The 72089-nt window shown below is 46.2% G+C and overlaps 1 long non-coding RNA gene across 1 annotated transcript; it reads left to right on the forward strand.

The window, feature by feature from the left end:
* Positions 1-26507: 26507 nt before the first annotated feature.
* Positions 26508-58833, forward strand: LOC142246175 (uncharacterized). Its single transcript, XR_012724884.1, has 3 exons — positions 26508-26589; positions 32330-32486; positions 58698-58833. It is a non-coding gene; the product is annotated as an uncharacterized LOC142246175 (long non-coding RNA).
* The last annotated feature ends 13256 nt before the right edge of the window (positions 58834-72089 follow it).

Genomic DNA, 72089 nt, shown 5'->3' on the forward strand with positions numbered 1-72089 from the left:
AGCCTATTTAACCCCTTCACCCCCGGGCGATTTTTCTTTCATTTTTTACTCCCCTTCTTCCAAGAGCCATTACTTTTTTATTTTTCCATCAATATAGCCATATTCAGAGACAGATTCAGAAATTTGTTTTAAAAAAAAAAAAAACTTGTGCTTTTGTCGCCATGTTCCGAGACTCGTAGCGTTCTCAATTTTCAGGATCTGGGGTTCAGTGATGGATTATTTTTTGCGTCCTGAGCTGATGTTTTTATTTATACCATTGTTACGTAGATACGACGTTTTGATCGCCTGTTACTGCATTTTAATGCAATGTTGCGGTGTCCAAAAAAACTGTAATTTTGGCGTTTGGAATTTTTTTTTGTCGCCACACTGTGTACCGATAATATTAATTGATTTTACATTTTGATCGGGTATTTGTGGACATGGCAATACCAAATATGTGTATTTATCATTTTTATTATTATTTTATTTATTTTTATTATTTTACAAGGGGCAAAAAGGGGGGTGATTTGAACTTGTAGGGTTTGTTTTTTTTTTTTCTTTTTAATAAAAAAAATCCCTGCCGGAGCTCATTAGATTTTTGCTTTTAGGTCCTATGCACACACTGCGTTTTTCCCCGGGTTTTTTTTTTGTGTGTTTTTGCGGCAGAATTTTTTTTTGAGAAAATGGTTGTAACCTATGTAAAAAAAAATTAACTGTGCGCACACTGCGTTTTGTTTTTTTTCTCAAGAACATTCTGCAGAATTTCTTGAGAAAAATAATGAGCATGTCACTTCTTTTCTGCAGGTAGCTGCTTTTTTTTTGCCATAGATAATGGTAAAAAAAACGCAGGGACCAACCTGCGGAAAAAAAAACGTGGTAAAACGCATGCGTTATTGATACGGTATTTTTTTAACGCAAGTGCGCTAATCTTTCAGACTCAAGAAATTTCTTGAGAAAAATCCTTTTTCTAGTGCACACAGGACCTTAGAGTTGACAGTGTGATCTAAGGGTTAAAAGGCACAGGTGGATCTCTGATCCACCTACACCTGTGAGCTGCACATGTCTGTGATCAGTGACAACGAACACAGGTACGCATGTCACCGCTGATGACGCTGGGCATTGAATAGCATGCCCCTGTAGGTGTGCTAAGAGGGCGAACTAGTTGGGGGAACGAACGCTTTTGTGACTAGTCCCTGACCTCATTAGCATATCATAAAGGATCTTTAGAAACACTTTTTCTAAAAATCTCTTAATCTATGCTACTAGAGCCTGGGACAGTTAGGCAGGGATTAGAAATATGCACCCATAACTGCTCGTGGTTCTGGGTGCATATTGCACCTGACAGGTTCACTTTAAGGGATCATGCGTGCGTTGAGTAATTGCATGCATCCCCTTCACAATCTATGTAGATTGTGCATGAGACGTGCGCACGTTGCTTTTATGTACGCAGCGATTTGGGTGCTAAAAGTTTGACCCAAATCCGTGCGTTCATAAAATGAGCATGTCAATTATTCCGTGTGCTTTGGATGCAGCTCCCACTCTGTCTATGGTGGGGGCAGCTGCCATAGCGCATGAAATCGGCTTTTTTTTTGTACAGAAAAACTGTATCCATTATGCAGTGTTTCTGCAGCGATTTAACATGCACATGTGCTGTTAAATCGCTGCAGAATATTCAGCAGTTACGTGCGCATAAGCCCTAATACAGAAGTCTTTGGTGGAAAGTGCACTAGGATGCAGTTACAAGTCCTCTCTAAATGAGCTCTCAATGTCAGAAGACCCCACAAAGGTCGAAGTCTAATGGCATTCCTTTGACGAAAACCTAGCAAGAGTTAATCTGGGCCCCCCATGTATCCCTTGTAGCTCAAATGTTAGTTTGGGTGTGTGAGGAACATCATAGCCATAAAAACATCTTCTAAAACCCAAAGAAAAAGGATCGCACTGTAATAAATATGGATGTGCACCATGTCATGGTGGTCCAGATATCTTCCCAGAGTTTTATAATTGCCTCAAATGTTTGCTTAACCCTAAACAACTGTGCCGTAAATCGATAGGATCCATTTCAAGTGATTTCATGGTGACCACATCTGAGGCGCTTCTTCATCTTGGGCTTTAAAATGACCCAACTTCTTGCTTGGATGCATTGACTCCTGGCCACCTGGAGAGGACACTTTTATGACCTTTATGGAAGCCAATCATTGCCAGCTGACTCTTCTGTCTTTTTTGGGCATCTTCTTCTTGGTTTCTGGGTCTGAGATATACAGTGTGTCCACCCATATCCTGTCCACCGCCATTAACTTGAGAACGGCGGCAGCTATAGGCATAGAAGTGGTGTCTAGGTATAGTAAAGTAGCCATTGATTCGTATTGAATTGATGATGCGCTACGATTTTTGTAATTCACTTTTTTTCTCTATCTCGTTCCGTTTTCGAGATAAAAATGCTAACTCCGTTGTTATCCAACAGGTGGCGCTATAGGTGGTTTCATGGCTACTTTACTATACCTAGGCACCACTTCTATGCCTATAGCTGCCTCCGTTCTCAAGTTAATGGCTGTGGACAGGATATGGGTGAACACACTGTATACAGATGCTTGCGACCTGTGTGCACTTCTGACAGCGTAAGGAGAAGGTGGTTTTTTTTTTTTTCCATTTTGTTTATAGCCCTCCAAGATATGATGCTATCGATAAAATATCTGCCATGGGATGGAGCCTGTATGATGCCCCCCCAAGTTGACAAGGCTCTTTACTTCTGTACAGAATTTAAATTATTTTTTAAGTTTTACACTTATTTATTAAATCTATAGAACAAAAATGTAACTTTATTTGAAGCTGATGGGATTAAACAAGGATTGCAATGAAAATTTCTAATATTCTCCTGCCATAGTCATCGTGAGCAGGTAATAAAGCCGGGGGTGCACATTACAGCCGCACTCACATTATTGGTTCCATGTTATTGCTTCACACTGATGGTAATATCATATAATTATACAGGGTGGGCCACGAAAAAAACCCTGAAAAACCCAATTTCTACCTGGAAGAAGCAATCCTCACATATGTGACTAACCTAGAATTGCTGAAAGATGTCCATGCACATGGCTGTGTTAACATTCTCATCAAATATATTGAACTGATAGTCCATGTACTCAGCCACTCAGCAAACGCAAATTTTTGGATGGGGAAGTGGTTTTTGGTGCAGCTTGTATGTCCCAGTACCTGTTGTTCTGTACATTACCAAACACATCACATGGTTCATGGTGTAGCTTGTGTGTCCCAGTACCTATTGTTCTGTACATTACCAAGCATATGGTTCTTGGTGCAGCTTGTGTGTCCCAGTACCTATTGTTCTGTACATTACCAAACACATCACATGATTCTTGGTGCAGCTCGTGTGTCCCAGTACCTATTGTTCTGCACATTACAAAACATGTGGTTGTATGTTTTTTTTTGTTTATTTCTTGGCTTACGCCACTGACTTTGTGCTACTCCATTTACTCACCAAACCACTATTTCTAGGATTGCTGAAAGATGTCCATGCACACGGCTGTGTTCACATTCTCATCCAAAGATATTGGACCCATAGTCTGTGTACATATAGCCGCTCACCAAACGCAAATTTTTGGATCATGAAGAGGTTTTTGTTGCAGCTTGTGTGTCCCAGTACCTATTGTTCTGTACATTACCAAGCACATGGTTCTTTGTGTGCTTGTGTGTCCCAGTACCTATTGTTCTGTACATTACCAAGCACATGGTTCTTGGTGTGCTTGTGTGTCCCAGTACCTATTGTACTGTACATTACCAAGCACATGGTTCTTGGTGTAGCTTGTGTGTCCCAGTACCTATTGTTCTGTACATTACCAAGCACATGATTCTTGGTGTGCTTGTGTGTCCCAGTACCTATTGTACTGTACATTACCAAGCACATGGTTCTTGGTGTAGCTTGTGTGTCCCAGTACCTATTGTTCTGTATATTACCAAACACATGGTTCTTGGTGTGCTTGTGTGTCCCAGTACCTATTGTTCTGTACATTACCAAGCACATGGTTCTTGGTGTGCTTGTGTGTCCCAGTACCTATTGTACTGTACATTACCAAGCACATGGTTCTTGGTGTAGCTTGTGTGTCCCAGTACCTATTGTTCTGTACATTACCAAGCACATGGTTCTTGGTGTAGCTTGTGTGTCCCAGTACCTATTGTTCTGTACATTACCAAGCACATGGTTCTTGGTGTAGCTTGTGTGTCCCAGTACCTATTGTTCTGTACATTACCAAGCACATGGTTCTTGGTGTAGCTTGTGTGTCCCAGTACCTATTGTTCTGTACATTACCAAGCACATGGTTCTTGGTGTGCTTGTGTGTCCCAGTACCTATTGTTCTGTATATTACCAAACACATGGTTCTTGGTGTGCTTGTGTGTCCCAGTACCTATTGTTCTGTACATTACCAAGCACATGGCTCTTGGTGTAGCTTGTGTGTCCCAGTACCTATTGTTCTGTACATTACCAAGCACATGGCTCTTGGTGTAGCTTGTGTGTCCCAGTACCTATTGTTCTGTATATTAGGCCCGTTTCACACGTCAGTGTAAAACACGCACATGTCCCTGCGTGTGCCGTGAATCTTGGCACACGTGGGTTGTCTAAGTGCAATCCGGGCTCCGTTCTCCGTGGCCCATGATTGCACTTAGAGATTCACTCACCTGCGCCCGCTCCCGCTGTCCATGGTGCTGATCGCTCCCGCGACGCAGCATCTGGCCGGCGGTGACCCCCGCAGCAGCTGCTTCCGGGTCGGCTGTGTCGCGCATAATGAATATGCGCGACAGTAATCAGCCGGCTTAGAAGCAGCAGGGAGAACGGGCTGCAGAGAGCGCGGCTGAAGCCGGGTGAGTTAAAATGTTTTTTATTTTAAAAGCACAATTTTTTTTTTGGGAAGTGTTTCACGGACCACACCACTGCGTGGTCCGTGGAACACCAGTGATGCCAGAAAAAAACGGACATGTCTCCGTGCGGCAATCACGCACACGCGGGTACGCTGCACGGAGACACGTGCAGTGAAAAATCACTGACGTGTGAGCAGACCCATTCATTATAATGGGTCTGCGTATGTCAGTGATTCTGGTACGTTTAAAAAAAAGCACAAACGTACCAGAATCACTGACGTGTGAAAGGGGCCTTACCAAACACATGGTCCTTGGTATGCTTGTGTGTCCCAGTACCTATTGTTCTGTACATTACCAAACACATCACATGGTTCTCGGTGCAGCTTGTGTGTCCCAGTACCTATTGTTCTGTACATTACAAAACATGTGGTTGTATGTTTTTTTGTTTGTTTCTTGGCTTACGCCACTGACCTTGTGCTTCTCTATTTATCCACCAAACCATGTATACTACTTTTTACCTGAACTGGAAGCCCCACAATTTGACCAGTAGTTCAGTCGTGCGTTTCTGTGACGAGCCTGTGTGTATATCGGCCTTCACCATTATGATACACCATGTTGGACGCACCTAAAATGCCTGCCCTCTGCAAAGAACCACTCTCCTTGGCAGGAAGGATATGATGGACCTCTTTTTTATTTTTTCGCCTGCTGCGGTAAAATGAGAGGCGAGCTCAGGTTTACCGTAAAACAGGTCTGATAAATGAGGGTAGCGGGGGGCTTTTTGTTGTGGCCCACCCTGTACAAGAAGGGGATATTCTTAGCCCTCGACCAAACAAAGTGCCTTAAAATAGACCCCAGCTGTGACCAGTCACCATCGCGTATTTATCCTTGGGAGCCCAAAGGGTACAGAGGATAGCTGCTGAATTTGCAGACATCTAAAGAGAGAAGATGCTCTACAGCAAATTGTGGCGGTCACCCAAGAGCCCTCCATCTGCCGGGGACAACGTAGCATTGTGCTATCTATGTGCGGTGGATGAGGCTGGAGCTGAAGCAGGAGGCAAATTTCCAGAACCTCCATAATGACCGGAGTTATCACACTATAAGTTGTTGTCTAGGATTAGAAAAACATGGCTGCTGTCTTCCAAAATCATTGTCACCCTGGTCCACCACCCCGGTCTATAAGTTGTGTCTTGCATTGGAAGTTCAGTATCGCTCCCACCAGGAAAGTCAGGCTGCCTATACAGGCTGTGGACCGATGTGCTGCTGCTCCTGGAAGGATGAAGCGTCTCTCATCACGTCAATAAGGCATAATGGTGTCATGAGAGAAATTGTAGTGTTTTTACTACTGTAGCGCCCCTGACTACATCAGGGTGCTACAGGGAACTGCATCCTGTACCCCAGGTCAAGTTGGAGCATGGCCGCCCACCTAGCAGACTGGTGGCAGGGGAGAAAAGGAGTTGAGAGTTAGCCTTCAGAGAGTGAGGAGCTGGGAAGTTGGAGCTCCCAGGGAGGCGACAGCTTGGATCGCAGACGGGGGTCCGGGACCACAGGAGTCGGAGACCAGCATTAGGAATACTGGACAGGAGTGTAACAGACACAGTCTAGGAGGACTGTTGGCACCAGAAAGCCCAGCCACCTAAACCGGTACAGAGCACGGCTGGGTACAGGATCCTAAATCAGGGAAGAGCTTCAAGGTAATTAACCTGGGGAGGTTAGTCTCTTTATGAACTTTCCCCAATAGCTCAGAGATTGGAGGCATCAGCACAACGCGGGGGATAGGGTTCTCCAAAATACACAACTCACTAAAATCCCAACTGCCAGCCACCAAGAGCACAGCTGCCATACACACGGACAGCGGGCCCCCGAAAGCTTCAAGCCGAGGGGCCACAACGGTCAATCAATTTGTGCACGGAGGCAGGGCTCCGGACTTACCAAGGGACACTGGTGGGAGCGGGATCTGGACGGGCTCCCCCCGTAGAGACTGCGGTGCCTAGAGACTTTGGTTTACCATCTGTGTGAGTGTCTGCTTATTCCATCTGATCCACCACCAAGACTACCGCAGTGAGTAATCTGACCCCTGCACCCTGCTTCCCAAGGCCAAGCCACCCGTGGTCTACTGATCATGGTCATCACTACTTACTTGAGATCTATGCTGATTATGGATTACTTGGGATTTATGATGATCACAGACTACTAGAATACTAATCACAGGCTGCTCTTTGCCTCCCCGGCCTCTCCTTTTGCCTCCCCGGCCTCTCCTTTTGCCTCCCCGGCCTCTCCTTTTGCCTCCCCGGCCTCTCCTTTTGCCTCCCCGGCCTCTCCTTTTGCCTCCCCGGCCTCTCCTTTTGCCTCCCCGGCCTCTCCTTTTGCCTCCCCGGCCTCTCCTTTTGCCTCCCCGGCCTCTCCTTTTGCCTCCCCGGCCTCTCCTTTTGCCTCCCCGGCCTCTCCTTTTGCCTCCCCGGCCGCTCTTTTTGCCTCCCCGGCCGCTCTTTTTGCCTCCCCGGCCGCTCTTTTTGCCTCCCCGGCCGCTCTTTTTGCCTCCCCGGCCGCTCTTTTTGCCTCCCCGGCCGCTCTTTTTGCCTCCCCGGCCGCTCTTTTTGCCTCCCCGGCCGCTCTTTTTGCCTCCCCGGCCGCTCTTTTTGCCTCCCCGGCCGCTCTTTTTGCCTCCCCGGCCGCTCTTTTTGCCTCCCCGGCCGCTCTTTTTGCCTCCCCGGCCGCTCTTTTTGCCTCCCCGGCCGCTCTTTTTGCCTCCCCGGCCGCTCTTTTTGCCTCCCCGGCCGCTCTTTTTGCCTCCCCGGCCGCTCTTTTTGCCTCCCCGGCCGCTCTTTTTGCCTCCCCGGCCGCTCTTTTTGCCTCCCCGGCCGCTCTTTTGCTTTTTCTCCTGTGCTCTCCGTGTCGTCATGTGAGACAAATTTTGTCTCAGGAACCTAAGCTGAGCCAGGCTGCAGCCTTTTCCTTCTCTGTTGGCATTTGTTTTTTTTTTTCTCCCTCTTGACTTGGCTGTGTTTTGATTGGCCAGCATCATAGAGAAGAAAAAGTAAACATTCACTGAGTAGTTCTGTGATAATACGCCCAATTGAAGGAAAATATATTGGCACTCTTTATTACTGGGGGGGTGTAATTTTGGAATGGAGGTGCACAGAAAAAAAAAATTACAGAATCAGTGGAGCAACAGCAATTTGACCCTCAATTTTAATGAGGAAAATCCAGCGCACGTTCCACTTTAAGAGGAAGGTTTTTACTTTTTAACATTTTGTAGGTAACGTCCATAAAGAGTGAGGTGGAGGGCAGATTAAATATTCATTACGAGTCGTTAGAATAAAAAATCCGAGCGATGTGGAGTAATAATGAAGGTGAGATGATTGTAGACACTAAAGGCTCCTTAGCGAGGGCGGTGAAATATTTTTGGATCACAATACTCGACAAATTATTTTGCCAGCCTCAGTTTAAAGCGTGAATTAAGCAGACTGGTTTCCTAAGTGCACTGCTGAGCCATCAAACGCTAAAGAGGTCAATATTAAATATGCTGACCACTCGCCTCCCCGGGTTTTCAGGAAGATAATGAGATGCAAACAGAGGCCCTCTCGGGACGAGGCCTGAAGTCCAGGTGTCACCTGAAGACAAAGAGAACGGCACTTGCTGCAGCTGAATATCCTCACATGCAAGACACCGAACTATATCCAGCACTAAGCCTCGCCGGTGGCTGCCAGCCAGGAGGAGACGCAGCCGATTCCCCGCTGTGAGCCCTCACAGCAATCCGCAGCAACCCGGCCCGCAGGCGGTCACACACAAGCCTTTATATCTCCTGGAGTGTTTTCACACTTTAACTTCAGCTTAAGGTTTCAAAAAATAAAAATTGCCGGTAATCGGCTCTTCATTTTCCTCTAAAATGTAATTGTTGGTTAAAGGGATGCAGAGATTCTGTACTGCATACTTATATTTTTACAAAAAAATTTTTTTTTATATTATTAATTTACTTTTATTATAGACCTGACAAATATTAAAGGAGCAGTCACTGAAATCGATTTCATAATATATTAATCAGTTACGCCATAAAAGGCATAAGTAGTTGGGCCCTTTAAGGATGGCAAGCTAGCCGTAGCCTCCATCGCTAGCCCTAGCCTGCATCAGGACCAAGGCTTCACTGGAGTTTTAATGCAGAGTGAGCTTGGTTATGCTCCTATTTATGTTCCTGCCATGTGGATATCCATCTGGACTTTTAAAGGGAACCAGTCAGGTGCACTATGCAGTGCAGCCAATCAACAAGCTTTATTGCATGCTGACGATACCTGAACAATGCTGTGAACAAAGAAAAAAAAAAATAACATGGGTTCCTGGCTCACACCTTTTTTGATAACTAGCACAGTTAAAATAGACAGCTAGGGGCTGGTATTATCAGGCTAAGAAGGCCCATAGTTATTTGGCCCTTCCCAGCTGAAAAATTGCAGCCTGCAGCTGCCCCAGAAGTAATGCGACCATTAAAGGGAACCTGTCAGGTGCAATATGCACCCAGATCTATGAGCAGTTCTGGGTGCATATTGATAATCCCTGCCTAACCGTCCCTGTATACACTGCATAGATAAAGAGATCTTTAGAAAAAGTATATCTAAAGATCTTATATCATATGCTAATGAGTGAGGGGACTAGTCCCCTGGGCGTTGCTTCCCTTGCCAGTTGGCCCCATTAACATGTTAGCACGCTCACAGGGGCGTACTATCATGCTAATGAAAGTGCAGCGTCAGAAGATGATCTCACTCACCTCTCCTCCGCCATCGTGTCAAATGGGGGATTTCGGCTCAGTGCGCATGATCCTGGAGTTTGGGTCATTCGCACTACTTCAGTTAGAAGCCAGTACACGTACACCCAGCTTCATAGTGCACATGACCGAAACTCCGGGGTCATGCACACTGAGCCGAAATTCCCCGTTGGTTGTGATTGCAGCAGAGAGGTGAGTGAGATCATCCTGTGACGCACCCACTGGGGCGTACTAACATGCTAATGGAGCTGACTGGCAAGGGAAGCAACGCCCAGGGGACTAGTCCCCACACTCATTAGCATGCGGTAAAAGCTGTTTAGAAATACTTTTTCTAAAAATCTCTTTATCTATGCTAGTGTATACAGGGATGGTTAGGCAGGGATTAGCAATATACACCCAGAACTGTTCGTGGTTCTGGGTTAATATTGCACTGACAGGTTCCCTTGAAGGGGTTGGATATAGGGGGGTGGAGCAGAGTTCATAACCAGGTTGCAGGTTCAGGTCCCCTAGAGGGACTTATAAAAAGAAAAGACCCAAAATTTTAAAGTTCAAATAAACCCAGAACATAACAAAAATAAATAAAAAGGTGTCTATATATATATACAGTTGAAACCTGAAGTTTACATACACTATCTAAAAAGACACATCTGCAGGTTTTTCCCTCCGCTCTCTATACAGACACATCTGCAGGTTTTTCTCACTGTTTGACATGAAATCAGAATAAATCTCGTTTTAGGTCAATTTAGAACCAAAATTATTTATATTTGCCAAATGCCAGAATAATGAGAGAATGTTTTTAAGGCATTATGTATTACTTTCTGCAAAGTCAAAACTTTCCTTACACTAAGAGTACTATGCTTTTAAACAATATGGGACAGCCCATATGATGATGTCATGTCTTTGGAAGCTTCTGATAGGTTTATTGACAACATCTGAGGTAATTAGACACACCTGTGGATGTATTATAATGCACACCTGAAACACACCGCTTCTTTGTGTAGTATCATGGGAAAGTCAAAAGAAATCAACCAAGATCTCAGGAAGAGAATTGTGGACTTGCACAAGTCTGGCTCATCCTTGGGTACAATTTCCAGGTGCCTGAAGGTGCCTTGTTCATCTGTACGTTTTGTCATACAGATGTGTATTTTTTTTTTTTTGTATGTATGTATTAGAACACAAAAAATCTGAGGAAAAAAAGGCAAATTGGACGTAATTTCACACAAAACCCCTGACAAAATTGTTGGCACTTTTCCAAAATTGTGGGATAACAACTTGGTTTCAAGCATGTAATGTTCTTTCAAACTCATCTGTGGCAAGAAACGCTATGGAGGAGACCCAGGAGGACCCACTGCTGACACAGACATAAAAAGCTAGATTGCAGTTTTAAAAAATGTGAGTAATCCAAAATCCTTATGAGAAAGTGTCTTATGGATAGATGAGACCAAGATAGAGCTTTTTGGTAAAACACGTTATTCTACTAATTACCGAAAATGGAATGAGGCCTACATAGAAAATAACACAGCACCTACAGTCAAATGTGGTGGAGGATCAAAGATGTTTTGGGGCTGTTTGCTGGCTCTTGCACTGGGTGCCTTGACTGTGTGGAAGGCATCATGAAATCAGAAGATTACCAAAGGATTTTGGGTGGCAATGTAGTGCCCAGTGTCAAAAAGCTGTGTTTGAGGCCTAGATCATAGGTCTTCCAGCAGGACAATGAGCCCAAACATACTTCAAGAAGCCTCCAGAAATGTATGGAAACAAAGAACTGGAGAGATCTGAAGTGGCAGCAATGAGTCCGGATCTAAATCCCATTGACACCTGTGGAGAGAACTGACAATTGCTGTTGGGAGAAAAGAAGACTAGAGTTGAGCGGATTGCTAATAATCAGGGTCCGGCCGATCAGTGGCGGGTTGTCAAGGAAGTCCGGATCCGATCCGGAATCCGGCACAATATATGTCAATGAGGGGCGGAATCCGGGACAAGAGAGAGAGAGAGACACCGAGAGAGAGCGAGAGACACCGAGAGAGAGCGAGAGACACCGAGAGAGAGCGAGAGACACCGAGAGAGAGCGAGAGACACCGAGAGAGAGCGAGAGACACCGAGAGAGAGAGAGAGAGACACCGAGAGAGAAAGAGAGAGAGAACGAGACCGAATCCGGATTGTGCACCCGGAATCCCGCGTCCGGGTCGGACCCTGATATACCGCTGAAACCGCGCGGATCCAGATTTTTAAAGTCCTGGTCCGCTCAACACTAGAGAATACGTCTTCAAATATGAGACCTGGAGCAGTCTCCAAAGAGGAACAATTTTAAGGGTTACAAATATGTATCTGTCCGGACTAAGCTAAGAAAATGAAGAAAAAACAAAAAGCCAGCACTAAATGTGCACTTCAGCACTAAACATTCCAAACTGTACTTATTATAAAAATTTTGAGATTTTTGGCAAAAAATTGCAATTTCTTGAGCTGCCTCGCCACGTCACGGCAAATCTCATTTGAGGCAGTCCTACACTAAAATATTTTTATAAAATGTGCCATACGGCCTCACATATGAATAGTAGAACTGCTCTTAGCAGCACTCACCTGGTCTATTTCAATCCCGTACCCATGACTGAGTCATGGCTGTGGGCGGGACAGGTCCAAGCAAATGCTGCATGAAGTAAATAGCCTGTGGACAAGGCCTGATGACTTAATGTGAACAGTCACCAACCGCCAAAATCTAGACAGATGGAATACATCCCAAATTGGGGTGCATAGCAAGGTGGAGGTCAACCACCGACCAATTCAATGAAGAAAAAACAAAAAGCCAGCACTAAATGTGCACTTCAGCGCTACACATTCCAAACTGTACTTATTAAAAAAAAAAATTGCAATTTTTTGCCAAAAATCTCAAAATTTTTGTGATAAGTACAGTTTGGAATGTTTGGTGCTGAGGTGCACATTTGGTGCTGGCTTTTTGTTTTTTCTTCATTGAATTGGTCGGTGGTTGACCTCCACCTTGCTATGCACCCCAATTTGGGATGTATTCCATCTGTCTAGATTTTCGCGGTTGGTGACTGTTCACATTAAGTCATCAGGCTTTGTCCACAGGCTATTTACTTCATGCAGCATTTGCTTGGACCTGTCCCGCCCACAGCCATGACGTTGACCTCCACCTTGCTATGCACCGCAATTTGGGATGTATTCCATCTGTCTAGATTTTGGCGGTTGGTGACTGTTCACATTAAGTCATCAGGCTTTGTCCACAGGCTATTTACTTCATGCAGCATTTGCTTGGACCTGTCCCGCCCACAGCCATGACTCAGTCATGGGTACGGGATTGAAATAGACCAGGTGAGTGCTGCTGAGAGCAGTTCTACTATTCATATGTGAGGCCGTATGGCACATTTTATAAAAATATTTTAGTGTAGGACTGCCTCTAATGAGATTTGCCGTGACGTGGCGAGGCAGCTCAGGAAATTGCAATTTTTTGCCAAAAATCTCAAAATTTTTGTGATAAGTACAGTTTGGAATGTTTGGTGCTGAGGTGCACATTTGGTGCTGGCTTTTTGTTTTTTCTAAGCTAAGAAAATGTCTAGATTAAGAAAATAGGAATGACGTTTGGAACACCATTCTAAGTCCGAACTGGGTGCAAAAACCTAAAAAAACATCACTATGGGGAGATAAGGTATGCACACCAGTGACTATGGAAGGGGAATACATGAAATAGCAGAAACTGCTGTGTGAATACTGACTTGAAAAATCCAATAGCTATTTCATGTATTCCCCCTACATAGTCACTGGTGTGCATACCTTATCTCCCCATAGATTAAGAAAATATTATCATATTTAGTCCATCCACTGAACACACAAAAAGAAGAAATAAAATTAAATGTCAGAATCCCCGTTTTTGGTCATTTCACGCAACCAAAAAATAGAAAAAAAAGACACCAAGAAGACCTATAAATCCAAAAAAATGGAAACTAGAGCTCATGCCACAAAGCAAGCCCTTAATCTATAACCCCCTAACACTATATGATGAATATATCAGTCATGAATGTTAGTAAATTATTGTTCCATAACGGATATATCCATCATGCTAATTGGGCATACTGCCTCTATGCCCATGTGATCGGGAGCCTGGCAGATACATATAGCATGGATGCTGACATAGAAATATTATAGTGTATTGTGTAAGACACCAAGACTGCTCAATCTCATGTCTCTATGCAGAAATAACATAAAAAATAAAAACGTTTGAAGAAATTATACATACAGTTTGAAACCAGAAGTTTCCCTCTGCTCTTATAGAGACACATCTGCAGGTTTTTCCCTCTGCTCTTATAGACACACATCTGCAGGTTTTCCCTTCCGCTCTCTATATAGACACATCTGCAGGTTTTCCCCTCCGCTCTCTATAGAGACACATCTGCATACTTGCCCCCCCCCCCCTCATTTCATTAGCATTTGGTACCTTTGCCCTTAAACTGTATGACTTGGGTGACACCTTTTGGATCTCCTTCCACAAGCTTCTCACAATAGTTGGTTGGAATTTTGGCCGATTCCTCCTGACAGAATTGGTATAACTGAGCCATGTTTGTAGGTCGCTGCTCGCACCGGCCTTTTCGTCTTTGCCCGTAAATTTTCTGTAGGATTGAGATCAGGGCTTTGTGATGGCCACTCCAAAACATTGACTTTGTTATCCTTAAGCCACTTTGTAACCAGTTTGGAAATATTCTTCTGGTCACATGGGTATGACATCAGCACAGGTCCTTCTAGTCAGTTAGTAAAATGATTCTATAATAGAATTAGCATAAATAACGGGGAGGACGAACAGGCAGGGGGGCAGGAATCACTATGAATACCCACCCCAGCTATCAGCTGATCAGCAGCTGCTGCCAATCAAAAAGCTGCTGATTTTACAAATTTACTTGCTTGTGTTTTAAAACCTATACATCCTGGCTGACCACTAAAGGTATGTATAGAATCAGCCTGATTGTGCCAGTATAGCACTGGCTTTAGGTTATGTGGGAAAATCCTGGTGATTGGTGCGCTTTAAGTTCTTATTTCATAAATCAGTAGTACACATGAAAATAAGACCCTTTTAGAAAATATCTTATCAGAGAAATCTGCTTATTTCTCCTCCTGGATCCTCCTTGGTCTTAGTTTACGGGTAAAATCTATCAAATCTGAATTCAGTGAAGTCAGGTTTTCCCAATACTGAGATAAGAGATGACAATTGGTATTTAAAAGATTCTATGGAGAGGGTAGGTGGGAGGAGCTAGTGGAATATATAGCCATTCTGCTGCATGTTCTTAACACTAGAAGTCCCAGAAATTTCGAGCTCCCCCCTGAAGTCCCGAAAGAGGGTCAAATGATGCTTAGTCCAAACTGAATAGAACTAACTAGAAACTAAATGGCTAAACTCAATGGAAAACAACAACCTCCTGTGGTGCGACAGTAATGGCCTTAATTACAGAACAAAAGACGGTGATTATAGGATGTTAGCTAAAATCCTTCAGGTCATTCGACCCGTCTCTGGGTTCCAAAGGTAGAAATGTTAAATGACCCCTCTCTGGGTCTTCTAGTGTTAAAGGACAGTTACGGTTTGTGAAGATCTGAGGTTCTGGGTTGTATATATCACCAAGGCAAGTTAACAATGCAAAAAAAATATGTATTTCTTCAGCACACGGTTCTTAAAGCAACCTTAGTCCTTATGGTCCTCCAGACAATAGCAATTTTGATTGTAGCATGTGTATCCAGCTCCAATAGGCAACAGTCTTTAGGTTAGTTCCTCAGATCCAAACGACGGATACCATGACCGTAGTGCATGTATCCAGCTGGCAACAACAGTCCTTAGGATAGTTCCTCAGATAAAAATGATGGGTACCACGACCGTAGCACGGGTACCCAGTTCCAATCTCTATAGTCCATTCATAGGCACCTGGACCTGGCCACATCAACAGATCCTCGCCCCTTCACATAGCAGCACCAGCTCCTTCATTAACCAAACGTGTAGCTTAATGTTGTATCTATTGTGGGATTTGCTCCTTGGATGGGCAGAAGTGCTCACACCCAGCCCCTTAGACATTTTCTACATGAAGCTGAAAGTATGAAGGTTCCAGAAGTCTGGTTTCCGGCACTGTAGCGAAGCCCTGTACAGAGACGAATAAAAGACTCACAACCCCCACCCCCCCAGATACAGGACAATGAATCCTACTGCAGGCCTGATTACATTAGCATCCATGGAGGCTAACTAGGATGACGCACTCTTATAACCCCTTCCCCCTTCATATTGTGTACCTTAGGCCCCTGTCACACGTCAGTGATTCTGGTACGTTTGTGGGGTTTTTTATATGTACCAGAATCACTGACATACGCAGACCCATTATAATCAATGGGTCTGCTCACACATAAGTGATTTTTCACTGAACGTGTTTCCGTGCAGCGTACACCTGTGGCCATGATAATGCACAGAGACAAGTCAGTTTTTTTCTGGCATCACTGATGTCCCACGGACCACACTATGGTGTGATCCGTGTGTGATCAGTGAAACACGTACCAGAAAATCACGGACATATTAAATATTTTCAACTTACCTTGCCTGCGATTCGCTCTGCAGCCTCCTCTCTCGGCAGCTCCTGCCTGGCTCATGAATATTCATGAAAGCAGGAAAACCCGACCAGGAAGTAGGTGCTGAGAGCGGTGGGTGGACGCTGCGGAGCTGGAGACTTCAGCACCATGGACAGCAGGAGCGAAGGCAGGTGAGTAATGTCCATATGCAATCACGGATTGCACATGGACAACCCACGTGTGCCGTGAATCACGGAACACGGAGGGACATGTGCGTGTTTGACACGTCAGTGAAAAACGTCAGTGTTTTTCACTGACGTGTGAAACGGGCCTTAAGCAGACGAGCTAGCAATATTTAAAGAAACGCAACAATACGATCGATGTAACCAGTGCTTAATGCTGGAAAATTTCCAATAATCTTTAGTTTGTGGTCAGCGCCTCAAACCGTTCTCCATAGAACTCTATGAGCACAAACGGTCATTGCCCTACTGCAGGCCTGATTACATTAGAGTCTAGGGAGTCTAACTAGGATGACACGTTGTTACAACCCCTTCCCCCTTCAAATTGTGTACATTAAACTGAGGAGCAAGAAATATTTAATGAAACGCAACAATAAGATCGATGCAACCCCAGTGCACCATGCTAGTAAAAGTTCAATAATCTTTAGTTTGTGGTCAACTCCTCAAACAGTTCTCCATAGAACTCTATGAGCACAAATGGTCATAAAACCCTAACTAAAACTTGTCATAGGTATATCGAGCCACAACAGATTGATATCGGCCTCCTGATGAACCATGAAATGGGGAAACGCGTTGAGGCGTGAGGCAGTATAAGCTAAGTATTATTTGTCCCTGCTATAATTTAGGTTCTCACTGAGAACAATTGTGGCCTCTTGAATTTTGAGGTTGATTGGGAACCCTATACTTGCACAGTATCACTTTATGTATATGCACTGCACTTTATGTATGTGCACTGCACCTTATCTTTGTGTTTAGGGGTTCACAGGGACATAGCAGGGACAGCTGTCGAGGAGTGGGGGCGCCACTACGTATCTCTAGGGTGCCAACCTCCACGGCTAGGTAGGGCGCAGGAGGGAGTGGACATTGTAGGGATTGATTTTCCCTCTGTCTTCTGTGCACCATGTCACTTTATTTACACGAATTGTGGTATTTTGCCTTTTAGAAATATTAAATGTTAAGTTTTAGTTAGGGTTTTATGGAATTTGCACACTTACCCTTTGACTAGTGAGTTTTTTCACAAACAGTCATTGCCCTACTGCAGGCCTGATTACATTAGAGTCTAAGGAGTCTAACTAGGATGACACGTTGTTACAACCCCTTCCCCCTTCAAATTGTGTACATTAAACTGACGAACAAGAAATGTTTAATGAAACACAACAATAAGATCGATGCAACCAGTGCCCCATGCTAGTAAAAGTCCAATAATCTTTAGTTTGTGGTCAACTCCTCAAACAGTTCTCCATAGAACTTTATGAGCACAAACTGTCATGCCTATCTGTAGTCACTGAAGACAGATTTTACCTGTCTATCCGGAAACACATCACTCATTATATCAGATCCCCTGAATTCCTTTTCAATCCTCTCGGGCTGTTCAGCTCCTTGGTTTCTTCGGCTCCTCACAGCTGGTGGCCTCTGCTGTATAACAGACCTCGGGGCGATTGTCATGGCCCTGCATAGTGCCTGCTCTCTTGGTTCCTCTGCTTTTTCGCTCTTTTTCGCTTTGTCCTGCTATTTTCCTTCTTCCCTGGTGACCCGCACCCCCACTGGGTCCTGCCCTAACTCTCGGTGGTGCCAATCCCAGTGCTTTTTATATCCACTTCCCCTGCAGCAGTATCCAGACTCTTCTCCTCTGACCCGGCGTCTGTAGCCGTGCTCCATGCACACTTTTATATCTGGATTTTGTGTGTCTGGAGATGCAGAAGTCGTATGTTTAGCAGCAAAACAACATTTTGATCTTGTTTCTTGTAATTCAGGAAATGCATCTTACTTAAGTCGTAGAGCGTTTGGCACTGATTTTTCTTCAAAGGTTCATTATATGAAAGATCAAGAGACTCTGCCTTCTCATTCATTATTCTCCATGTAACGCGCGCACAATTCAGATCGGTTCCTGTAATTATTGTCCCGTGGCAAAATAAATCATTTTCTAAGTCACATCTGCCCGAGGGAAGTAAATGTCCTATTATGACATTTGGTGAATCAGGATAACATCAATTTTTATCAAGTCATGCTGATTGCAAATACAATCTGGAATGCTGTGGGCTAGTGTGGCCTCACCCAAAGACGGATCCTCGCTCCACACACAGAATATTACTTCTACTTCCGGAGTTCCTATGAGAATAATTCAATTACTTGACTGCTGCTGACCATATGAGCCGCTCCACCCGAAATCTGTCCGTAGATATATGGAAAATGTTAACCTTTTTTTTCTTTTCTATTTGAGATAATAGATAAAATGGTCAGGACATGCTAGGAGTTGGAGTTTTGCAACAGCTAGAAAGCAAGTGTCACAAGGGTAGCACAATAAAAGTGGAGAGGGAGAAGGGGTTAAACCCGCGCAATCCGCCAGAAAATGCAGAGGAGATGTTGATAATTTAGAACATTCTTTTATTCCATGGGTCTACGCGTTTCAAGGTCTATGACCTCTTCTTCAGGACCAGTAAATCAACATGTTGATTTACTGGTCCTGAAGAAGAGGTCATAGACCTTGAAACGCGTAGACCCATGGAATAAAAGAATGTTCTAAATTATCAACATCTCCTCTGCATTTTCTGGCGGATTGCGCGGGTTTAACCCCTTCTCCCTCTCCACTTTGATCTGCAAACACATGGGGCCGCAGCAGCCGCCATTATCTCATGCTATCTATGGTGGTTGTGACCTCTCACAACCTGAATCGGTGAGTGCATTTTAATATATGCTAAACCGTATGTGTAATCTGGTAAAACCCTATCAGCGCTTCTCTTTTCTAGTTTCCATAAGGGTAGCACAATAGGGAGTGGTCCCTCCGCAGGGCTTCATTCACACTTGCTCAGGTTAAAACTGCTGGCTGTGCAGATTCTCCTTTATCCAGCACTGCTAGGGTTAAGTAGATCCTTTGGTCTCCTGAAACTAAATGTAAGCAATAGTCAGCTGTTATCTATTGATGATGAGCTCTGCTACCGTGTTTTTCCAAAAATAAGCCCTAGCAGGGATTTTCAGCATTTTCGGAGCAAGGCTTAAATATAAGCCCTCCCCCGAAAATAAGCCCCAGTCACGGTTCAATAATGAAGTGTCCGTGCAGCTAAAAAAGTTAGATACTGCAGGGCACTTCATTATAGACAGCAGGCACTCCGCAATCATACTCCCCAAACGCCGAGCAGAGGACCTGCAGTGATCGCACCCCCGTACACATCAGCTCTCACACACACACACAATCAGATCGCAAATACAAACATCGGATCGCACACATACTCACCACATCCAGCGACACCGATTTCTTCTCGCCGGCAGAATCCTGAGAGGCAGTGCGGTAGAGCATAAGGAGCTGCCGCAACAGGACTTGCGGACACACGTGACATCCTCCCATCATTCCCTGCGGCCGGAAGCGCTGGATGTGATGTGATCTGCTTTTTTGGGGGGTAAACTTACCCCCTAATCGTGTTTCTCAAAGAATAAGACCTCCTCCAAAAATAAGCACTAGTGCTTTTTTTGGGGGGGGGCAAAAAAAAAAATATAACTGTCTTATTTTTCGAAAAACACGGTGTAAAGACTTCCCTCCTAGTCCAGGTAACTGCTGGTGATAGTTTCTGCTATACTTGCGTCTCAGGGGAACCTGTGAGCTGAGGACTAGAAAACCATTCAGAGAGCAATGGCTGTGTGAAAGTTGTGTTGTTTTCCTTCCCTTTGTCTTCTTTGGTTGTTCTCTTATGGTCCATTCTTCATTATTACCTCTTGTTGTTTGGAGTGTGATGTATGATTGCTGTTTATTTTTCCCTTGTCTGTCTAATCCTCATTGTTTTTAACCTAGAGCGGGACTAGCGTTTCTGCTGCCCTGTGCTCTATACAGGGATGAGTCCAGGGAAAGACAGGAGAAGGCATATGATGGGCGATGGGGTGAAAGAACCTGTATAGGGACGTTAGGGAGTGTAGGGATCAGTCTCAGGTGAGTTTAGTAGGTGACCCTGCTCCTCATTCCCTAGCTCAAGGGCCCACCATTGTAACAATTACCCTGTGTCTTGCGGTGCTCGCCGGGGGTTCCCATGTACCTGGCGGAACCCCGGAAGTCAGCAAGTTGGAGATGACCAATGCATAGTTAAGGATAGCAGTGATTATGTCTCTACCAAGAATAAAGACTCCCATACACATTAGATGAATGTTGTCCAAACATACTGATTCTGTCAGGATCGGCCAGCTAACTGATATATATTGGGCCTCCCAACTCTCTTTTGACCGGTAATGTCGGAGCAGGGAAGGTTACGGCAATTGGAACAGATTCTCTTATTTTCAGGGTGGATAAGCTGCTGCCAGAGGAGTCTGGCAGAGGCTTTCTCCTCTCTACCAGGAGACGGGAGGGATAGGTCTCTGTTGGATGATCACTTCTCGGACAGTTCTTTGTGCATGACCGGCTTTAAGGACCTGACCATAGGGATCTATTCACATAGACATTGGCAGATTAGGGTTCCTCCGGAGAACCTATCCATCTATACAGAATGTAGGCTTTATTGTTATCACTGCATATATCTTCAATAAAGGTGGCCATGAACCTTAGATCAGTAGCAGACACCAGGGCCGGCGTCAGCACGCGGCATACCTGGGCAAATGCCGGGGCCCTGGAGAGCCGGGGGGGCCCACTCGGCCTCGTCAGTTCTGGTGCCCCTTGGCCGGGGCCCCCTCGCCTTAGTTCTGCTGCCCCCGGGCCGAGTTCCGCAGTCCTCGGCAGGAATCTGCAGCGCCGTCCCTTTAAGGCGCGCAGACTTCCTGGTTTGAACTTCATCTGTGGGCGGAGCTACCGACCGGCCTGCTCAGTCCCACAGATGAAGGAGTTGCAGTGCCAGCCAGCGACCCCCAGCACAGCTCTTCTCTCCGGCGCTGTGTGGGCCCCCTCTCCGGCGCTGTGTGGGCCCCCTCTCCGGCGCTGTGTGGGCCCCCTCTCCGGCGCTGTGTGGGCCCCCTCTCCGGCGCTGTGTGGGCCCCCTCTCCGGCGCTGTGTGGGCCCCCTCTCCGGCGCTGTGTGGGCCCCCTCTCCGGCGCTGTGTGGGCCCCCTCTCCGGCGCTGTGTGGGCCCCCTCTCCGGCGCTGTGTGGGCCCCCTCTCCACCGTGACCTGAGAGGTATGTGCCCTCCCCGCCCCCGATTTATGGGCCCTGGGGAGCTGTATGGGATTCTCCCCCCTTAGGTGTATGCCCTGCCCCCCGGTGCTGTATGTGCTGGCCCCTGGAGCTGTGTGTGTGGGCCCCACAGAGCTACGTGTGTGTCTGTATGTATGTAGCAGAGCTATGTGTGTATGTATGTAGCAGAGCTATGTATGTATGTAGCAGAGCTATATGTGTATGTATGTAGCAGATTCATGTATGTATGTAGCAGAGCTATGTGTGTATGTATGTAGCAGATTCATGTATGTATGTATGTAGCAGAGCTATGTGTGTATGTATGTAGCAGATTCATGTATGTATGTAGCAGAGCTATGTATGTAGCAGAGCTATGTGTGTATGTATGTAGCAGAGCTATGTGTGTATGTATGTAGCAGAGCTATGTGTGTATGTATGTAGCAGAGCTATGTGTGTATGTATGTAGCAGAGCTATGTGTGTATGTATGCAGCAGAGCTATGTGTGTATGTATGTAGCAGAGCTATGTGTGTATGTATGTAGCAGATTCATGTATGTATGTAGCAGAGCTATGTATGTAGCAGAGCTATGTGTGTATGTATGTAGCAGAGCTATGTGTGTATGTATGTAGCAGAGCTATGTGTGTATGTATGTAGCAGAGCTATGTGTGTATGTATGTAGCAGAGCTATGTGTGTATGTATGTAGCAGATTCATGTATGTATGTAGCAGAGCTATGTATGTAGCAGAGCTATGTGTGTATGTATGTAGCAGAGCTATGTGTGTATGTATGTAGCAGAGCTATGTGTGTATGTATGTAGCAGAGCTATGTGTGTATGTATGCAGCAGAGCTATGTCTATGTATGTAGCAGAGCTATGTGTGTATGTATGTAGCAGAGCTATGTGTGTATGTATGTAGCAGAGCTATGTGTGTATGTATGTAGCAGAGCTATGTGTGTATGTATGTAGCAGAGCTATGTGTGTATGTATGTAGCAGATTCATGTATGTATGTAGCAGAGCTATGTATGTAGCAGAGCTATGTGTGTATGTATGTAGCAGAGCTATGTGTGTATGTATGTAGCAGAGCTATGTGTGTATGTATGTAGCAGAGCTATGTGTGTATGTATGCAGCAGAGCTATGTCTATGTATGTAGCAGAGCTATGTGTGTATGTATGTAGCAGATTCATGTATGTATGTAGCAGAGCTATGTATGTAGCAGAGCTATGTATGTAGCAGAGCTATGTATGTAGGAGAGCTATGTATGTATGTAGCAGAGCTATGTGTGTATGTATGTAGCAGAGCTATGTGTGTATGTATGTAGCAGATTCATGTATGTATGTAGCAGAGCTATGTGTATGTATGTATGTAGCAGAGCTATGTATGTAGCAGAGCTATGTGTGTATGTATGCAGCAGAGCTATGTGTGTATGTATGTAGCAGATTCATGTATGTATGTAGCAGAGCTATGTATGTAGCAGAGCTATGTGTGTATGTATCCAGCAGAGCTGTGTGTGTATGTAGCAGAGCTATGAGTGTATGTAGCAGAGCTATGTGTGTATGTATCCAGCAGAGCTGTGTATGTATGTAGCAGAGCTATGTGTGTATGTATGTAGCAGAGCTATGTGTGTATGTATGTAGCAGAGCTATGTGTGTATGTATGTAGCAGAGCTATGTGTGTATGTATGTAGCAGAGCTATGTGTGTATGTATGTAGCAGAGCTATGTGTGTATGTATGTAGCAGAGCTATGTGTGTATGTATCCAGCAGAGCTGTGTGTGTATGTAGCAGAGCTATGAGTGTATGTAGCAGAGCTATGTGTGTATGTATCCAGCAGAGCTGTGTATGTATGTAGCAGAGCTATGTGTGTATGTATGTAGCAGAGCTATGTGTGTATGTATCCAGCAGAGCTGTGTATGTATGTAGCAGAGCTATGTGTGTATGTAGCAGAGCTATGTGTGTATGTATCCAGCAGAGCTGTGTGTGTCTGTATGTATGTATCTAGCAGAGTTGTGTTGTGTGTGTCTGTATGCATGTATGATGTGTATCTATGTATGTCAGTGTATATGACTGTATAGATATGTCAGTTCTATACGTATTTTTGTGAGTTTGTCTTTAAATATGTATATGTATGTGTACGTATGTGTGTGTCTGCGTGTGGATGGGGCCCACCGGGACTCTTCCGCCCAGGGCCCACAAAAACCTGGAGCCGGCCCTGGCAGACACAGACCAAAGAGGGCCCCTGTGCAAGAACAATATATGGACATAATGTACAATGCCACCTGCTTTGATACTGGAAGTGGCCCCTTTACATCTGCACAGATTGCACCAATGGTATGTGTTCCCCTGCATTAGACTAAGGTGGATTGCACATGCAGATTTCGGCAGGACCAGTCAACTATCTAAAGCGTATTGAAACAGCTGACGTCTTTTCTAAGTTGGGGAAAGAAGGATTGTGCATGTTGAATTTCAATATACTGAACTTTTGTTATCAAGGGAGGTGACTAGTGGCTTTCTCTATTTTCACCACAAACAAGCTCGGTCGAACCCAGCAATTGTGGTCAGATTAGAAGGAAGTGGACAGGAGTGTGAGCAGCCTCTTCTTACTTCAGCACCTCTGGTATCTCCACTATTAGGTCACATAGACAAGGTGATCAGCAGTGTGAACAGCTTTTTACCTCAGGACTCCTGGCATCTCTAGTGTTAGACCACATAAACAACATGGACAGCCGTGTGAGCAGCATCTTCTTACTTCACCATCCCAGGTATTTCCAGTATTGGATCACATAGGCATGGTGGACAGCAGTGTGAACAGCCTCTTCATACCTCAGCACCTCCTGGTATCTCCAGTATTAAACCAGATAGACAGGATGAGCAGCCTCTTTTTAGCTCGGCACCCCTGGTATTTCCAGTATTAGATTGGATATAAAGAATGGACCGCAATATGAGCAGTCTCTTCTTACCTCAGCACCCCTGGTATCTCCACTAGTAGATCAGATGGATAGGGTGGACAGCAATATGAGCAGTCTCTTTAGTTCAGCACACCTGGTAACCCTAATATTGATCAGACAGGGGGGACAGCAGTGTGAGCAGCCTTTTCTTACCTCTGCACTAGAGAGAAGCAAACCCGTGAAAGTTTGGTTCAGCAGGCTCTGATGTTTTGATAAAGTTCAGTTAAGGACCCGAACTTGACCTGAGCTCTATTGGAAGTCACTAATTGAGCAGTTTGGGTTTCGCCCACATACAGCCAGCCATAAACAATTCACTTCTGGTGGTTATTCCTTTTTTTGGGGGTGCACACTGCATACGACTAAGCTGTTGTTACCCCCAGTGCGAGCCGTTCAAAAACTGCAAGCGACTCACACTGGGCTGAGCACCGAGTGTACCAGAGCACAGCGATACTTGTGCAAGTGGTTTGCATAAGCAGGGCACCTGGTTTCCAAAATTTAACTATTTTGTGTTTTTGTTTTTTTTTAAACTCTGTATTCGGTAGGGACACTTAACAACGAATCTCAGATTCGCTTATCCCTACTTGGCACCGAATGAAGAACCTCGGCTTCACTCATCCTTACTTGGCACACCTCGTTTCCCCAGTATTGATCAGACAGGGTGGACAGCAGTGTGAGCAGCCTCTTCTTACCTCAGCATCCCTGGTATCTCCAGTATTAGATCAGATAGACAGGGTGGACAGCACTGTGAGTAGCCTCCTTACCTCGGCACCCCTTATATCTCCAGTATTAGCTCAGAACATTCTGTGAGCAGGGCTGTGGAGTCGGTAAGCCAAACCTTCGACTCCGACTCCGACTCCGACTCCTCAAATTCTCTTGCACCGACTCCGACTCCGGCTCCGACTCCGACTCCTACATATATTGCTTATAGTTAGGTGAAAAATTTATTGTAGTACATGAATATGTGTATGTGAACATTAGACATTTAATAATTTTTATGATACAATAATCAAGATATTTGGATAGAACATAAAATATATTTATTGGATACAACTTTAGAACACAAAAAACTGTAATAAATTGTAAATATGTAATACACTATGTAATATACAGTAGATTACATATATATCTTGTGTGTGTATATACACTGTGTATATATATATAATATTACATATTTACAATTTATTAGTTTTTTGTGTTCTAAAGTTGTATCCAATAAATATTTTATGTTCTATCCAAATATCTTGATTATTGTATCATAAAAACAATTAAATGTCTGATGTTCACATTATACTACAATAAATTTTTCACTTAAATATAAGCATTATACTAAATGTTATTATTTAGTAAAATATTCAGCACATTCTGCATTGCACTCCTGTCCCCAATTTATTATATATTTTAGGAGTCGGAGTCGGTGCATTTTATACCGACTCCAACTCCGACTCCGACTCCACCAAAATGAGCTCCGACTCCACGACTCCGACTCCGACTCCACAGCCCTGTCTGTGAGTACATCTTTTTAAACCTGTAGAAGGGGAAAAAAAAAATGCAATTATGGATTTTTTTTCCTCTTTCCAATGTTCATTGGGTGATTATATATATATATATATATATATATATATATATATATATATATATATATATATATATATATATATATATATATATATATATATATATATATATATATATTAGATAGATACATTTTTTTTTATTTTTTCATTTACTGAGACTTGTAACCTTTTTTTCTTTTTACTTTCTCATCAATGGACTTAAGTGAAGGCTTGCATTTTGTGCCCTCCTGTAATTGATGCCATTTTTTTTTCTTTGTTTTTTATCGCACTTTTTTTATTTTATTTTATTTAGTCCAGCGACTAAAACAAGGTGAAAATCCAAAATTTCAACTTTTCTTTTTATTTCACACATGGTTTAAATCATTTTATATTTTTGTAGATTGGAATTTTATGGACATGATAAAACTAAATTTATTTTTTTTTCTTTGTTGTTCATTTTTGAATTGAGGAAATGGGAATAATTTACACTTTTTTTTATTACTTTTGTTTATTTACTCCCCTCAGGAGTCTAGAGCCTGTGATCATTTGATTGTTTATACTCTATACGAAACAGATGCTAGATGTCTTCCACTCTGATGAACTTATCCTCTGCAGCAGAGGTAATTCTTCCTTTCCTGATAGTTTTATGATTTGCATTTAAGGATAGTTTCAAAATTCTAGCAGTTTTTCAGGATTTACTGACATTCATGTATTAAAGTAATGATGTTTTTTTAATTCTATTTACTTAAATGAGTGATTCTTGCCACATTCTGACTTTAAAACAGTTGTGGAATAAGGCTCAGTACTGTATGGAACTGTATACCATCACTGCTGGTGATTCCACGGGGCAGTCCTGTTAATCATTCGAAATCATTTGCTTGTTTACTTGACTGTGTATAAGACAGATGCTGGCTGTCTTCAACGCTGATGAACTTCTCATCTGCAGCAGAGGTAATTCTTCCTTTCCTAATAGTTCATATGATTAAATTTGTGTATACCTTCAAGATTCTAGCAAGTTTTTCTGATTTACTGACTTTTATGTATTATAGTTATGATGGACTGTTATTTCTCTTTACATAAATGAGTGATTCTTGCTATATTCTAATTTTAAAACTGTTGAAGGATATGGCTCTGTACTGTATGGAACTGTGTACCATCATCACTGCTGCAAAACATACCTGCTGGCTGGTGATTCCACAGGGCAATACTGTTAATCATTGGAAATCATTTGATTTATACCCTATACGAGGCTGATGCTGGCTGTCTTCATCTCTGATGAACTTATCCTCTGCAGCAGAGGTAATTCATCCTTTCCTGATAGTTTTTATGATTGTATTTGGGAATACCTTCAAGATTCTAGCAAGATTTCCTTATTTACTGATTAAAGTAATGATGGACTATTTATTCCTCTTTACTTAAGTGAGTGATTATTGCCATAGTGCAACTTTAAAACAGTTGTGGAATAAGGCTCAGTCCTGTATGGAACTGTGTACCATCACTGCTGGTGATTCCACGGGGCAGTCCTGTTAATCATTGGAAATCATTTGCTTGTTTACTTGACTGTCTACAAGGCTGATGCTGGCTGTCTTCAACTCTGATGAACTTATCCTCTGCAGCAGAGGTAAATCTTCCTTTCCTGATTGCATTTGGGGATACTGTCAAGATTCCTGATTTAGTGATTAAAGTAATGATGGACTATTTATTTCTCTTTACTTAAATAAGTGATTATTGCTATATTCCGACTTTAAAACAGTTGTGGAATAAGGCTCAGTCCTGTATGGAACGGTCTACCATCACCGCTGCTGCAAAACACACCTGATGGATGGTGATTCCACAGGGCAATCCAGATAATCATTGGCAATCATTTCATTGTTTATACTGTATACAAGGCAGATGCTGGCTGTCTAGCACAGCCGGCAATTTTTTCATTATGTAGCGGGCTCAGCTGCTGAGCCAGCTCAATTCATATTTCTCACTTGATCTGTGTACATAACAGGTCGTTAAGTGTTTAATAATCATCTAGGAAATAGCATAATTTTATCTGGAATGTTTTTTTAAGATTTCGATGTAGTAAGTGAAGTTCAATTGCTTATGTCTCCTTTTGTTCTGTACAAACCGGCGAGCAAGTACATTTACATATTTAATAAAGTCAAGATTGCTTCATTTTAGTTCCCACTGACACGAATCACTAAACTATATCAATGAACAATATTTAATAACATTTAATTAGGCTCGACTCATCCTCCAGACTGTTGTATTGCTTTAGCGTCTTGAACAAGGAGGCCGCAGTTTGCCACCTGCGCCGGCGCTCGTTGCCTGTCGTCTGGTACTGTCTGTCACCGAACGTTGACAGGCGTCACAAGAGGGGCCTCTTCTTCTTTTTTTTTTTTTTGTCTCCTCATTATGATACTGTTATAATTGCTGCAATTACCTGCAGACTTGTTTTTCCAACTTAAAAAATGGAAATTCTCCTTAGTCTACAGGCTGCTGACAAGCTGGGAATAATCAGGGTAATGCAAAGGCCAAGCAAATCAGTAACAAAAAAAAAAGTGCATTTTACATATTCATAATTTTCGGCTCTTTTAATGGAACCGAGGAAAGACGCGCAGTCGAGAGGTGGGTGAATTTAATCAATATGCATCGCATGAAATTAATGTAAATGGCATTGTGATCGATTGTGCACGAATAGATCATCCATACTGCATGCACAAGGGGTGGACTAGTCAGCAAACAAGGAGTAAAAATGTTACTCTAGGCACAAGCCAGGGGTCTACAACCAGGCACGGACCTTGACATGGGCCATGAAGATCTAGCAGGAGACCATCCTTTTGGAGTAATTAGTTGTTGCAAAATAAAAAGATATATGTTTCGCCCTTCGTTAGGAACAACTGATCTGACAGGCGAGGCTTTAGTAGTCTCATGTAGTTAGAGAGGGCATAGTTCCTGACTGGCAGGGTTCAATTCAAATCCTGTAGTATAAGGTATAAGAGAATCTGCCACCAAGTTTTTGCTATGTAATCTGAGAGCAGCATGATATAGAGCCAGAGATCCTGTATCACTTACTGGTCTGTTTGCTGTCATTTTGATAAAATACCTGATTGTAGTCTCATGTAGTTAGAGAGGGCATAGTTCCTAACGGGGAGGGTTCAATACAAATCCTGCAGTATAAGCTATAAGAGAATCTGCCACCAAGTTTTTGCTATGTAATCTGTGAGCAGCATGATATAGAGCCAGAGATCCTGTATCACTTACTGATCTGCTTGCTGTCATTTTGATAAAATACCTGTTTGTTTGTTTTGGTTTTTTTTGTGCTGCAGAACTACCTGTTCCCTAATGTTGAGCCCTGAATAACTCCGTCCACACCACTGATTGACAGGTTTCACTGCGGCAGAAAGCAACTAATCTGGGTTACAGAGAGCAGGAGGCCTAGGGGGTATGAGGCAGCTAGTAGTCTAGTGATTAATCTTTCCTGCCAATAAAATACTGATTATAGCCTACTAAGTGACACATCACTGGAATCCGGGTCCTGCTGCTCTCGGATTACAAAGCAAAAACCTGCTGATAGATTGTTTAACAACACAGGAACACCCGAGGCAAAGCAGATATGCTATTTTATGCCTCAAGCAGGTCATGGTGGGTAAAGCGTGACATGGGAAGTTGTAGAAAACTAAGAGAAACTTTGGGGTTGATTCATCAACACTGACAAAGTGCAGTTTCACACCACACCAGTGTAGAATGCACTAAATTCTTTAAGCAGCACACCCGATTTAATGGATTCGGCTCCTCCTTCGTGTGTCCCCCGGCCGGTAGCGATGCTGGGTCACGTGATCTTAGTGCATGATGTCTGTAAGGAGACTAGGAACTGCTACAAGAGCCAAAAACCAAAGCGTTTCAGAGGAACACAGTACTCCTTCATCATAGCCAGTCCTCAACCTGGACTGGTAGGAATGAGAGACGGCAAACCTAATGCTTTGGATTCTATAGCGTGACCTGTTGTGAATACATTTTCCAGTTTGGGGCTCCCTCTTGTGGTCAGTGCTGGCGGTGCAGTTGACTTGTGGAATGAGAGCCACACACCTGTGGAGGACTGGCAATCAGGCCTTTCAGATTGGGATTAGATAACTGAGTAGGTTTCTCCTGTTACTTGCCGGTGCTCAATTGATTTCCTGTGTGTTAAGGACATTCTGAAACCAGCCCTGCTCTCTACCAGAACTCCTCTCAAGATAAGTTGGTCTTTGTACCTCTGCTTATTGTTTCCACTTTCTTGTTGTTTTTTTCTGTTTTGATACTATTACGTGATTCCTATTTTGCCTGTGTGGAGTTCCTGGTGGAATTGGACCATTCCCTGCTGGGAGTGTCTGTATATTTAGCTCCATGATTCTGCAATGTATTGTGTTTTGTCATGCTTGGTATTAAATGCAGTTCCTCATCTATATTAGTGGTTTTTGGATCCCAGTAACATTAGAGTACTGATATAGTGGGGGAGAGGCCGTGTGGTCTCAGGGTTTTTCGATATCGGGCGTGCTGAGATTTTTTAGGGTTTTTACGGCTGCTAACAGTGTTGTTTCCTATCCTTTCCAATAAATATAGTTTGGGCCTCATCTTTCCTGAATCTGTTTTCTAGCTTTGTATTGTGTTTTCCTATATCACCGTAGTCTTTACATGTGGGGGGCTATCTATATCTTTGGGGATTGCTCCGAGGCAGATTAGCTTTTCTTATATTTCTGTAAGAATATTTAGTTCTCCGGCTGTGTCGAGACGACTAGGTCATCGTAGGCTCGTCCCATGGCTACTTCTAGTTGTGTGTCAGGATTAGGTCTGCAATCCGTTAAGGTTCCCCACTCTGGTTACTTTTTGGGTTTCCGCATTTTAAGATTCTCCTCTGACCCTGAGTCATGACAGTGACCGCTCTCCACGTTATCAGTGGTTGAGGTTATAGTAATATCTTTATCAGCTATGATCTAAATGTATTGGGTGCATATGTTCTCCAGGTGACTTATGAGGGGCTGCACATGCAATCTGTAAAGATTCACTTTTGCATTTTTTGGATACCTATGCTAGGTAGTCATGAATAGCATTGTTTTTATGATCCGACCTTGTGAAGGTTTTGATTTTTTTTTTCGTTATTATTCTAACCTATTTAGCACGGTACCATTCCTATTAGCTTTTAATAGGATATTTCATTAATATTTTTTTGTATATTATGATTGATAGTACAGATCAAATTTGGAGATACCTGATCATACCATGGATGTCCTTGTTCTTACTGGAATCAGCACATTGTAGATTCAGACTGAAGGCAGCAAAAGCACAAAGGTACACATATGGAAGCAAAGTACAGAAATGTATGAAACAAAACGGAATGTATGTTACATCTTAGATTCATCAAAGTCCCCCCTTTTACTCTCATGACAGCTTTACACCCCTTGGCACTCTAATAAGGAGCTTCATCGGGTGTCACCTGGAATGGTTTCCAAAAATAAACAAGATTGCCCCTTGGAATCACCAGCCATCAAGTGTGTTTTGCAGCAGCAGTGATGGTACACCGTTCCATACAGTACTCAGCCTTATTATTCCACAACTGTTTTAAAGTCAGAATATAGCAAAAATCACTCATTTAAATAAAGAAAATAATAGTCCATCATTACTTTAATACATGAAAGAAAGTAAATCCGGAAAACTGGTAGAATCTTGAAGGTGTCCTTAATGGAATCCTAAAAACGATCAGGAAAAGAAGAATTACCTCTGCAGCAGAGGATAAGTTCATCAGCGTTAAAGACTCAGAAACTTAAAATTGACAGCATCTCCAATAACATAATGATGTAGAAACTTCAAGTAGCAGAAATATCTTGACATCAACTGTCCAGGGAAAACTGTGGATAACAGAGAGCAAAAGAGAAGGGTGTTTGATACTGCGCCAAAGGATCACAGGAACAGATGTTTAGATTAATGCATCTTTATTTCATCCAGGTCTACGCGTTTCCGGAGCCACTGCCCCCTGCCCACTGCCCCCTTCCTCAGGACCGTCAGGAAAGAGAAAACATCAAATTAGAGATTTGATGTTTTGTCTTTCCTGACGGTCCTGAGGAAGGGGGCAGTGGCTCCGGAAACGCGTAGACCTGGATGAAATAAAGATGCATTAATCTAAACATCTGTTCCTGTGATCCTTTGGCGCAGTATCAAACACCCTTCTCTTTTGCTCTCTGTTATCTGCCAATTGGGTGGCTGCAGCTTTGGATCAGATTCTACATGCGAATACAGTTGTTGTGACTCTCACAACGACATCTGGTGAGTAGTTTCACCCTCCTCCCACCCCTTATATACTGGGGTAAGACCCTATATGCGCTTTTCTCTCCACAGATTTCTTATCAGGGAAAACTGTGAGAAGCCGGCCTTTTAGCCTAATTTCTGCAAAGAAGTTACCACAGAGGACCAGAAACAAGAAGAGGGGACTTGTTTGGGCCAAGCAATACAAAGATTGGACATTTAGATCAGTGAAAATCTGTACTTTGCTCTGGTGAGTCAAAATTTTAAGATTTTTGGTACCAACCACCATGTCTTTGTGAAACGCAGAAAAGGTGAGTGGACAGTTTCTGCATGTGTGGTGTCCACCATAAAGCCTAAAGGGGGAGGTGGAATGGTGTAGGAGAGCTTTGCTGGTGACACTGTTGCTGATTAATTACAAAATCAAGGCACATGGCGAACACAGCACTCTGCAATAACATCCATTCTATCTGGTCTGTACTTGATGGGTCCATCATGTGTTCTATAACAGGACGAAGTCCCAAAAACACCTCCAGGTTATGTAAGGGCTGAGTGACCAAGAAGGAGAGCGAGATGGAGGCTGCGTCAGATGACCTTGCCTGCACAATCACCTGACCTTACCCCAAAAGAGATGGTTTTGGATGACGTGGACACAGAGTATAGGCAAAGCAGCAACAGATCCAAGAATCGTCTAAGCTATTTCAGGTGAAGAAGACCTGATGTCATGCAATGTTCGGCGCTGCACACACCTGCTGGCACAGTTTCATTAGAAACTGTTCACACCGCAGAGGCTAAAAAGCAACCTGAGGCTTCTGGATTGTTCAGCCAGCGCCGGGCATCGGCTCGTTCAGGTTCACTGGTCTCCAGCTCTGCAGGAGTTAATTTCTGCAGTCTGGTGAGCAGGACCTAAGAGCTCAGGTTGCTAATTGTCATGTGCAGCTGTCTCCTCCCTATTTAAAGCAGGGCTTCCTTCCAGCAGGCACTGATGATAGCTGCAGCATAAGCTCCAGCGATCCCAGTCTTGGTGGTTATCCTGTTTATGGTAATCTGTGTTGCGCCTTTTGCGCATTTCCCTGTTGTGTGTTACTTCCCTTTTTCGTTGCTCCCCGATACACATATACTCTTTCCTGTGTGTTTTGAGTGTTGTGCGTACGTGTACCGCCCCGCTCTCAGCAGCCGAGCTGCTCGGATTCGGCCTTTCTGTGGGTGGCTCGAGGGTCTCTGGACCCGGGGTCCTCACGGTCCCTTGAAATGGAAAGGGATATTGGTGGGATGGTGGATGTGGGACGTATATGTATGGCGTGAGCCGTACGCCACCCACGGTGTGTGGTGATATTGGACACCACCGCTGCAGTTACGGGGCACCCGGGGGAGATGTTGTGCAGCAAGTTGTTAACCCCTCCATGGGCAGGGATAGTGGCCCCGCGACCCGTTGGGAGTTTGGCGATGCAGGGAGATGGGCGACCGCAGGGTGCTGGTGTACTCACTATTAGAAAACACAGGAGTTTCTGGTAAACCAAGGTGATGGTGGTTGGTGCCCCCACCCGGCTGGTGGTCTGTCTTTCTCCCGCACCTATGTAAGATGGTGGACAGCCTGTGCTTGCAACTTCAGGAGTCCGCTCCCGGCTTGTAGTTGCCTAAGGAGCCCTTTGCCCGCAGACGCTGGCCCGTGGGATCTCGGAGCCGTGGCGGTGGCCTGTTATCCCCCTCGGTAGGCTGCTGCCTTCAGTCGGGAGTTTGGGTGGGACAGGACCTCTAGTCCTTGCCGCAATCAGTTAATTAGCTAGCCTCCAGTCGCTTCTGGACCTAGCTTCAGGGTCTGAGCACCCCCCTTCGTGCTCCGGTTTCCGAGTCAGTTCCCCGGGTCGGCACCGGTGGGCCACTACCCTGTCCCGGTCCACCTCGGCTCCACCGAGCCGTCTTCCCGGCTCCTGCAGACGGAGACCGCCGTCTGCTTCCTAGCCAAAGGCATCAGGGCTCCTACCCTTGTACCTGTTCAATTTGGGTTCTCGCCTCTGCTGGAGCTGCACACACCTCTCCAACTTGAACTCTAGAACGGAACTCTCTACTTTTCCGCCCCAGGCTGTCTGAACTCTTAAGTGGGCGTCTTCCAACCGCCTGGTTCCGCCCCCTGGTGTGTCCATCAAGCCGTGAGGTGGTGACTAGGGGGAAAGGTGTAATGCGGGGCCCTATCTGTGACTACCTGGCCCGGCAGGGCGTCACATACGATCTTCCGTTCTCCCTTTGTACATGTCTTTTTGTGAGGTATCGTCATTGTGTTTTCTGGCCCACCCTAAGAGAGTGGGAATAAGATCAGAGCTCGGACAGGAGTAAGGGGTGCTTTACACGCTACGACATCGCTAAAGCGATGTCGTTGGGGTCACGGAATTTGTGACACACATCCGGCCACGTTAGCGATGTCGTTGCGTGTGACATCTATGAGCGATTTTGAATCGTCACAAAAACGTGCAAAATCGGTGACATGCCCCTCATTCCCAATTATCGTTGCTGCTACAGCTAGCGATGTAGTTTGTTGTTCCTGCGGCAGCACACATCGCTACGTGTGACACCGCAGGAACGAGGAACCTCACCTTACCTGCGGCCGCCGGCAATAAGGAAGGAAGGAGGTGGGCGGGATGTTTGTCCCGCTAATCTCCGCCCCTCTGCTTCTACTGGGTGCCCGCTTAGTGACGTCGCTGTGACGCCGAACGAACCGCCCCCTTTGAAAGGAAGCGGTCTGCCGGTCACAGCAATGTTGCTAGGCAGGTACGTGTGACGGGTCCACGCAATTTTGTGCACCACGGGCAGCGATTTGTCCGTGACGCACTGACGCACAAACGATGGGGACGGGTGCGCACGCTAGCGATATCGGTCACGATATCGCAGCGTGTAAAGCGGCCTTTAGGGTCACGCTGGGGGCTCGGACCTGGCTACCATCAAACCTACCTCCAAGATAAGGGACAGCTTAGGGTCTCAAGTCTGAGGGTCCGCCTATTCTGTCATTACTTACCTCTTGACACCTGATAAAGCAGCATGAGAGAATGCCAAGGGGATTTAAAGCTTTTGCCAGAGAAAAAGTGGGGTATTGTGAGGAATCTAAGGAGTAACACACATTCTGGTTTGTTTTACACGTGTTTTATTTATACCCTGTCACCATGATTATTGTACTTGTCCCTATTACGTATACCACTTTCACATGTAAAGCCCCATGGAATAAATGGCGCTATAATAGTAAAAAATAATAATAATGTGCTCCTTTTGTCGTTTTGCTGTTTTCAGTCTGATTTTCCAATGTGCACATTCAATAGGAACAAAGAAAACCATTGCATGAACAGTTGTGTACAAAGTTTAAGTATTTGATTTCTTGGCCTGACACAATGACAGACTCTACATGGCCGGTCAACCTCTTTTCTTCTGACCCGAGTCATAGATAGCTTGTCCAAATTCAGAAAACTAGAACTTTTTGGCCTCTTCTATTCCAGTTTCTTCTTACATATCGAGTCTAGACGCCGTTACTCCCCCTTTCTTCCTCCGTCTTTGAGGATCTACCTGTCTGATAAGGCCGAGAACCCTGATGTCTTTGATTGGCAGCCCGGGAAGCGACAAAGACCCAAACTCACTTAATCTCTCATTTTCTTGTTTTCTCCTTCTTCCTCTTCACTTTAAAAGAAAGCCAGTGACGGAAACGCTGTATCTGGAAAGGCTGATAAAAGTTCCCCAGATAACATCTCTCTTCTGGGTTGATTTAATAAACCTGCCGCTCTATTTTGTCAAATTCTCTTTCGCTCGCGCTGCCAAAGTGAATGGAAATAAAACGTTTCGAGGGAGGCCTGGGATGAGGGCGGGGGAGAGGTACGAGGCGCTCGTTTGGATAACAATGACTCGATTTAAATGTCAGAAGTGTTTTAACTTGACGCTGATAAACATAAGCCTGTCTCCGGCCTAATGCTGACAAGCCGCCTTTTTTCTTTTTTTACTAACCGCCTTTACACTCGGATGCATGGCCTACGGTATTTTTGTTGTTTTTATGCAGTCGAGTTGCCGTAAACACAGCCATGCTTATCACTGGATAATTATATGTGCCATTGGCTAGTTAGCGGCTGTAAGGTGATGTTGAGCGGATTAGCTTTTCGGCTAAACAAACGTTAAGTACGACGACTCATTAAACTATTCGATGCACAAAATTGCTGCTAATGACTGATTTGAGGGGATTAACTGATGTTGTAAACCATAATTAACAGTTTATAACAGTGGTTTGTGTTTTTTAATTATGCTTTGGGAAAGGGAGAAGCATGATATTTCCCAGCACAGTGGGTTTTCTCTCGTGCTGCTCGGGAAGGCTCGCAGATGCCTGGGTTCTGGTTCATTTGCAAAGGTAAAACAGAAAAGGCAGGTCACAGGGGGGGAGATATAAAAAAAATTGTAAAAATGAGGGGCATTAAAATTATATCTAATATATAAAGCTGAATGTGTGTATGTCCGGGATTGGCATCCGCACCGTCGCAGCTACAGCCACACAATTTTGCACACTCACACGTCTGGACCCCGAGAGCGTCATAGGCTATGTTGTGAGGGTAAATTTTAAACCCGCGCTTTACAGTAATTCGCCAAAAAACCTGCCTCCATTAAAGCGAATGGAACTGGGAGCCACAATGCAGCCAGAGCTTCAGAAGAATGCGCAGCCACGCCCTTATATGGAATGTTGGCCTGTCACAATGCAGCCAGGGAAAAAGGCAGACACAGACAGGGTAAGAGGCAGACACAAAGAGACAGACACAGACAAAGAGACAGACTGACAGGGAAAGAGACAGACGGGGTAAGAGAGAGAGAGAGACAGAGAGATACGGTATATACAGAGGGGGAGACAGATAGATAGAGAATGGGAGAGAAACAGAGAGACAGTTACTATCCCGGGCGTTAAAGGGGTTATCCGGCTTCTTTTGACTTTTTTTTTTTATTTCCCTATTGGGCTACATTGGGGCAGGTAAGTAGATAGAGACCACTTACCTGCCCTGCTGTCAGCCCCACTCCCCTGGCTCAGAGAGGTCATGTGACCGCTCCTGCCGCGATTTTGCTGCTTCCGATCATTTCATGTCAACATGGGCAGGGCCATGTTGACATGCAAATCTGGAACAGCATGTCGCCTCCCTGCTGGGCTGTACAGTGCGTGGAGTCCCCGCCCCCTTCCCTGCACCCTCCCACACATTCCCTCGCACCTCTTTTACTCTCCCCGTAACCTCCCCCTTCACTGCTGTGGGGTCCGTGACCTGGGGGCGGGGCCTGCGGCGGCTGCCGTGGTGTCAGCGCCAGCACCGGGCCCCTGCTCAGGATCGCACATTCAAATATACCGGCATCACAGATCACAGATGCCGGTATATTTGAAAGTGTTGATGAGAAGCAGCGCGGCGCTGCTCCTCATCACTGTCCCGCTGTCTGTGCTCTCTTCAGCACAGCGGGGAAGTCACTACTGTGCTGATATGGCCAGAGCACAGACAGCGCGCGAACGTGCAGGAGCGGCGGGGACCGAGGACGGGTGAGTATGTACTCCCTACATGTGTTCCCGATGGGGATGGGGGGGCGGGGGGGCGGTGCAGAGCGCCGCGTGCGGTACAGAGCCATATGTGTGCGTGTGCGGTGCAGAGCCATATGTGTGCGGTGCAGAGCCATATGTGTGCGGTGCAGAGCCATATGTGTGCAGTGCAGAGCCATATGTGTGCGGTGCAGAGCCATATGTGTGCGTGTGCGGTGCAGAGCCCGATGTGGTGTGCGGTGCAGAGCCCGATGTGGTGTGCGGTGCAGAGCCTGATGTGGGGCTGTTATTTGCAATGCTGTAGTGATGAGAGGTCAGTGCTGGGGCAGAATATACTGACAGGGACTGTGTGTGCAGGGGGCGGGCAGGGGGCGAGGCTGGACAGTGAGGCCGGGCGGTGACAGCTCTGACTGAGGTTTTGCACAGGAAGTGGTCAGTTTGCTGGAGCTGAATGTAAACAAGGAGCTGCAGAAAATAAAGGGATAATTCAAGAGGAACAAAAGTTAGAAAACAAAAAATAACAATGTAGGGGTGTTTTATATGACAATACAGCACAGATTAGCTTAACAAAAATTTTTGAGTTTATGTCGGACAACTCCTTTAATACATTCTATTTATACATTCTATCCCGGGAATGTTAATACATTCTATTTTGTTAACAGTTATTAGATAGATATATATAATATATAAATTTCTATATCTCTATATATGTGTGTGTGTGTGTGTGTGTGTGTGTGTATATGTATATATGGGCGGCATGGTGGCTCAGTGGCTAGCACTGCAGTCTTGCAGCGCTGGGGTCCTGGGTTCAAATCCCACCAAGGGCACCAACTGCAAGGAGTTTGTATGTTCTCCCCGTGTTTGCGTGGGTTTCCTCCGGGTACTCCGGTTTCCTCCCACATTCTAAAGACATACAGATAGGGACTCTAGATTGTGAGCCCCAATGGGGACAGTGTTGCCAATGTATGTAAAGTGCTATGGAATTAATGGCGCTATATAAATGAATAAAATTATTATTATTATTATTAAAAATTATTATTATATATGTGTGTGTGTGTATATATATATATATATATATATTATAGAGAGAGAGCGCTTTGATCGTTTAGAGATGGAGAACTCTTAGATAAAAATTCCCAAAAAACAAATTGCGGTTAATTAGTTTTCTAGGAATTTAATAGTCTTTTCTGTGAAATGGGAAATATATTGTGGGAAGGGATGAGTTAACCCGAACAGTAAAGTTTGGGGTTCGTATCGGACATCAAAAAAAGTTCATGTCTGAGTTCAGGGGCTGTTAGTATGCTAATAAAGTTTGTTGAAAGGCTACAGTACAGCCAATCAACAAAGTTTATTGCATGCTGAAGCTAAAGGAATGCTGCTATGAAAAAAGAAAAATAAATAAATAACATCAGAGCAGCTAAAGCAGACAGCTGGGGGCTGGTATTATCAGGCTGGGAAGGCCCATGGTTATTTGGCTCTTCCCAGACTAAAAATTGCTTACTGCAGCTGCCCCAGAAGTAATACTTCCATTAAATGATTTTGGCGCTTTGCCCGGCTTTTCTCGATTGCCGTGGTGCAGTAGCAATTGAAGTAATACTTTTGGTGTTGATGTCAACTGTGTAATGTCAGCTAGCATCAATTTTACAGCACAGTAGCTCAGGTCCCCATTAACTTATATGGTGTTCGCCATCTGGGATCAAGTTCAGGCGAAGTCCGGGTTCGAAACCAAACTTTTAACCAAAGTCCGAATGAACCCGGGGTCCACGGGTCCGCTCATCCCTAATTGTGAGCTGTACGAACACATGAATATTCATTCGATTTTCATCCAGAAATAAACAGATGGGTATTTTTTCAGCTGTATTGTCATCTGTATGACATTCGTTTTTATATATTAGCAGTTAATAAAATTAACAAGACCAAATGGCGCTTCCTATGCTAAGAATTACAATGTATCTGTCAATGTGGAATGCAACGTGGTTGATCTGTATGGAATCCAATTTTTTTTTTCCCACATTTATAGACTTGTTGTCACGGGTGGACAGACAGTCATGTGGTTTCTGGCCATAGAAGATCACAGCGTCTGGCTGTGCAGAATTCTCCCTGACTTTCCATTGTACCTGCTGTCAGTATTCATTGGTATAGGTAGCTTTCCTCCTGGATTCATCGCTCCCGCTTTTGGACCCAGCAGGAGCTCGCCTTCCACCCAACTGTTTGTCAGTATTCCCTTGGTGTTTAAATACCCCTTCCTTCCTTTGGGCTACCGCTGGTGATATTTTCAGTTCCTTCAAGCTCTGGTTGCAAGCAGGTGGCTTGTATTCCTCTGTAGTATCATTGCTGAAAGCTCTGCTGAACTTCTACCTCAGTCATCTGTAGATAAGTAGTTCATATTTTTCCCCTGTATGTTCTTTTTGAGTCTTCCATAGTGGTTAGTGGGGTTAATGAAGAGCTCATCCCATCTGTTCCCTATTTATGGCCCAGCACTAGGGATATCTAGGGTAAGGTATCCTGCTCGGCACGTAAGTGTAGAACCTATCTAGGGTGGTGAGGGACCTCAGGGACCAGCAGTAGGTTTGGTCAGGGGTCACCATCTTCCCTCTCCCTAGACACAGGGTTTCCCTTCCCTTTCGCTGTGCGCTTGGTACTTCTCCGTACCTAGCGTGACACTTGCATAGTCAAGTCTCACAGAAGGATGGAAGATATTAATGCTTGCTGTGGTTATTTTTTTTACACAGACTTTGTCCGTATGTAAAAAAAAAAAAATGTAATCTGAACATCCCTATTGCATAATTTTGGTCAGTACAGAATGACTGTTCAAACCAAGCATAGGTGCTCGGTGCACCCTCGGCATGACAAAAAACTTCAGTGCACCTTCCACCTGCTTCTTTTTTTTTTATCTCCGCCCTCTGGCTCTATAAATCCAGAGCTGTCAATCAAAGAGGACGAGGGCGGAAATACATGGAAAGCAAGTAGGTGGGAAAGTCCACTGAAGGTTTAGCCAAGTGTGCGCCGTGCCCCTGTGCTTAGTTTGAACAGTCATTATTTGCTGATCGACTCCTTTGTGGATTCCTCTTCTGTGGCCCTCAGAGATCACCGTAATGGGGAATTTGTAATATTCTCCCCTTCTAGAAGGAAAAGGATATGAGGAGCAGAATGGAGCAGTAAGGTGCCTGCACAGCCCGAAACTCTCTATTCAGGCTTATGGCTCTAATAGAGCAGCACTCGGCTATCTGTGTAGTTTCTGCACCATAGACTCTGAATGCAGTGGCAGCGAGTATGCACATCCATCCAGCCATCGCCTCTTGTGATTAGGAGAGAATAAGGGACAAGTTGCCTATTGTAATTGATGGAGAAGCCAAAGTGATCTGTGATAGGGTCAGGGGCAGACATACCATTGGTGCAGCCACACAAGGGCCCAAGTGGTAAGGGGGCCCATTTCCACTTCCAAAGAGTGGAATTTTGCCCTTTTAGGAGCTCTTGGGCTGCAAAGGGCCCATATATTCTTCTTGCGCAGGGGCCCTTTTCGATCTTTGTCAACCAGTGGATAGGGTGACATTTAATATGTAAACTGGACTACCCCTTTTAATTGCTTATTTAAAGGGAATGTGTCACCAGGTTTTTGCTCCCCCCCCTTCTGAAAGCAGCATAATGTAGAGACGGAGACCCTGATTCCAGCGATGTGTCACCAAGCTGTTTGCTGTCATTTTGATTAAAAATCAGTTTTCTCTGCTGCGGATCATGAATATCCGGGACTACCTGCAGCACGCCAAGTAGTCCTGTAATGATAATCTCCTGCTGATTAATCAGTGATTTTATCAAAACTACACTAAGCAGCCCAGTAAGTGACACATAACTGGAATCATGATCTCTGCCCTTACACTATACTGCTCTGAATTAGGTGCTGAAAACCTGATGACAGTCCCTTTTAATGCTACCATATGTAAATCATCACCATTCACCCTTCATCATTAACTGTCCCTGGTTGGGCCCCTGATTTAATTTCCTAAACACCTCCACCTTATACAGAAGCTTTTATGACTTTCCCATTGTAAATCCATAGACATTAAAGGATTATTCCTATCTCCAAGATCCTATCCCAATATGTATTAGGGGTAATAATAGCAAATACCTCCAAATAGAAATGTACTATAGTTCTCCTGATATAGCTATTTGTCTTACCTCATGTGCAGGGCATTGCAGCTCAGGTATTCATAGTTACAACCACTCCTATAGTGACAGTTGCTTATGGTTGTAACTATGGATACCTAATTTGCAATGCCCTGCAAATGAGGTAAGCGACACGGCTATATCAGGAGAATTATACTACATTTCTAATTGGAGGCATTTGCTAATATTATTATTAATACACCTACTATGTATTGGGATAGGATCTTGGAGATGGGAATACCCCTTTAATATTGAGATGGTTCCTTTGCACATATAGCAGGATGCACTCTGCTACGGAGATTTTCTACAAGATTTGGGGAATTTTTGGCCAGATGGGGTCAGACACTGATGTGGGTGGGGAGCGCCGGGCTTGCAAACCTTGTTCTGGCTTATCCTAAAGATGTAGGATAGGATGAGGTCTAGGTGCTTCCACATCAACCTCCCCCAACCATATCTTATGGACCTTGAGCACTGGGCAAAGTCATTTTGGAAAATAAAAGGACCATCCCAAAACTGTTCCGACAAAAATGGAAGCCATTATTGTTCAAGCTGAAGCATAAAAGAGAACCTGTCATGTTGAATCGTGTATGTGATCTGCAGGCAGGATATAATAGAGCAGGAGGAGCAGATCAGATTGATGGACATTTTTGTCTGAAACGTTTCTGTAAACCTTTCATTTTATCATTGAAGTTCCCAGTGTTTGTATACATGAGTCCAGTGGGTGGTCCTATTCAGTGATTGACAGTTTTCCCTTTGCATGCAGATAAAGCTGTCAATCACTAGTTGGACTGCCCACTGGACTCATCCCTAGTTGGACTGCCCACTGGACTCGTCACTAGTTGGACTCGTCACTATGTGGGCCGCCCACTGGACTCGTCACTAGTTGGACTCGTCACTAGGTGGGCCGCCCACTGGACTCGTCACTAGGTGGGCCGCCCACTGGACTCGTCACTAGGTGGGCCGCCCACTGGACTCGTCACTAGGTGGGCCGCCCACTGGACTCGTCACTAGGTGGGCCGCCCACTGGACTCGTCACTAGGTGGGCCGCCCACTGGACTCGTCACTAGGTGTGCCGCCCACTGGACTCGTCACTAGGTGGGCCGCCCACTGGACTCGTCACTAGGTGGGCCGCCCACTGGACTCGTCACTAGGTGGGCCGCCCACTGGACTCGTCACTAGGTGGGCCGCCCACTGGACTCGTCACTAGGTGGGCCGCCCACTGGACTCATTCTACAAACAGAAGATTTCAAAGAATAAAATACAAGTTATATTGAATAATTTCCAGTAAACCTACATATCATGCTGCTGTGCTTCACGTTCTCTGTAGCATGCCCTCCACAGATCAGACTGCACGTACTGCACATTGTGAAGTGTTTTCATTTAAGATTCCCCTTCACTGGCACTAATAGTCCAAGGCTGACCTATGAAAATTAAGCTCATATCGATATCCCTCATCTATCAAACTGTACAACTGGATCAATGTAGTCAGGCGGGGAACGTTCTCCTGGCAATCACCAAACCCAGACTCGTCCATAGAGAAGTGTGATTAGTCTCTCCACTAAACACCGATCTGCTGCTCCACAGTCCAGTGCTCTACACCGCTCCATCTGATGCTCGGCAATGTGCTTGGTGATGTAAGGCTGCATGCTCGGTCATGGAAACTCATATCATGAAGCTCCTGCCTGGTGCACAGGTTTAGTACTAATAAACCTACAAAAGCTTCTCCACCAGAGTAACAAGGTCCTAATGTATAGTCTATAAACCAAAAAAGTTTCCCTCATAACCCAATGTGATAGGGTAATTAAAGGGGAAAAAATGAAGAAGCAATAAATTATAATAATGCAGAATTTTATTAGTAGGAATAGTACAACAGCACAAAGGAGAAGAGGATTAAGCACATTGAAGCTTATGGAGTTATCCATTATATTCTATCTAGCGGTAGGAGCCCCTAGGACTTTATTCCTATATAGAATGAATAAGATCACATAAATATATCATAGTGCGAGACTGAGCTGAATGTGAACTGTTATATAGTGAAAAACAATAATATGGAAAAAATTAACCAAATGTAGTAAATATTTAAAGGGAATCTGTCACCAGGTTTTTGTCACCTAATCTGAGAGCAGCATGATGAAGGAAAAGAGACGCTGATTCCAGCGATGTGTCACTTACTGGGCTGCTTAGTGCAGTTTTGATGAAATTACTGATGAATCAGCAGTAGATTATCATTACAGGACTACTTGGCGTGCTGCAGGTAGTCCAGCATATAAATGAGCTCTGTATAACTGCTAGATCTGCAGCAGAGAAAACATTGACTTTATCAAAATGACAGCAAACAGCTCAGTGACACATCGCTGGAATCAGGGTCTCTGCCTTTACAGGGTGGGCCATAAGTATGGATACACCCTGGGTGGGCCATAAGTATCGATACACCCTGATAAAATGCATGGGAGGGGCAAAACATTTGAGGCCAGATGACACCCATGTCTGCCATCTGCAAAGCCACCATTTTGAATTCAACTTTACTTTTTTTTTTATCAGGGTGTATCCATACTTATGGCCCACCCTATACATTATGCTGCTCTCAGATGGGGGAGCAAAAACCTAATGACAGATTCCCTTTAAGCACGGTATGTTTCAGCTCAGTATTCAGGTAACAAAAGGGGCGACATTCATTAACTTACAAAAAGCAAGCAGAGATGTAAACTGTGTTGGTAAATATCTTGAGACATGTTGAGGTTAAATGAAGTCAGAGGGAGCAAAGACGGGCACAGGGCACTTTGACGCACGTTTCACCACTGCCGACTTCATCAGGAGTTGTGGCGCCGCTCACATTAGCGGTATTTTGCCGCAGGGCCGGATCCGGTACAAATGCATTCCAGCTCCATTCACCTCCAATCGAGTCGCGGCGGGATGTGGTCACATGCAGTTGCGTGCATCACGCAGCCGCATATGGTCGCATCTTGCCGCAATTCCATTGGAGGTGAATTGAGCTGAAACGCATTTGTAGTGGATCAGGCCCTGCGGCAAAATACCGCTGATGTGAGCGGCGCCTAATGGGTACTATTTATATAAAACAATTAGGCTGGGTGGCAAATCGACACAATCCCCGCAACATGATACTCAACCCCATGTGGTGAGGCGGCCGGTGCGCACCGAGCATGGTGAGAGAGAGGACGTCGTCTAGGGATGACCGACCGTGCTCATTACTCCATCGAGCAGCGGAGTTTCCCATTGACTTCCATTATAGTTGGTATCCGATTCGCGCCTGGGAAACACGATGCTCAATTGAATGAAGGGCATTAGTGATCGATGATTAAAGCACAGATAGTCTATAAACCCATCACGATATATGATGAGGTCACAAGCGAGTCCATAGAACAGGAGCCAAGGATGGAGGATCTCTCCTTTCTCGGAAAGATATAGGAATAATTTTTAGTCCTGGTCCATTAAATAAGGCTTCTTCAGTATAGCAGTCATACGGTCCATATAATGGTATGGAATTCCTAGAATTTAAGGATTTTAGTCCATCACTTCATCGTTCACGGAAGAATCTTTCGCTAAAAGTCTTTGGTTTGAAATCCATTTCCTATATGTGTTAATAATGAAAAGGAATAATAGCGGAAAGATAAAATATTCATCCATCTAGCCATCGTGTAGAGAGGAATCTTAAACAATGGAGTCCATCTGAACCGGAGAGGAGTGTGGACACGGAAAATTTAAGAAGACGACTTCCATCCAAGCCATAGTGACTATCACCTGCATCCTTGATTGTTCACTTAAGGCCACATTGAGCCATAGAGAAGGTAAACGGCCTATGGAAACATAACATGAGAAAATATAACACCACAATTTGAACCCAAAAAATAACACTAATTCAAAGAAAAAATGTGAAACTGACAAATTTGTGGAGTTGTCTCAACCATATAGAGAGTAAACAACCTTTTTGAAGAAGTCTCTACCCCTTATTCCCTTGTACAGTAAAGTCCTTTTGGATTGCAGTTATGAAAGAGATAGAAGCGTGTGGGTGTCATGCCCTGTCCGGATCCGCACACGCAGATTACTACTAAGACGTCAGACTCTGTTCACATTGCAGAGTCCGACAGGCAACCTGGTCTCTCTTAAGTACTTACCTCGGCTGGACGTCGGCTGAGTTGTTTTACTGCTCCAAGCCATGCAGGAGTTAATCCTTTTCGGAGCAATGTGTTGCTCTTCTGAGAACCAGGTTGCTGATTGCATTCCAAAGCTGGTCTCCTCCTATTTAAGGCTGGGGACTAGTAGGAGACTGCTGAAGATAGTTTGTGCGTAGCTGTTGTGATATCCCGGCATCTGTGGCAAACTTCCATTTGATGAACAGCGATTTGTTGTCTGTGCAGCAAGAAAGTTCCTTGGTGTGGCTTTCTCCCTCCCCTTTGGTGTATCCCCTCTGGTGTCTATTTGTCTCCCCTCTGTGGATATTTGCAGTGTGTGTGTGAGTTGCAGTTTTACCCCCTGGTCTTTCTCATGTGGGAGGTTCATTACTTTGTGTCCTGCCCACCCCGAAGTTAGGGGTGCGGGAGTATTACCGTATTTTTCGGACCATAAGACGCACTTTTTTCCCCCCAAATGTTGGGGGAAAGTTGGGGGTGCGTCTTATGGTCTGACTATAGGGCTGCGGCTGGGAATGAGGGTGCTGCAGGTCATCGGGGGCACGAGCAGGCAGCAGCAGCGCCTGCTCGTGACCACGTGGGCCCGCCCATTACATCCTCCCGCCCATCTCTCAGCGCTGAAGCCGGCACTGACAGGTGGGCGGGAGGATGAGCGGGGACGCGCGCATAGTAAAGAGCCGGCCGCATGATCACCTCTGGCAATTACAGCCTGGAGTGATCATGTGCGGCTGTATTCACTGCCCCCCGCGCGTCATTACCAGCGCGGGGTGCAGTGAATCAGTACACTCACCCGTCCCCGTGTGTGGAGCCGTCCCCCTGCTGCACGCGATGTTTTCCTGTCTGTGCCGGTCAGCTGATCGGCACAGACAGGAAGACATCGCGTGCTGCAGGGGAACGGCTCCACACACACAGGTCAGCGGCGCAGAGAGGAAGATGATCGGCTGCAGGGAGTGAGGAAAAGGTGAGTATAAACGTTTATTTTTTTCTCTGTGCTATAGGATACAGGCCATATACCAGGATGGTATATGAGCACGATGGGGGCATATAGCAGGATGGGAGTATATGAGCTGGATGGGGGGGGGCATGTGAACAGGCTGGATGGGGGGGGCATGTGAACAGGCTGGATGGGGGGGGCATGTGAACAGGCTGGATGGGGGGGGCATGTGAACAGGCTGGATGGGGGGGGCATGTGAACAGGCTGGATGGGGGGGGGGGGGCATGTGAACAGGCTGGATGGGGGGGGGGGGCATGTGAACAGGCTGGATGGGGGGGGGGCATGTGAACAGGCTGGATGGGGGGGGGGCATGTGAACAGGCTGGATGGGGGGGGGGCATGTGAACAGGCTGGATGGGGGGGGGCATGTGAACAGGCTGGATGGGGGGGGGCATGTGAACAGGCTGGATGGGGGGGGGGCATGTGAACAGGCTGGATGGGGGGGGGGGCATGTGAACAGGTTGGATGGGGGGGGGGCATGTGAACAGGTTGGATGGGGGGGGGCATGTGAACAGGCTGGATGGGGGGGGGGGCATGTGAACAGGCTGGATGGGGGGGGGGCATGTGAACAGGCTGGATGGGGGGGGGGCATGTGAACAGGCTGGATGGGGGGGGGGCATGTGAACAGGCTGGATGGGGGGGGGGCATGTGAACAGGCTGGATGGGGGGGGGGGGGGGCATGTGAACAGGCTGGATGGGGGGGGGGCATGTGAACAGGCTGGATGGGGGGGGGGCATGTGAACAGGCTGGATGGGGGGGGGGGCATGTGAACAGGCTGGATGGGGGGGGGGGGGCATGTGAACAGGCTGGATGGGGGGGGGGCATGTGAACAGGCTGGATGGGGGGGGGAGCATGTGAACAGGCTGGATGGGGGGGGGGCATGTGAACAGGCTGGATGGGGGGGGGGGGGCATGTGAACAGGCTGGATGGGGGGGGGCATGTGAACAGGCTGGATGGGGGGGGGCATGTGAACAGGCTGGATGGGGGGGGGAGCATGTGAACAGGCTGGATGGGGGGGGGGGCATGTGAACAGGCTGGATGGGGGGGGGGGCATGTGAACAGGCTGGATGGGGGGGGGGCATGTGAACAGGCTGGATGGGGGGGGGGGCATGTGAACACGCTGGATGGGGGGGGGGCATGTGAACACGCTGGATGGGGGTTTATAGCAGGATCATATACAAGGCAGGAGGATCATTACCAGGATGGGGTACCTTAGTAGAGAATTTGGGGACATTACCCCATAACAGTTTCAGCAGCAGATCCTCGCCCTATAACAGTGTGTCATGACCACATTTTTTGCTTAAAGTTTTATTTTCCCATTTTCCTCCTCTAAAACCAGGGTGCGTCTTATAGTCCGGTGCGTCTTATAGTCCGAAAAATACGGTAGGTTAGGGCCCAGCAGGAGACTGGGCCAGATTTGCAGCCCGGACCTCCCTACCTTCAAGGGTACCTCCGGGGTGCGTTAGAGCGCAAAGGTCCAGTCTTAGGGCCAGCATAGGTTCTCCTGTGTGCCTTAGTCACCCTTCACATTGGGGATAGTTTTAAGTATCAGGTTAACGGCAATGTGCTATGTTTTTTATGTCTCTAGTACCCTTAGGTCCCTTTCATATTATGTTCTGATCTCCGTTGTGGTCCTTTTGGGGTTTCCTTCCAAACTCCCCACAAAATGGGTTTCGGACATATGCACCGACGGGGCCATTGATTATAATGGCGCATATGGAATCACCGTGTTGTGCACCATTTTCCAGAATATACATTTTTTGGAGGTGGACACCCAGACAAAGTACTGCATGATTAAAGTGAATCTGTCAGTAGGTTTTTGCTATGTAATCCGAGATCAGCATGTAAAGGCAGAGAAGCTATTTCCAGTGATGCATCACTTTTTGGGCTGTTTGGTGCAGTTTTCAAAGAATCCCTGTTTTCTCTGCCATAGATTTAGCAAAGCGAAGACCTATGGTCTGTGTATAAATCCACCCACAGCACTGATTGGCAGCTTCCTGTGTACATTGTCAGCATGCTGCCAATCAGTGGTGGGGGCGGGATTACAGAGATTATCTGGACTAGTTTGCACATGAAACCTAGTCCTCTAATTAGATAACGTTTTATTAGCAGGAGATTATAAAGTCTGGCTAAACCAGCCAAACCGAACGTCCACAGGTCCGCTCATCTCTACATATGAACAGGCCCGAATCAATACAAATTTTGTTTGCAACTTTTTAAGCAATTCTATCTTGTACATGGCTCATTTTTGGAGATCTTATCAGATACTTAGATTTTAATATTCCATTATCTTGTGTAATCTTACACCGTACAACATAGAATTCCAAAGAAGAGAAGATCTAACGTTGCAGTCCGAGAAATAATCTTACCAAACCCTATATTCTTGTGACAACTAGAATGAAGTCACCAGTGACAATTCCCTGTATTTCTGCTCCGCGTTCCTGAAAACCGTAGGTAATGACCTTACTCAACTTTACCCAATGTCCTCTCTGCCGCACTGAGCTGCATAACAATCTTTAGAAGCCTAACAATTTAGGATTTCAATTCCCGTGGCTCAATGAAGCCGTGTCCTCATTTTCCACCATGTTGATAATGTTTTGTGTGCCGCGAATGCTGATACTCGTTCCCTCCTTTCGCTGTCCTTCCGAGCCATAGGTCTGAAGAGGTTCAAAGTTACCTTGAAAATGGCATAAGACAGCAAAAACCCACAGAGAGAAGTAAAAAATAAAACATTGAAGAGCAGTCAATACGGAGACAACAGAGATGATTTATGAAACATCATAGAAAAAACCTACCGTAAATACCGGTCAATGTTATATCCAATGAGAAACAAACACAAGCTAGAAGAAACCAACTTAGGATCACAACTGATCAAGATGTCCATTGCGGTGCACGGGAAGCACAAAGGGTCTATGGTTGTCATTTTAGAGTGGTTTTACAAAGGATTGGGGGAAACGTATTACCTAATCTGGTGATAGACAGTAAGTAAAATTAGTTAATTGCATAAAACTAAAGGTATCGGTTTATCAGAATTTCTTTTGACCTCATATGAAGTCATATATTGGAGAATGGTGGGGACAGTGTTTCTCAACTCCAGTCCTCAACAGATCATGTTTTCAGGTTTTCCTCAATCAGGTTTTTAGGATTTCCTTAATTTTGCACCGGTGATGGAATTATTCCCCGTCGAATATTGATGAAAACCTGGAAACATGATCTGTTGGTGGGTCTTGAGGACTGGAGTTGAGAAACACTCCTCTAGTAGAAGCTACTTAAAAGACTAGTTCTCACTGAATCATCGGAGTCTTATTGTATTCGACCCTTGGGTACCCTATGGTTCATCAGGGAAAGGGTTCTCTAGTCCATTATTTCCCCAGCCATGGTAATTTTCTTATGTCTCTCTTATTCCCTGTCGAATATTGATAAAAACCTGGAAACATGATCTGCTGGTGGGTCTTGAGAACTGGAGTTGAGAAACACTGCTCTAGTAGAAGCTACTTAGAAGACTAGTTCTCACTGAATCATCGGAGTCTGATTATTGTATTCGACCCTTGGGTACCCAAGTGAAAGGGCTCTCTAGTCAATTATTTCCCCAGCCATGGTGGTTTTCTTATGTCTCTTTTATTCCCTGTCGAATATTGAGGAAAACCTGAAAACATGATCTGTTGGTGGGTCTTGAGGACTGGAGTTGAGAAACACTGCTCTAGTAGAAGTTGCTTAGAAGACTAGTTCTCACTGAATCATCGAAGTCTGATCAGTGTATTCGACCCTTGGGTACCCTATAGTTCATCGTGGAAAGGGCTCTCTAGTCCACTATTTCCCTAGGCATAGTGGCTCTCTTATGTCTCTTTGAATGGTACTACCGCTCAACAAGAATAAGCAATAAAGGGATGTTGCCTACATCTTCGTTTGATCATGGTAATTCCAGTGGTTGTATCCCCCCAACAATCGTGCATTGATAAGTAATCAATATAGAGTATATTCCTGTAAAATATCTTGAGTCATGTAGTATAGGATTGACGACCTAATGTGGTAAGGTTTATCTACCACCAACTAGTGTAAGGAGTTTTATAGGCCAGGCAGTGCTTCTTAGCGCTCTTCCCAAAGACAAACTACGATTCTAAAGCCCCCCCTCATACACATTAGACTAATGTTGGCCATACACCCTGTTGGCTCACACTGTAATGGGTATCAGCTGACACATTGTTGTATGGGTGGACCGGTCAGCCCATTGCCAGAGGAGATATCGATTAGGAATTCGACGATTTTGGACTCCCGATTGCATTTTTTTCTCCTGACGATAAGCCGTGGGCAGAGATGTCTTTCGGCAACTTTCTCTTGAAAGATGATAGGAGCGCACAACCTGTGTATGGGATAGATGGCTGCCGGATGAAAAATTGTCTGAAGCATCGGTTGGACAACAGCCATCTGATGTGTAATGTGGGGCTCTTAAGTCATAATGCAAGACATGTTAACGACATGGACCTTGATTAATAGGGCATCTATCGCCAATAGGTGGCAGTGAAAACAGTTTCCTTCGTTTGAGGAAGTGCTAATTTCTATTACCTTACTGAGTGTGTGTATATACTATATCACAAAAGTGAGTACACCCAGGGCTGTATTTTGCCTTCGTGCTGCCCTAGGCACTTTAAGTGGTTGCGCCCCTTAGTGACAACGTATCACTGAGTTTTCGCACACGACATCTGTTTAAGGCAGATCTACTCTGTAAAACACTTGAAAAAGTATCAATGAGAAACGAAGGGCACTAACCCCCCCCCAATGGGGATCACCACGGGCACATCAAAACATAGCATGAGTATAAAATATTCCCACCACACCGTCCCCACTTATATACTGTGACTGTCACACTGCCCCTAATAAACTACACACTGCCCTCCCTTATAAATTATACCCACCACACCTTCCTCAATTATGAAATATGATCTGCACATTGAACTCACATCATGCTGCCCCCTCCTCACAATGTCCCATGCATGCTGCCCCCTCCTCACAATGTCCCATGCATGCTGCCCCCTCCTCACAATGTCCCATGCATGCTGCCCCCTCCTCCCAATGTCCCATGCATGCTGCCCCTTCCTCACAGTGTCCCATGCATGCTGCCCCCTCCTCACAATGTCCCATGCATGCTGCCCCCTCCTCACAATGTCCCATGCATGCTGCCCCCTCCTCACAATGTCCCATGCATTCTGCCCCCTCATCCCAATGTCCCATGCATGCTGCTCCCTCCTCACAATGTCCCATGCATGCTGTCCCCCCTCACAATGTCCCATGCATGTTGCCCCTCCTCCCAAAGTCCCATGCATGCTGCCCCCTCCTCACAATGTCCCATGCGTGCTGCCCCCTCCTCACAATGTCCCATGCGTGCTGCCCCCTCCTCACAATGTCCTATGCATGCTGCCCCCTCCTCACAGTGTCCCATGCATGCTGCCCCCTCCTCACAGTGTCCCATGCATGCTGCTCCCTCCTCACAATGTCCCATGCATGCTGTCCCCCCTCACAATGTCCCATGCATGTTGCCCCTCCTCCCAAAGTCCCATGCGTGCTGCCCCCTCCTCACAATGTCCCATGCGTGCTGCCCCCTCCTCACAATGTCCCATGCGTGCTGCCCCCTCCTCACAATGTCCCATGCGTGCTTCCCCCTCCTCACAATGTCCCATGCATGCTTCTCCGTCCTCACAATGTCCCATGCATGCTGCCCCCTCCTCACAATGTCCCATGCATGCTGCCCCCTCCTCACAATGTCCCATGCATGCTTCCCCCTCCTCACAATGTCCCATGCATGCTTCTCCGTCCTCACAGTGTCCCATGCATGCTTCTCCCTCCTCACAGTGTCCCATGCATGCTGCTCCCTCCTCACAGTTTCCCATGCATGCTGTTCCCTCCTCACAATGTCCCATGCGTGCTGCCTCTCTCCATGAGCTCCTAATGCTGCCTTCCTCTTTTCCATAATGACACCTCCATGCTGCCCCATTCATCATACTAAGACCACCACACTAACGCTTATGCTGAGACACCCCCCCACACACACACTACCCCACTCTTGATATTGACTCCCCTACATTGCTCCACTCCATACTGAGCCCACACATGCTGCCCCTTCTCCATAATGTGCTCCCAATGCTGCCCCCCCTCATTCTGAGTCCTTACACTCCCCCCCATCGATTTTGTCATTGCACTATCCCTCAACCCTTGTCCTCTGTCTCTAGGATTGGCGCCTCTCTCCCATTCCCCCAGCAGCAGCCGCTCTCCCCCGCCTTCACCAGCAGCCTCTCCCCCAGCATCAGCCTCTCTCCCCCCAGCCCCCCCAGCATCAACCTCTCTCCCCCCAGCGTCAGCCTCTCTTCTCCCAGCCTCCCCCAGCATCAGCCTCACTCCTCCCAGCCTCCCCCAGCATCAGCCCCCCCAGCATCAGCCTCCTCCAGCATCAGCCTCCCCCAGCATCAGCCTCCCCCCTCACAGCCTCTCCCAGTATCAGCCTCCCCCAGCATCAGCCTCTCTTCTCCCAGCCTCCCCCAGCATCAGCCTCTCTCCTCCCAGCCTCCCCCAGCATCAGCCTCCCCCTCCCAGCCTCCCCCAGCATCAGCCTTTCTCCTCCCAGCCTCCCTCCTCCCAGCCTCCCCCCTCCCAGCCTCCCTCAGCATCAGCCTCCCTCCTCCCAGCCTCCCCCAGCATCAGCCTCCCTCCTCCCAGCCTCCCCCAGCACCAGCCTCTCTCCTCCCAGCCTCCCCCAGCATCAGCCTCCCTCCTCCCAGCCTCCCCCAGCACCAGCCTCTCTCCTCCCAGCCTCCCCCAGCATCAGCCTCACTCCTCCCAGCCTCCCCCAGCATCAGCCTCCCCCAGTATCAGCTTCTCTCCTCCCAGCCTCCCCCTCTCTCCTCCCAGCCTCCCCCAGCATCAGCCTCCCTCAGCATCAGCCTCTCTCCTCCCAGCCTCCCCCAGCATCAGCCTCCCTCAGCATCAGCCTCTCACCTCCCAGCCTCCCCCAGCATCAGCCTCTCTCCTCCCAGCCTCCCCCAGCATCAGCCTCCCTCAGCATCAGCCTCCCTCCTCCCAGCCTCCCCCAGAATCAGCCTCCCCCAGCATCAGCCTCCCCCCTCCTAGCCTCCCCCCTCCTAGCCTCCCCCAGCATCAGCCTCTCTCCTCCCAGCCTCCCCCAGCATCAGCCTCCCTCAGCATCAGCCTCCCTCCTCCCAGCCTCCCCCAGCATCAGCCTCCCCTCTCCTAGCCTCCCCCAGCATCAGCCTCTCTCCTCCCAGTCTCCCCCAGCATCAGCCTCCCTCAGCATCGGCCTCTCTCCTCCGAGCCTCCCGAAGCATCAGCCTCTCTCAGCATCAGCCTTTTTCCTCCCAGTCTCCCCCAGCATCAGCCTCTCTCCTCCCAGCCTCTCCCAGCATCAGCCTCTCTCCTCCCAGCCTCCCCCAGCATCAGCCTCTCTCCTCCCAGCCTCCCCCAGCATCAGCCTCCCTTAGCATCAGCCTCTCTCCTCCGAGCCTCCCGAAGCATCAGCCTCTCCCAGCATCAGCCTCCCTCAGCATCAGCCTCTTTCCTCCCAGCCTTCACCAGCATCAGCCTCTCTCCTCCCAGCCTCCCCCTCCCAGACTCCCTCAGCATCAGCCTTCCTCCTCCCAGCCTCCCCCAGCATCAGCCTCCCCCAGCACCAGCCTCCCCCAGCATCAGCCTCTCTCCTCCCAGCCTCCCCCAGCATCAGCCTCTCTCCTCCCAGCCTCCCCCATCATCAGCCTCTCTCCTCCCAGCCTCCCCCAGCATCAGCTTCTCTCCTCCCAGCCTCCCCCAGCATCAGCCTCCCTCAGCATCAGCCTCCCTCAGCATCAGCCTCCCTCAGCATCAGCCTCCCTCCTCCCAGCCTCCCCCAGCGTCAGCCTCCCCCCATCCCAGCCTTCCGCAACATCAGTCTCCCCCCTCCCAGCCTCCCCCAGCATCAGACTCTCTCCTCCCAGCCTCCCCCAGTATCAGCTTCTCTTCCCCCAAGTCTCCCCCAGTATCAGCCTCTCTCCTCCCATCCCATACGCAGATCTCCAGTCTGCATTAGAGACACCCCCACGCTCCTTATTAATCTTCAGCTCTGCGAGCACTTACCTGCTCCAGGGCCCGCCGTCATCTTCCTGGCTCACGTGAGTATCCTCTTCTGACACCGGCTTCCATCGCGGCGTCCTGCTGTGAGCTCTGCATGTGAAATCCACACAGCATTGGACGCAGCACAGAGGAAGGAGCTGATTGGCGCGCCAGTGACCCCGGAAGTGCAGGCGCCGGCAGTTCCGGGGTCAATCAGCTCTCTGTGCCCGTCCGCCGCAGTTTGTCTGCATTCACGTCTTAATTGAAGCGGATACAAATAACAAATAAATAAAGGTGCGCCTCTCCCCCCTCCCCCCTCCGAAAATACAGCGGATTTAATGAATGTGTAAAAAAAAAAATAATTTTTTTTTTTTACTGCTAGAAGGTGCCGCCCCCTGCATCCTGCCGCCCTAGGCACGGGACCACGGATGCCTAATGGTAAATACGGCCCTGAGTACACCCCTCATATTTTTGTCGATATTTTAGCATATCTGTTCATGGGACAGCACTGAAGATCTGACTTCTTGATACAATGTAAGGCCTGCGACACACATCCGTGCCTCCGGTACGTGTGCCTTTTCTTTCACGTACTGGAGACACGGGCCCACGTGGTCCTATGTATTGTTATTGTTTTGGACACACGTAAGTATTCAGGAAAGGAACGTGTGTCCGTTCCGTACTTACGTGTGTCTGTTTTCTAAAAACGCTGACCTGTCCGTGTTGCTCCGACAGCACGGGTGTCACACGGCCCGCACTCGTACCACAAAGATGTAGTGCGGATGCGGGCCCGTGTGACACGCGCCGGAGGAACACACGTGTCAGTGTAAAAATAATAAAAACACATACTACCTCCACCATACCTGTAGTCTCTGCCGCGGCTGTCACCTGCATCTGTCCCCCAGTGAATCTGAACAACGCTTCCTCACTGGGGGCCGGAAGCAGCGTCAGCGGGGCGTGTCTTTGGCCGGACGCTGTCATTCAGCACCACAGACCGCGCCCGATGATGCAGGTAAGGCGGGGCTTTCCGTTCTCCGTGTGTTATTACGTATAACACATGGAGAACATGTATGTGCCATAAACACGGCACACAGGGACCAAACTACCCCTTTAACACGTATGTGACAAAAACGTTTCGTTTTGTCACGCAAGTGTGGCAAAGGCCTAAAGTAGTCAGAGTGCAGCTTGTATAACACCATATGCCTGTGGGAGAATTTTTCCGCGGAAAACCCGCGGATTTTCTAGATTTTCCAGATATATCTGCAGGTTTACGCAAATACAGACACTCCCCATGTTATCCTATGGGATTTGGGGAGTGCTGTATGAATGCTGCCAAATTTGCGGCTGCGGAAAATGCCTCGCAGCTGCACGTAACGGCATGTCAATTATTCATGCGGAATTCCCGCTCATCCACTATGGAGATACAGGGCGGGAATTCTGCACTGTTTCCGCAGGTTTACTGCAACAACTCCGCAGATATAACGCAGCAATTGATAGCTGCGGATTCCGGGGAGTTGCTGCGTGAACCTGCGGAAATACCTGCAGAAAAGTCTGCAGGTACGATCTCCCGTGAGCACATGGCCTAACAGTGTAAATTTGCTGTGCCCTCTAAATAACTCAGCGCATAGTCATTAACATCTAAACCGCTGGCAAGAAGCGAAAGTACACTCCTAGGTGAAAATGGCCAAATTGTGCCCAATTAGCCATTTCCCTCCCCCAGTGTCATGTGACTCATTAGTGTTACAAGGTCTCAGGTGTGTTAAATTTGGTGTCCGTGCTCAGACTATACGTCACAGGCTGGTTTCAGACGTCCGTGTTTTAGGTACGTGTGACATCCGTTTTTAACACGGATGTCACACGTACCCATGTTACCCTATTGTGCACTCACACGGTCATGTTTTCACATGGACTGTGTGGCCCCGCTATTTCAGACGGAGATGTGCCCATTATTTCTCCGGCAGCACGGGTGTCACACGGACCGTACACTGATGTGCTCCGTGTGGCATCAGTGTGACACGGACCGGAGAAAACACGGGTTTTTAAATAAAAGATTTTCTATATTTAACTGCATCCAGCGATGCTGTCTCCCGCTCATTATTCTCATTGATTATTCACTGCAGTGAGCAGCTGAAAGCCGGAACATCAAAGGGGACAGCGCTGGTAACAGCACCTTGGGGACAGCATCGCTAGTGACAGGTGAGTATCCTGCCAGCACTGTGTGTGCAGGGACGTCCAGGAGGTCATCGGATTTCTCAATGAACTTTGATGACCTCCTGATGATACCCCTGCAACAACTGCACTACAGCGAGTGTCACGATGGTGACTTCCAGGGGTTCATGAGAGTTCATAGGGAAACTCAGATAATCCCCTAGATGTCACTGCACAAACTTCTGTATACTCACCTGTCGTTGCCCCCGCGATGCTTCGTCCGGCTTCCAGATCCACGGGCAGTGAATAATCAATGAAAATAATGAGTGGCAGCAGAGCTGGAGACAGCATCGCTGGATTCAGGTAACTATAGAACATCTTTTCATTGCAGAGACACGTGTTGCACCCGGTACGCGTCATATGTATGCAAACACGGATGTCACATGTATGACACACGTGTGACTGGTACCTCATTAAACACGGATGTCTGAAACCAGCCGTACACTGCATCCAATTAGTCTACATGACTGTTGTCCTAGAAGGAAGCCTCGTCTAAAAATTATGCACAAGAAAGTCTGCAAACAGTTTGCTGGAGACAAGTAGACTAAGGACATGAATATTGGGACCATATCCTCTGGTCTAATGACACCAAAATAAACTTATATGGTTCAGATGGTGTCAGGCATGTGAGAACGACAAAGACAATTGTGTCCTGCCTACAGTCAGGCATGATGGAGGACGGTCATGGTTTGGGGCTGCATGAGTGCTACTGGCTGTGCTGTGAATTTTTTCAATTCTTCAGAGAGACTATGGAGTATAGAGCTGAAATTTTTCATAGTCCTACCCCTTTTAGTGGCCATACCACTTTCTTCATGCATCTGGATGCCAGAGCTCAAGGGAAGCATGAATGCCGACATATCTTGTGACATACTGAAGTAGAGCATGATCCTTCGTATTCCAACATAACAACCTCAAACACACCTCCAAGATGACCACTGTCTTGGTAAAGAAACTGAGGGTAAAGGTGGCCAAGCATCTCCAGACATAAACCCTATTGAGCATCTCTGGGGCCTCCTGAAGCGGAAGGTGGAGGAGCGCAAGGTCTCTAACATCCACCAGCTCTGTGATGTCGTCATGGAGGATGGAAGAGGATCCAGCCGCTCCGTTGAAGCTCTAGTGATCTCCATGTCCAACAGATGAGGCAGTGCTGGAAAATAATGGTGGCCACACAAGATATTGACACTCTGGGTACAATTTAGCCATTTTCACTTAGAGATGTACTCACTTTTGTTGCCTTAGGTTCAGACATTAATGGCTGTGTGTTATTATTTAGAGGACACCAAATTTACACTGTCATACAAGCTGCACACTGACACTGTACATTGTATCACAGGGTCAGATCTTCAGTGTTGCCCCGTGAAGAAAAGCAGAAACCCCCAAAAGAGAGAAGAGAGCTCTTCAAAAAAATTGCACTAACCAGACCTCTAACAACTACAACTGGCATGTGCCGATGGTGGAGGTGCTCATCTGGATGCCAGAGCTTGGTCTTTTAAGTTAAGTATTGAAACTGCTGTTTCTCGATATATTTCAAGAGGTTTGAGATCTTGCAGCGCTCATCCTGCCCTTTCCCTGGGGGCCACCAAACCTGCCGTCGCAGTTGCTAATATGCTGTATCGTAAAGACAGGACTTCTGTTGTAAAGGGCTTGGGACAACATTGAGACTCCCACATCATGACATTGTGTGATGCTTAGTAAACATCACAGAAAAACAAACCGCCATTACTAACATATGGTCCAATTACCAATGCACTAGCAGGATGCAGCAGACCCCCATGATAAAGGGGGGCAGCACAGGTGCAAAATACTGATGAAACAACCACTCACAATCTATCAATGGAGGAGGTGGTTGCTAGTATTTGATATAGACCTAGATAAGACCGGTTTCACACATCCGGCATTTTGCCGCTTTGCCGGATCCGTCACACTCCAGTACAGTATGATACAGAACAACAGCATCGCGACAAGCTCCGGTCACATCCTGTCATGTGACCGGAGCATGTGACCGGACCTTGCCGCGATGCCATTGTACTGTATTGCACTGTACTGGAGTGTGACGGATCTGGCAAAGCAGCAAAATGCCGAATGTGTGAAACCGGTCTAAAGCTTGTCAGTCACACAGCTACGTGTAATGCACAGTGTCTGGGTTGCAGCCTATTGATGATGCCCATACTATTAGATGAGGCCAACTGCCCAGCACTATATAGAAGCAATAATCATTCCTCGGTATTCCCAGTGCGAGTGATTTGCATACGTGCAGTAATGTGTTACTCATCCAGCTTCTCTCAATTCACTTTTCTAGAGAGAAGAAAAACGCATCTAGTAGGAACGTGACAATATGAAAATCGTATATATGCGGACACGTGACCACCTTCTCACTTTGGGAATACCAAGGAATCATGATGGCACATCGCGCAGTGTTGCGATTCAGCAGGTTGTATTCGCGTAGAGTGATACAGAATTCTGTCCCAACCCTGTACAACCTTGTAAATGACTCCAAGAACCTGTATGATATATCCTTTTAATTGGGAAGATAGAATCTAGGGGCCAGGTGTGAGATTGTTTCCAAATCTTATCACTGAATATGGGTTTCCTTAATGTCAACCAGTGTTCAATGGCAATAATGTACTTTACCAGGGTATATCCTAATGAAGAAGTAGTAATGTGCAGAATAGTGCTGAGTGGGCACTACCATGCTTAGTACTCGTAACTAGTGATGTGCGGGCACTACCATGCTCAGGTGCTCAATATTCGTAACTAGTGATGAGCGGGCACTACCATGCTCAGGTGCTCAATATTCGTAACTAGTGATGAGCGGGCACTACCATGCTCGGGTGCTCAATATTCGTAACTAGTGATGTGCGGGCACTACCATGCTCAGGTGCTCAATATTCGTAACTAGTGATAAGTGGGCACTATCGTGCTCGGTACTCTTAACTAGTGATGAGCGGAGACTACCATGCACGATACTCATAACAAGCAGTCGCATGCTTGGACAGACTCGACTTGTTTACCGGGTATAATGGAAGTCAATGAGGAATGTGAGCATTTTTCTGGAAGATCTTCAGGAAAAATGCTCACATTTCTCATTGACTTCCATTAGACGCGGTAGACAAGTCAAGCCTGTCCGAGCTTCCGACTGCTAGTTACGAGTACCGAGCATGGGTAGTGCTCGCTGATCACTAGTTACGAGTACCGAGCATGGTAGTGCCCGCTGTGATACCAATGTGATATGACTGAAAGAATGTGTGATTAGATAGGAATCAAATCATAATCATAAGATAGGAGTGATCCCAGATATTATTTGATCCATCAATAATTCAGTATCAAAGAAGATGTCCTTTGGAGGGCCAAAATGATGACCAGGGAATACAGGTTTCTGAAGCAGTTTTGAAGATAAAGGAAGTAACATTTACAGTTCCACTTACAGGAAACTTGTGGTTAGCTTAAAGACAGTTTTAAGGATGAAATTTACGGCTCATTGCAATATTTCACTAAACTGTGGTCAGCCAGTTGTCAACTGACAGGATGTGCTATGTTAAGGAGGTTGTTGTGGAGATCCCGAGCTGGATTGAGGCTCCCTACAATCTTATAGCACATGAATTGGTCAATTGTGGATTGGTAGAACAATGGCAGGACAAGCTTAAGGGTAGTGAAGCTACTGATGTTGTGAATGTACTCAGTGGTGCCCCTGTGAAAACAGGTGATGTAGTGTCTTTAGCACGGCACAAACAATGGCAGGATAAGCTTAAGGGTAGTGAAGCTACTGATGTTGTGAATGTATTCGGTAGTGTCCCTGTGAAAACAGGTGATGTAGTGTCTTTAGCACGGCACAAACAATGGCAGAATAAGCTTAAGGCTTGTGTACCTACTGATGTTGTGACTGTACTCAGTGGTGCCCCTGTGAAAACAGGTGATGTAGTGTCTTGTGGATTGGCAGAACAATGGCAGGACAAGCTTAAGGGTAGTGAAGCTACTGATGTGAATGTATTCGGTAGTGACCCTGTGAAAACAGGTGATGTAGTGTCTTTAGGACGGCGCATCTGGATTTTGGCAAGTGCATATAGTGTAATGCATGAGCGTGATCTAAAGATGCAGAAGAAAAGTTCCCAGATGGAACAAAAGATGATAGAATTAGGTGGCCAGAAAACAGTTCTGGAATGTAATACCAGACTGTTGAAGGATAAATTGGAACATTATCAGAATGTGGCAGAAAAAGCTGCCATAAAAATTGCTCAAAATAAGTACAAGAAAAGAAGAGGAAAAGTAAATAAAACCAAAGTACATAAAAGTATCGTCTCAGCTTCTATAAACTGGGATCCCGATACTTGGGATGGGGATGTGTGGGATTCATCTTCATCATCTGATGAGGAGGATTACCATAAAGGGAGGATTCAGGCTAACCCAGTAAGGAGGCGCCTAGAGAGGACAGAGAATGAGATCATCCGGGAACATGTCCGGGATGGTCAGGGGAATCTGCAATATGACGAAGATGGTAATGCCATCACAAATGAGAGAACGATTCCTCATGTAAAAAATCGAGTAACCATTGAAGATTACTCTCAGGGAGAAGTTGATAGCATTTTAACACAGTTTAGACAAAAACCAGGAGAAGGAGAAATTCCCTGGTTGGTCAGGGTGTACGATCTCGGAGGAGGTGGAGTGCACTTTGACGCTGGAGACGTGGCAAAATTTGTCACCATGTCTCGTGACCCAGTAATTCAGAGATCAATAAAAAATTATTTTGTTGATCATAATGAGCATGGTACTCAAAACTTAATCATGATCTTAGCCCATGCTTTTCTGGACAAATACCCATCAGAAGCAGACTTTCCTATCAATGATAAACCTTGGTATACCTTAAAAGATGGTATGGAAAGGCTGAAGGAAGAAGCAATGAGGAATGCTCTTCCTCTTTTGGGAATGGATGATGATTATCTCCAGTACCCATTGACAGCCAGCATAAGAAATAGGCTGGTTAAACATGCTCCTCCAGCATACAACTCAGTTATTTTAACCTTAACTGTAGCGCTGACTGGAGAATCAATCGGTGTAGTTCTAGGGAGGATGAGGGAGTTACAGGATATGGGACAGTGGGATAAACCATCCCCTGGAGGCCATGTTGGTAACAGTAAGCCAAACAATCCTGATTGGAAAGAGAAATCAGTAGGGGAGGCCCCACGGGTGCCTCACAAAGACATGTTCCAGGCTTTGCTTAAAGCCGGGATCAATAAGGAAAGGATTGATGGAAAGGAGACAGGAGAATTATGGAAGTTGTACAAACAGAAAGTTCTATCCACAAAGAAAGTGACCACTACAAATGTGGAAGGGGGTTCAAAAACCCCCAAGGTAAAGAAATCAGAAGGAAAAGGGGAAAACCCCCCAAAGAAAGTGTCTTGGGAAGATTTTCAGTCAGTTTATCCATGGGAAGAACTGTCTGCAGCCGTGGCCACAAAGATCACGGAAGGAAGGGCTAATGCACAGACTGAAGTCTGTGTAAATGAAAGTTCAGAAGGAAGTGATTTACCATAGGTAGCCAGCCAAGCCCCCCTATTGATAAAAAGGGACGAACGTCCCTACGTCAATCTTAGCATACATTGGAAAGGGGGAAATGTTCAAAGAGTCCCAGCTTTGATTGACACGGGGGCGGAGGCTACTTTAATTCATGGAAACCCAGAAAAAATAAAAGGACCTAGAGTAAAAATTGCTGGACTAGGTGGTCAAGTGATCACCGGGGTTCAGACACAGGTAGCTTTGACGATAGGTAATTTACCTATCAAGCAGTATACGGTGCTGGTAGTTCCTATACCAGAATATATTTTGGGAATCGATGTCCTAAAATGGATGACTCTTAATCTAACCGAAGGAAAATTCTCCTTTGGGGTTATGTCTTGTCATAAGGAAATGCAGATCTCACATTATATCAATGATATAATGGTACAAGGACAAGATGAGCAAAGTGTGAAAGATCAATTGACAAAACTGGTTGCTCATATGAGGAGTAAAGGATGGAAATCAATGATGCCAAGGTTCAAGGACCGTCTCAGGTGGTAACATTTCTAGGGATTCAGTGGAACAAGGGGCACAGAGAGATCTTGCCCAATGCCAGACAGAAAATTATTAATTTTCTGGTCCCTAAATCCAAACAGGAGACTGAGTCTTATATTGGATTGTTTGATTTTTGGAGACAACATATCCCTCATTTGGGACAAATGTTGGCTCATTTGTACAACGTAACGAGGAAACAATATGAGTTCCAATGGGGAGAGGAACAGCAAAATGTGTTTGAGATGGTCAGGGAAGTGTGGCAAGACATTGAAGGGATTATTCAATCTACCAAGACCACTGTATTTCATGTCGATGCTCATGTCCCTACTAACTCACTTGAACGTTTGTTTAATTCAGAAGCAGATAAAGCAGCAGCCATCAGACAAGTCAGTCCAACAGTTGACAAGACAAGGTACAGCTGTTTGGGCACACCAGAAAGAGCGACACCTTATTCAGCAGGTTTAGACCTCAGTACATTGGAAACTGTCGTGGTACCCCCAGGTAAGGTAAAACCAATTTCAACAGGATTGGGTTGCCAGACACCAAAAGGATCATTATGGTCAAATAGCCACTTGTTCTAGTTTAGCGTTAAAAGGAGCCATAGTGGTGGGAGGGGTAATAGAGGCAGATCATCAGGGAGAAATCAAGGTACTGATGCTAAATTTGGGAAATGAACCTTTGATATTGATGAAACACCAGAAGGTGGCTCAGATGTTAATAATTCCAATAAACTTGTCTGAAATAAGAGAAGGAACTGCCCCGGCAGAATTAACAATACGGGGTACTAAAGGTTTTGGATCCTCTAATATTACAAATGTAGAAGCAAAAATATGGATTCAAAACCTCCAAGGACCGCCCTCAGAGGCAGAGGTAATAGTGGTCAGAAAAGATCGTACTCTCCTGATAATGAGACCAGGAGTGGAAAAGTGGGAATATGTCCCACAAGAAAAATGTTATTTACGAGAATAATAGTGTATCTTTATTTGCAGAAGGTGTTGTAAATAAGCGGAATCCATGGTATCGGTTACTGGGAAGAGCTCGACAGTGATGAGATGGAGAAATTCCTGTGTTTGATGTTTGCCTCTCTGGTCGTTGGATGGACAAGTCTACATCAGGAGGAACCTGTGGCGAATGAATTTCTGATGCACCATCACATTTTCAACACACAGATTGCTGGATCTGTACACATTCTCCGGTTACAGCCACCAGTATCCCTTATCTGGATGTCCCGGTATCGATGGAGGAAATCTTAAAGTAGAAAAGTTGTTCTAATCATCTTGCTGATAAAGACACTCGAAGTGTTCGTCTATAGAATACTACAGTACCCATTTCCATAGTGGGATGGATCAATCTTCCATGGTGGCAAGGCAATTTGAATGCAACAGTCACCAATTTGCAATATCTGGCTTTTAAGGGAGGAATTTGGGTACTAAGATATAAGACTGGACTGACTAACCTGGGATTCATCCCTATGGGGAATATAAAAATAAGTTTTGGGACAGCTATAAATACTGTAGATGCTTTTAAACCCAGCTTAGTGGAAAAGACAATTCATGATATGTTATGGCCTTATGCCAATATGTTCATAAATGGGACTAGTGAAACTTCTAGTAACATATCGGGAAATGTAATGTGTAATGATTCCTTTGAATATCGAGCAAATGCCAAAACATATGATGTTCAAGGGAGCTTTTCAGATAATATTGCTTTTAGTTTTAATATACTGTACAAAAGTAGTGAAAGTGATTATATTTGTGATTCAACGTTTATCTAAACAAACCAAGAAAACAAAATTTGTGGCAAACAATATTTCTTGGTCATGGTATGGTATATTCCGAGTGATCTTCTTCTAGTGGAATACTGATGATGGAAAATAATCCCTGGGATCAAGGACCGATTGTGATACCAATGTGATATGACTGAAAGAATGTGTGATTAGATAGGAATCAAATCATAATCATAAGATAGGAGTGATCCCAGATATTATTTGATCCATCAATAATTCAGTATCAAAGAAGATGTCCTTTGGAGGGCCAAAATGATGACCAGGGAATACAGGTTTCTGAAGCAGTTTTGAAGATAAAGGAAGTAACATTTACAGTTCCACTTACAGGAAACTTGTGGTTAGCTTAAAGACAGTTTTAAGGATGAAATTTACGGCTCATTGCAATATTTCACTAAACTGTGGTCAGCCAGTTGTCAACTGACAGGATGTGCTGGAAATGTGCAGGAAGCTGCCGTTACCTACAACATTTTGTGGTCAAGTTACATGAACATGACTCAGCTGTCATATGCTGGTGACCATTTAGACACAACCTACAATATTTTCCTATAAAATATACACGGAACTCGCTTAAGGTAGGGAAATACCTTCCAGGACATTGAAGTGTACGTACGCACTGTTCCTGTGATGCCATGCCATGTTGATTCCTTATATTAATTCGAGTTCCCTCCGATGTGAAAGGATTGCTACAACATAACGGTAATGTTGATGCATATTTCTGTTATTGTATAAGTTTCTATGACTATAGTTCTTATGCCCATGTACCATTGACTATATATATATTCATGTGCTATTAAAATAAATAGTATCTTGCTATAAAGAATATTAGTATTCGTGCCTGATTAGGATATCAGTGAGCGCTTCGTAAGTACGGGCTTTCAGCCCCCTTTTTTAGTAGAATTTAGCAAGACACCCGCTCATCACTAGTTACAAGTACTGAGCCCCTGAGCATGGTAGTGCCCGTTCATCACTAGTTACGAGTACTGAGCACCCGAGCATGGTAGTGCCCGCTCATCACTAGTTACCAGTACTGAGCACCCGAGCATGGTAGTGCCCGCTCATCACTAGTCACCAGTACCGAGCACCCGAGCATGGTAGTGCCCGCTCATCACTAGTCACCAGTACCGAGCACCCGAGCATGGTAGTGCCCGCTCATCACTAGTTACGAGTACTGAGCACCCGAGCATGGTAGTGCCCGCTCATCACTAGTTACGAGTACTGAGCACCCGAGCATGGTAGTGCTCGCTCATCACTAGTTACTAGTACTGAGCACCCGAGCATGGTAGTGCCCGCTCATCACTAGTTACTAGTACTGAGCACCCGAGCATGGTAGTGCCCACTCATCACTAGTTACCAGTACTAAGCACCCGAGCAAGGTAGTGCCCACTCATCACTAGTTACGTGCACCCAGACATGGTAGTGCCCACTCATCACTAGGGCAGAAGTCAAATTCATTCTTCCCATGAATTAAAGGTTGTGACCTCATTTGGCTTCTCGTGAACTGGACAATCTATTTGGAAGGTTTTTCATAGGTTACCATAGCAACACTAAGAACAAATACTTATGGGCCACAAAGTGTGTTAGGCCCTGTTTCTTTATCTCCTTGGTAACCGAATGCTGACCAAATCTGCGCTCTTCCTTATTTCTATATTTTATTACAACACAAACTGAGGTCCCCAACTCATAAAATATCCGACACTGGAAAGAATATGGCAATAATTATTAAAAAAAAAAGCCTGATGTATTGTAGGGATATTCGCAAATGGGATCATGATGGTTGTGGCAGATGATGACCCTTGTGGTTGAATGTACAGTCCACCACCTTCGTGAATATGACGCCATAGTATCAATAGACTCTGCTACCTGATGTTTAGGGCCTATGACATATTTTTGGGAGATTAACATTTGAAGACCAAATCCTGAGAGAAAAATCAATCCATTAGTAGAGCAGTGGGGATCCGACTCTCAGCACTCCGGCTGAAGCAGAATATTGAAGGGTTTAGTCGCTACTTCGAAACGGATGACCTTATCAGATCGGTGGCGGTCCAACACCATCACTACAGCTGACCAAGTTTTACCAAATCTGGTGGCAATCTGATGTAAACAGGGTATGGTGACAGGAACAAAGAGAACCTCAGAGTGGCCACTAAACAGTCTATGGAGCGGTTCCATAGATTATTTGCTTCTAGCCACAGTCAGAGATGGTAACAGCCGATCCATTGTGGTGGCAGACCTTCACCAATTAATATTGATGACATAAGGATAGGTCATCAGTATCAAATTAGTAGACAACCCCCTTTAAGTACAGCTCTGGAACATATATCAGACAGTTTCTCCGGATATGAAACTACGGTACATATTTACTTGTTCTATATATATTCTTTATATAAATGATCAGATAGGGTATACGCCTTCTACCAATAGACAGGCACTGCAGATACATCAATCATCTGCCCAGCTTTTTCTTTAGTGCACTTCCAGTCAGTACAGACCAAAAAAATATTGTCATATCTCCATCCCATTCATCATTTGAAAGCCTCAGGGCATTTTGAGAAAGAGGGTGGCTTTTTCCCTATCACCTGAGCACAGGCTTGGACTGGCCCACAGGTAAGCAGGTAAATTCCCCGGTGGGCCCCACCATCGTATATGAGCAGACAAAAGCAGCATCATAACATTCAATAATCTACTCCATTATTATCATATAGACACACAGGTAAATTTGTGATGATGAATAAGCAAAAACATTAGTGCATGCCCTCATCTCCCGCCTCGACTACCGCAACCTCCTGCTCTCTGGCCTTCCTTCCAACACTCTTGCACCCCTCCAATCTATCCTAAACTCTGCGGCCCGCTTAATCCACCTCTCCCCTCGCCACTCTGCCAATCCCTTCACTGGCTTCCCATCACCCAACGACTCCAGTTCAAAACATTAACCATGACATACAAAGCCATGCACAACCTGTCTCCTCCCTACATCTGTGACCTAGTCTCCCGGTACCTGCACGCAACCTTAGATCCTCACAAGATCTCCTTCTCTGCTCCTCTCTTATCTCCTCTTACCACAATCGCGTACAAGATTTCTCCCGTGCATCCCCCATACTCTGGAACGCTCTACCTCAGCACATCAGACTCTCCCCTACCGTGGAAAACTTCAAGAGGAACCTCAAGACCCACCTCTTCCAACAAGCCTACCATAGCCCTCAGTCCAGTAGACCAATGCGCAACCACCTCTGTCCTCACCTATTGTACCATCACCCATTCCCTGTAGACTGTGAGTCCTCGCAGGCAGGATCCTCTCTCCTCCTGTAGACTGTGAGCCCTCGCGGGCAGGATCCTCTCTCCTCTTGTAGACTGTGAGCCCTCGCGGGCAGGATCCTCTCTCCTCCTGTAGACTGTGAGCCCTCGCGGGCAGGATCCTCTCTCCTCCTGTAGACTGTGAGCCCTCGCGGGCAGGATCCTCTCTCCTCCTGTAGACTGTGAGCCCTCGCGGGCTGGGTCCTCTCTCCTCCTATACCAGTCTGTTTTGTACTGCTAATGATTGTTGTACGTATTCCCTCTTTCACTTGTAAAGCGCCACGGAATAAATGGCGCTATAATAATAATGGTGATGTAATATTTACTTGTAGCTGTGATCCCTCAGAGTCAATGTTACCGATGGCCCATTGGCACACCAGTCCTACACTGCAGCTCACAAATACACATAACTTAGTCTTATCCCGGTGTGGATAGTCCAGTAGCTCTGAAGATTTTCTCTGCAGTGTGTGAATGAGATTCCATATGTACATCGGCAAATGGAAAAATAAACACTGACATGATGGGTTCCTAGAAGAATTACTTACATTTTTGTTAGTGTCAACATGTATATAGACAAAGGTAATGAGACACCGACACATTCCACCTACTGGAGCTTTTATGACTTCTTATTCTAATCCATAGACTTTAATATGAAGTTGGCCACTTTGCAGCTATTACTGCTCCTGCTCCTCTGGGAAGACTTTCTACAACATCTTGGAGGGTGGATGAGGGAACCTTTGTCCATTCATCCAAAACAGCATTTGTGAGGTAAGATACTGGTTTTAGGTTCATCACGAAGGTGTTGATGGTTGATGTCTGAGCTCTGTGTAGCCGGTCAAGTTCTTCTACACCAAACATGTTTTTATGGACCTTGCTTTGGGGAACAGAAAAGGGCCTTCCCCAAGTTTTTCCACAAAGTTGGAAGCTACAATTGACCAAAATGTTTTTGTATTCTGAAGCATTAAGATTTCCCTAACTAAAGGGACATGTCTGACTCCTGAAAAATACCCCCATCTCACCTCCTCCAAACATTAAGCGGGCTTTACACGCTACGATTTTGCTAGCGATATCGTACGCAAAAGCACCCGCCCCCGTCGTGCATGCGATTTCGCGTGATCGCTGCCGCAGCGAACATTATCGCTACGGCAGCATCACATGCACTTACCTGGTCGGCTGCGTCGCTGTGACTGTCGAACAATCCCTCCCTCAAGGGGGAGGGACCTTCGGCATCACCGCAACGTCACTAAGCGGCCGGCCAATCAAAGCGGAGGGGCGGAGATGAGGGGGACATTAGATCCCGCCCACCTCCTTCATTCCGCATTGCGGCCGGCCGCAGGTATGGAGACGTTCCTCGCTCCTGCGGTGTCACACACAGCGATGTATGCTGCCGCAGGAGCAACGAACAACATTGATAATCAACCATTACCGATTTTTGGTTTTGGGACGACCTCTCCATGGTGAACGATTTTCACCATTTTTGAGGTCGCTGGTAAGTGTCACACGCTGCGATATCGTTAATGACGCCGGATGTGCGTCATTAACGATATCGTAGCGTGTAAAGCCCAATGCAGAAAGGAATGTAACGTTTTCCTGGCATTTACCATTCTGGATGAATGGTTCCCTCATCCACCCTCCAAGATGTTGTAGAAAGTCTTCCCAGAGGAGCAGTAATAGCTGCAAAGAGGCCAACTGCATATTAATGTCTATGGATTAGAATAAGAAGTCATAAAAGCTCCAGTAGGTGGAATGTGTTGGTGTCTCATTACCTTTGTCTATATACATGTTGACACTTACAAAAATATTAGTAATTCTTGTAGGAACCTAGACTCGTCCATCAAATGCCAGATCGAGACGTGTGATCCATCACTTCACAGAACACATCTCCTCCAGAGTCCAGTGGTGGCAGCGGCCTTATACCACTTTATCCGGCACTCGGCATTTTACTTGGTGATGTACGGCTTGGCATTGTGTTTGGCGATGTATGGCTCGGCATTGTGCTTAATGATGTATGGCTCGGCATTGTACTTGGTGATGTACGGCTCGGCATTGTGCTTGGTGATGTACGGCTCGGCATTGTGCTTGGTGATGTACGGCTCGGCATTGTGCTTGGTGATGTACGGCTCAGCATTGTACTTGGTGATGTACGGCTCGGCATTGTGCTTGGTGATGTACGGCTCGGCATTGTGCTTGGTGATGTACGGCTCGGCATTGTGCTTGGTGATGTACGGCTCGGCATTGTGCTTGGTGATGTAAGGCTTCCATGCAGCTGCTCAGCAGTGAAGCTCCCGGAGGGCACAGTGTTTGTACTGATATTATCACAGGAAGTCTTGACTCTGCAGTTATGGGGTCAGCAAAGCATTGGTGACTTTTCTGCCCTATGCTCCTCAACACTCAGCCCCCCACTTTGTAACATTATGGGGTCTCTACTTTGTACCTGAGTTGCTGATATTTCTTCCACATAATATCACTCACAGGCAGTGGCGTAACTAGAGTTGGATGGGCCCTGGTGCAAAGTTTAGACCTGGGCCCCCCCTCCACATACACAGACACTTGGGGTAAGGCATACCTCCCAACTTTTAAAGAAGGAAAAGAAGGACAAAGTTTGCGGCGCGCGTAGCGCGCCGCGGCAAATCTTTAGGCCACGCCCCCTAACCACACCCATTTCACAGTCACGCCCATATCCACTCCCCATCCACACCCATTCAGCATGGACACGCAGGCAGCCGGCGGGCCTCCAGCATGGACACGCAGGCAGCCGGCGGGCCTCCAGCATGGACACGCAGGCAGCCGGCGGGCCTCCAGCATGGACACGCAGGCAGCCGGCGGGCCTCCAGCATGGACACGCAGGGAGCCACAGTGAGGCGGCCGGTCGCCCACACAGTGAGGTGGCCGGTCGCCTTCACAGACAGGCGGCAGGGGGGCGCCCGCACAGACAGGCGGCAGGGGGGCGCCCGCACAGACAGGCGGCAGGGGGGCGCCCGCACAGACAGGCGGCAGGGGGGCGCCCGCACAGACAGGCGGCCGGGGGGCGCCCGCACAGACAGGCGGCCGGGGGGCGCCCGCACAGACAGGCGGCCGGGGGGCGCCCGCACAGAAAGGCGGCCGGCCGACCGCACAGACAGGCGGCCGGCCGACCGCACAGAGAGGCTCCGGCCGGGGATGAGGGGGGGGAGGGAGGGAAATCAGCGCTGGGGAGATTTTACTGTACCAGCAGCAGCACAGGCAGCGCTCCTCTCTGTTATGCCACGTCTACTGGGATGGTAGGAGGGAAAAGCAGGGAGGCGGAGAGAGAGTGGGTGGGCGGAGCCCGGGAGCCGGCCGCCCCGATCGTGGCAACGGGACAAACAACGTAAAGCGTGAAAGTCCCGCTGTATCCGGGACGGTTGGGAGGTATGGGGTAAGGGATAATGACACTGACACTCGGGGTACAGGATAATGACGCTGACACTTGGCTCTCACCCACAGCACCCTGAAATCCCTCTATCAGCACCCAGCTTTCCTATGTTCTGATATTTATCTTGTCCTCAGCACCCAGCTTTCCCATATCAGAGCATGAGAAAGCTGGGTGCTGAGAGATGTATATCAGAACATGGGAAAGCTAGG

This window comes from Anomaloglossus baeobatrachus, chromosome 7, assembly GCF_048569485.1.
Source record: "Anomaloglossus baeobatrachus isolate aAnoBae1 chromosome 7, aAnoBae1.hap1, whole genome shotgun sequence".
Taxonomy (NCBI): domain Eukaryota; kingdom Metazoa; phylum Chordata; class Amphibia; order Anura; family Aromobatidae; genus Anomaloglossus; species Anomaloglossus baeobatrachus.